This window comes from Ixodes scapularis, unplaced genomic scaffold, assembly GCF_016920785.2.
Source record: "Ixodes scapularis isolate PalLabHiFi unplaced genomic scaffold, ASM1692078v2 PGA_scaffold8__174_contigs__length_109621045, whole genome shotgun sequence".
NCBI classification, from domain to species: Eukaryota; Metazoa; Arthropoda; class Arachnida; order Ixodida; family Ixodidae; genus Ixodes; species Ixodes scapularis.
Window position 1 is genome coordinate 80,232,576 of NW_024609883.1, and position 72,089 is coordinate 80,304,664.

The following is a 72,089-nucleotide window of genomic DNA, read 5'->3' on the forward strand; positions in this document are numbered from 1 at the left end:
ATCATCGTATGAGGTATACACTTTACAGGTAGGAAGGGACCAGTAAACGGTACTTCCAATTCGAACCACTTTGCGATAGGTGGCTCTAAAGCCGAGAAAAAAAAATTATGTCTACAGAACTCGGGGTGTCAGCGTTTACACATTCAAAAGGAGGCTGATCAAGAAAAAAAGCACACCACATAAACTTCTATGCTCAAACTTCGATTCTCCAGTGATTCCGACTTTCATTGTTGCTTTCTTTAGATTCATATTTGTCCCCTTTTTTTACCGTTCGAATATTTCTTCATGCAGTACAGATTGCGTGCCATACTGGTCCGGAAATATCATCGACACGTACGATGGGGACGAAACTTCTTTGGAGGGCATACCTCCAACGAAATTGGCACTGCATACCCGCGAGTGTGGGATGGCATTTCAGTTCGTCTCATCGGCGCTGACACATGTAGGCGTTACTGATACGAAAACAAACGCAGAGCACAGAGCGGCAGTGCAGAATATGTCAGCGTGCCGACACAGTGGCAGACATGATCGGGAGACCAAATTTCTCGCGTCGTACGGCACGGCTCCATCGTTGTCGCTGTCCCACAAAACATCGGCGAGGTAAAAAACTGTGAAACTTTGTCCCCACGAGATACGACGCATAACTATTGAAGTACTTAACGACGCAGCACAGGCAGCACTTGATGCTGTGAACCCAGCGCAACCGCACCGCTCCGACTTCTGTCAACGTCTACCAACGTAGGCGGCGTGGTTTCGGTTTCGTTTTCTCTGGGGTTCTCACTGCCTACCTTCGGTACCGGCCGCACGGCGGCGCGCCGGTCGCGTTGCACGGAGTGTATACTGCACTGGCGTCAGTTGGTCTCTGGACAAAAGGATCGTGATTTTTAGAGTTCCTAAATAGAGGTCTGACCTGACGCGTACAAGCACCATCCACCTGGTAATCATATAAACGTATGCTGCTTCCTTGTTTCGAGGGTCACCACGCGTGCAATCGCCGAAACAGATCGTGCAAATACAGATATCATATCTTACACTATTGCGGCATGCGCCTGCGTTTTTCATCGCGTGTCGAAACTCAACTTTGTGCATTTCCACGTGCAGTCGCAGAAAGAAAGCTGTCAACACGTTCAAAGATCGTGCAAATACACGTATCATGTCTTACATTAATGCGTCTTGCGTCTTTTATCATGTGTCAAAACTCCACCTTGTGCATTTCAATATGCTCACAGGTAGCACCACTGTTTTCAGTGCTCTACCTTGTGCATTTCAATATTCTCACAGTCATTGCTCTCTTTAGTACATCGTCATCATTTTAACGCCCATGTTAGTTTCACGACAGGTAGCACCACTGTTTTTAAGTGCGCTCTTAGGCGCTCGTTCCCGTGTTTCGCGGCGTCGCCGTCGGCGTAACCGCGCGCGTTGCGTTATGGGATGTCACAGACCTCAACACCAATTCAGTTTCCCAGCTAAATTTAGCGGGGAATTGAATTGGTGTTGAAGTCACGTGACGTCAATATTCCCGCTAAATCTAGTTGAGAAACTTAATTTGTTCATAGGTGACGTGTCACGAAATCATGTGACGTCATTTTCCCCGCCGAATTTAGCGGAGAAACTGAAGTGGTGTTGAGGTCCCGTGGCGTCAATTTTCCAGCTAATTTTAGCGGGGAATCTGTGGGAGGTGGGGAGGGTATGGAGGAGGAGAAAGAGGAGGAGGAAAGGAGGAGGAGAAAGAGGAGGGGAGGGTCGTCCGTACCTTTCCCTCCTCCTCCTGCGTACTCTCCCGTCACAGTATATCGCAAAATCAAAAGTCTCAAGATAGTTCAAGATATCGCAAAATACCCGAAGAGCTGCATGCGCTCTAATTTCCCATTACAGAGATTTGTAAACTTCTTTCAATTTTTTTCTTTGTATGTTCTGCGTCCAAGGCGGACTTAATGTTCCGTTCACCCCTAAGCTGGGACTGCGGTGGAGGCTACGTGCTCGTTGGGCTAGTTGCATAACTCTCTTTCGCCACGGGATCACGCTTCCGCAGAGAGCCGGATTACGTCATCAAAGGGAGGCGATTGATTGGCCCGGCGGGCATGCGCAGTCCAGCGAACCGGAGTATACTCCTTTTTGGTGTAAATAAACGTTTCCATCATTACTATGCATTCACAGAAAGCACCTAAACAAACACCCTCCACCCCCCCCCCCCCTCCCCCAGACACTTTATAATGGTATACTCGTTTTAAAGGACCACGTCGGCGACACTTCTAAAGGTTTCGACCCCTCCCCCCCCCCCCCCCCCCCCCCCAACCACCCCCCTGTTTACGCCACTGTTCACGCCAGTGCTCTGTTTTGTATATGTGCCTTCAAGTTTTTCTTCTCCTTTTCCCGTAGCAAGTTGCGGTCATGGGAAAAGAAAAGGGAGGGGGGGGGGGGGGGTCAAAATCGGGCCAGGTGTCCTCTTTTTGACAATGCAGTTCTGCGAAACTCTGTTCGCACGCATGTCGACAGCGAGACTCCCCCGGGACATAAATAACTCACGCGGGAGAGGCGTGTCGGACCGTCCTCGTTGACACCCACCGTGTTCACACGAGTGACACTGTCAAATATCTGTGACAGGGTGGCACACTTTGCTGTTGCTGGCTCTCTCTACCTGGCCCAGTTGCTTGAAAGGGCCACATTCCGCACCCAATCCCACTTTTTTATATAACCGTGGGCTGATAGGGGTCAGGAGGGAAAATGGACATCAGAAGCTTTTCTAAACAGAAAGCTGACAGTGAGAATGACAATCCATCTTGAGCAACGAATAAGCACATGACCTCAGAGCCGTGTCATGACTTGCAATCTATCGACGCACCTGCTGTCTCCGTCACACCTGAGCATCCTCCGGTTTTAAAGAGCCAACTGAACATTGGCTTTGCCCTCAACATGACTCTCACAGGTATGCCAAACTCGTCTTTAACTGTGGGAGTGATCATGCAAAGCTGAGCTTTATCAGATATAACAAAGAACATAAAGATAAGATCCATCGGGCTAAAATTTTACTCCAGTTCTGAAATGAGACAGCGCGAGCATGGCAAGCTAAGGGAACCCGCGTCGAGGAAATACAGAAAGTTACAATGGCAACTAACCCTTCGGCAGTAGCGCCGCCGTGCTAGCTTTCCAACACAGCTAACGCAGCTTTCAGATGTCTCCCACGGACCACAGCCCGGGAAATGCTTCGAATTAATATTACGGGCAAAGAAAATTTTGTGCAGAAAATTTGGCTTGTAAATGTGAGCATAGGCCAACTTGGGGTAGCTTTTAAAAACTTGTATAAACGTCACATATTGTGAAATATGGAAATAAAAGGTTCATTGTTCATTGATGCGACAATTTTTTATGTGTGCGCGTGACTTACGTGCACTCTGTTGCTATTGTATTGTGTACGGTACATATATGATGTCAATGCTTGTCTATAAAATCTTTGTGCTTTTTTATCTCTGAAATATTTATAAACTAAGTGGACTGTTTTGTTGTTTTGCCGCGTCGTAGACTAAATTCCTTTTTTTTTTCCACTGTGCCTGTACATATATGTATAAAAATGTTTTTTTTTTCTTACGTTGAAATTACTGATGCATTGTACTTTTTAAAATGTTTCATAAAAACTATGTGTATCTTGCAAGCTGTATTTAGGTCTTTCGTATTTTACTGTGGGACCTTCCTGTCAGTTTTTCCCCCTCAAGGAAAAATCCTGCCGACTCAAAAGCTGATTTTCTGGAAATTCAAATGAGAAAAATGAAGCCCGTTCTCGGTCTCTGTCACCATTCACCGACATTTTTCATTGAAAATGTCCGGAAATCGCTTATAATATTGGAACCAGGTAACGCCAAGTCAAGCATTGTAAATCCTCTTCCTCCCCTTCCTCCTGAAGGGGGGTCACGTGACCTGGGGGGGGGGGGGGGGTCACGTGACCTCACGGTTACGCCGACGCCGACGGCGACGCCTCTCAAGCCGGAAACGGGCGCCTAAGAGCTGCGCTGCACGAGGTCGCTCTCTCTCAAATATGTCCTTCATTTTCTCCCACAGATTTTGTTTGCGTTTTGTGTCTGAGAAAGGGGACACGAATTTGTACTTCATAACTTGCATTTTTTTTTTCTCTCTCTCTATCTACTTGTGTTTGCCGCGCTCCGCGTTGCCGTGAATGTGAGATATTCAGAAACGTATAGGCTATATCCTGTCGCAGGATATTCCGGATATTGAGCTCCGTGATCAATTTGTTCAGTTAATGGGCTCTTTCATTGTAAAGAACTACGTACATTTGTGATTCCCTATTGCCAATTTTTGGCGAAATCGATGCGAGTTGGCACCTAGTGGTCAGAACAGGAAGCTGTCTCGGCAAGTTCGCTCGCCAACTTTTTCGAGGACCAAATAAGATATAATAAGATAAGCTCGCGATCAGCACGCGCTCAGCATTCGCGCACACAGCTATGGCCGCCAGTGAATACTCCCTATTAGCGGCGAGATGTTTTGGTGGCGCCCCCCTATGGTTCCCCCGTGTGACGTCATTACCTTGCAAACAGCAAGTTCGATGGTGTTTGTAAGGAGCATGCATGGTGGAAGCTTGAAATCATTGCGCTCTCAAAGGAACACTGCCAATACCGTCAAAATTAAAGTTCTTTCATTCCTCTTATTTCCGCCGATGATAAATCCTTTTCTGACGTCATAGTCAGCGTTCGGCCAATCATGGAAGGCCGACCACAGCGACGCTTTCGGTCGCGCACGTCGCCAATAGGGAGTATTCGCTGATGGCCACATCTGTGTGCGCACCTGCTGAGCGTATGCTGATGGCAAGCTTGCACAGCATTTTTGCAACGTGCATTCCACACCGTCAACATTGCCGGTCTTAGCAGCCTATTAATATGAGCTCGTTTTGAGCGTGCGCTCTCAACATCGCCCTCAAATAGGCGCCCTGTGAATACCCCTCATAGTTCCATGGTTACTACAAGAGTGGAAAGTCAATATTATATAAATCGTTGTTTAAATCACTCGTTCATAGTAACCGGCTCCATAAAATTTCGGAATATAAGCCGCAAATATGAAGTCTCTCGATAGTTTCAGACTGGAACAATAGGTGCAAAGGTACGATTTGCTGCCAAAAAGCTGATCTGACAAAAACGCGTTCAATGTGCTCCACCTCTACCTTTTCTTTAGCATCAGTGGACCGAAATAGTTTATAAAAAATTAACTATACACTATAAACCAATGAAACTTTCTGGGAGTACACTCTAGATGTTTATGGATATAAACATGGTATTTTTCGAAATCAAATATTTTTGCAGAAATTATTTTTCCTGGGTAATGTGCCCCCCCCCCTTCCCTAAAAGCAAATTGTTGTGTGTATGTTTATTGGCGATGTCAGCTATCAAAAGCGTCGCTGTGGTCGGCCCACCACAGTTGGCCGAATGCTGACTATGACGTCAGCAAAGGATGTCTCATCGACGGAAATAAGAGGAATGTAAGAACTTCAACTTTGACGGTGTTGGCAGCGTTGCTTTGAGACCGATATGATTTCAGGCTTCCACCATGCCCATTGCAAACACCATCGAACTTGTTGTTCACAAGGTAATGACGTCACGAAAGGTAACCGAACGAGGGCGCCACCGAAACATCTCGCTGCTAATACAGCCGGACGTTAGTCTGCTTCAGAGGGCATCTGGTGTCTCAGCTGTAGATGAGCAATTTAGCCAGTATGGTACAACCGCTAGCTTGGTGTCGTTAAGGTGCACCACGCAGTAGTGATACACGACCCCACGCCGGTACGATGCTCATCCAGATCGAAACGGGCAGGGGTGGGGAGTGAACCCAGGATCCCTAGGTCCTGCAGCGCGAGCTTTCGCTCCACGTGCTCCGAGCTGGTGTGCGCTAGCCCACTCGGCCACCGACCTAAATCAAAGAATCATCAGGCAAGGAAGGTTTATAGGGTGAACACAAGCAAAAAGTGGCGCTCTTCTGAGCAAGTCGGAGCGTTGAAGTTTCTACCTTCTACTCCGTTTGTCAGTAATGTAATGTCTTAAAGGGAGTATTCATTGGCGGTCATAGCTGTGTGCGCGACTGCTGAGCGCGTGCTGACGGCGAGCTTCGACTGTTCTTTTGCAAAGAGCATTCCGCACCACCAAGAGTGCTAGTCTTAGCTAAAGTCTTAGCAGCCTATGGGAACTCGTTCTGAGCATGCGCTCAAAACATCGCCCTCAAATATGGCGCTAGGGGGCTTCTGTTTTTCTCACTATGGATAATGCACGTGCCACCCACGCGGTTAGATTTTAATTTTCATACTGCATACTGCATACTGAACGCATCGAATGGAGCGACCAGAGCTGCAGCCAGCACCCGAGTTCGCAACTCGCATCAGGCGGAAGAAGTGGCCATAGCTCTAGCTGTGGCCGACCCAGGCCCCGACACGGTGATCAGCGATTCCAGGACAGCAGTGCTTAGTTTTGCAAGGTGTGTGGTGCGGCGGCTCGCATTTTGCGAGCGGCCACAACGACAGGACGTGATCGTGATGGTGCAGTGGTGATCAAGTGGATCCCGACCCACGTGGGCAGTGAAGTGTCGGTGAACGGTAATCCCAACCACAACGAGACGGCCAACGTCGCAGCGCGAGGACTCACCAACCGGGCGGCGACAAACGGGACAGTCTCACGTGGTGGAGAGCGGTTTAGTATGAAGGACCGCATGACTACGTATAACGAAATAGTGAAGTGGTATAGGTGAGGAAAGAGAGTAGTACCTTCCCCTCATTCCGAGCTAAAACGTGAGGAGGCTGTGGTTTTTAGACAATTCCAGACAGGGTCGCTATTAACACCGGTGCTAGCTAAACACATATATCCAGGACTTTACGCGGACGACACGTGTGGACTTTGCAAGAAGGCGAGGGCCACCGCGTCGCACCTCTTGTGGGACTGTGAACTCAACCCAAGAGAGGCAAGCGAGAAGACGACGATTCCCCCGCAGTTCGAAGACGCGGCGCGGAGCTGTGAATTAGAGGTTCAGCGTAGGGCCGTCCGGCTGATCACAACCGCTTTAGATAGGCAACGGGCAAGGGATGATGGGGGAGGTGAGGGTAACGTCCCTGGATATTTTTCAGTGAAAAAACATCGAGGGACTTTAGGTGAGGGAGCTCGCGGAGGTCCGATGGGCTCCCCCTCTCGGCCCCGGATAGAAAAGGGGCGCGCCGGGGGCCGAGGGCTGGTGGGAGGGGAATAGCCGAGGGGGTGGTACCGCGTGGCGCTTAGTCACCACCACCTGCGTGTGGAGGGGCTACCGCCAACTGCTGGTTCCAAATAAAAGTTGTTCACCACCATAAAAGCTTGGTATTGGACGTGCTTGTACCGGCAGAGGGTGGCTATAGGGCCACCTAGGGAGCCTTCATGTGCGCTTTGCTGCTTTTGTTCTAGTACGGCAGAGTTGACATTTATTTCAGAGGTTGTTAATTAAACTGCTGAACTTACAATAATTCTTTCTTCAGCGTTCATTTCACCGGTTGGGCGGATTGATCGATCAAGCAGTAATGTTTGAAATACAGGGTGATACAAGGAGACGCCAGGCTCTTCAAATCGACCGGAAAATTCGGTTTCTTAACCTATCGCGCTACGACTTTGTGCAGAGTTGCCCACAGATGGTGCATTTTTTTTTTTTGTAAAATTTGCAAAGAGCAAATTTACCTGAGGAAAAAGTAAAAAAAGAAAAAGGCTTACCTCCTATGGAAACGCAACGACGCCGCCGGTCTGCAAACAACACTGCGCCGTTTCGCACGGGAGACAAGAGATGGCGCAACAAACGCCGCCAACGAACGAGCATACGGCGCCGAGAGCCGGCGTCTTTAGCAGACAATCTTTTCGACTCAAAAGCGGCGCGCGTTCCGCAGGCGGCGAAAGTCGCAGAAACAAAAACAGGCGCGGTAACAACAAGGAACTGCAGTTCTTTGTCTGCTAAATACGCCGGCTCTCGGCGTCGTCTGCTCGTTCGTTGGCGGCAGTTGGCGTGCGACCGCTTGCGCCATCTCTTGTCCCCCGTGCGAAACGGCGCCGTGTTGTTTGCAGACCGGTGGCTTCACTGCGTTTCCATAGGAGCTAAGCCTTTTTCTTTCTTTACTTTTTCCTCAGGTAAGTTCGCTCTTTGCAAATTTTGCAAAAAAATGCACCATCTGTGAGCAACGCTCGATTTAAAGAGCCTGGCGTCTCCTTGTATCACCCTGTACATATCTTCTGACAAGGAATCACTATTTTAAGCTACAGCACATAAATCTGATTTATATCAAATAAACTTAATTTATTTAATCACGTGTTTTTTTTGTTTTTTTTACACTGCAGGGATTACAGACATACAAATATTATTTATATACCATCCTTCTGCGCGCTGCCTTTGTCTGCCGTGGGAATGCGTCTTAGCATAGGCAGTAGCTCTCTTAAATATTAGATGCCGCGCGTGCGTCCGAGGCCCGGTGACTCAGCAGTTTTCACCTGGCTGGTAATCACTGGAAATGTGTGTACATAAATCAGGAAAAAAACCTTTTCTAGATTTTACAACAGGCAGTCGGTCATTGTCTGCACGTGGGATGGCTAACGCGTCTGACCACAAGACTCGAGAACTCGTGAGGCTACGTTTCTCCGCCACAGGAAGTGAAGGTCGAAGTCCGGCAGTCCGTCTTCTGTTTGGGCGTATGCACCAGGCAAACCTTACGGCTTTCCTCCTCGTCTCCTCTGCTTTCTGTGACCTCGGCGCTCATCATACTTGACTTCACACGCCACCTGCCAATGGCGTGCCTGTCGCCTGTCCATCTGTTAGCCGAGCCCTCGTATCCTTCCCTTTCCAGTTTTCGAAACTTGAACAGCATAAGGCAGGCTTTGAGGATTGACTGACAGTCAACACAGCGCGTGAGTGGTTGTCCGGACCCACGTGTTCGGCATGCTCTTAGTCTCAGCCTTTAGGGCACAGGCAGACGTGGAGGGAGGGGGGGGGGGGGGGTGAGAGAAGCATTTTCCCGGCGAAGAGAGACGGACGGAAGAGCCCGCCTTCTCCTTTCTTAGATCCTCTCCACTTTTTACCCTGCCCCAATTTAGCTCCTCTCGCAGCTCTAAAGAGGGGAGCGCTAAAAGGATTATCTTTCCTGCACAACGCTCATAAGATGAACACACACACGTAAAGGGGAGGGCAGCGCCATTTTGAGAGGGAGAAAGAAGAGGGGAAAGGGCTACCGGCGTTCTCCCCCTTGCTGGTGCGTTAGAAAGAGTGGAAGTCCCGGGTGAGAGGCTGCTTCGCATGGCAGTGCACTACATGATGCATTTACTGCTCCGTCTTGTACATGAAACACCAAACAACGGCTATCACTGGACTTTTGCGGTGTCACGTACGCAGAACTTCGCCATATTTCCGGACACAACAGGCATGTAGTTCATCTGGAAAACAATTGTCGGCTCTAGTTCTAGGACCATGTACAGCAGGATTTTAACAAAAAAACCTGTCGCAGGTCTCCATTTCACGAGAAAAGCAACCATGTCCAACACACAGTATAAGTCTGCTAGTTAAGCACAATGAAAGACAAAAAAACATGAGGCTTCACAATAATAGGGTTTTTACTGACAGGCTCGGTACACAATACCAGTGTTGGCGAAATACACATCTCTTGAAAGAGAGGAGGGGGCGAGAAAAAAAAAAATAAGGGAGAGAAAAGAAATGACCAGCCTCGAACCAGCCCATGTTTTACATGGGGGCCGGGGATATATTATTTTCTTTTGCATGCACGCTCAATAAGTTACATATCTACAAAAAGAAGCGTACACATCCAAAAACAATGTGTATGTGTGTGTGTGTGTGTGCAGTCAAGTGTGTAGTACGTACACTTCGGCAGTTTCTTAACAGGAGGCAGGGCAGGGAAGGGGGGGGGAGACCAGCCAGCGTAAAACTTAACAAAGAGGCGGTGGCGACACTATGGGAAGCGAAAGGAAATCAGCCGACCAATCGGTATGGGCTCGTGTGGTCAGTGCGTCGGCCAATCGCGTTGCTGCTCACACCTAATCGGAGCGGGGAAAGGCAAGAAAAGTAACACAAGGCAGATACAGCGTACGGGGATGATTGAATGGCAGCACATGTATTGTGACTAGGAAGTTGGGCTTTGACAAAGGAGCCTGCTGCGAAAAGATAAAACCAACTAGAGGACTACAGCTGGGAGGACCGGTTTTTGGAGCAAAACTATGTCTCCCTTCTTTTTTTTTTCTTTTTAGTGCTATTGTTTTTGTTTCTGGGTTAGGAGGGGAGTCTTGCTGGTTTCTACGGAAGCCTGGCTTCCTAATAGTGCACCAAGGCATCCGGTTTCGAAAAGAGAGCAATTCCGCCTTCTATCGTATCGCCGCGCACCGCGTTCGCGCCTCCGTCGAAGCTCGTCGTTTTAAGAGTTTCTTTCGAGCCTCTGGCAGCGGGGGAGAGCGGAAGTGTGGTGTGTGCATAAAAATTACGTATGTACAGATGCGAGTCTAGTGCACGTGGGCATAATCTGCCTGTCTCTTTTTCCTTCTTCGCTTCCTTCGAGCTCGCAAAACAAGTTGTTTTCCTTTCTTCGGTCTTTGGGGAGCTGTACATAACAACCACTGTGACCCACGTCTTCCTTGCACGTCCAATGTCTAACAATCCCCTCCCTCCTCATCTCTTTCGCGAAACTTGAGTCACTCCCCAAAAGTATGTAGACGCGTGTCTCGTGTTGTACCTGTGTGTGGGTCGTGTTTCCGTCGGAGGCAATACGTATATAGCGGTTTCGCGCGCTCGCCGCGACAAACAAAGAAAACGGCGCAAGCCGAACACAACCTTTGACGGTTTTTGGCGAACGCTGCACCTTATTCTCGCAGGAAGCTCCTACGTCCGAGCAGCTTCATATATGTTACACTTGCCCAATGCCCTCTGCGAAACGTACCGAAAGCAGAATGCCCCCGAGGATTCCCCGCACCGACCACCGCATATTGCTTCTTGAAAAGTCTTCTCCTCGGAATGCATCAAATTTTACCACGCGGCACAATCGAGGCGATGGCACGGTCGCTTGCGTAGGAAGTGCCGGCACACCAATTTCGGTCATCGGACGTGACGAATCCTGCCGGTTTCGAACTCGCGGCCATCAAATTCCGGGAGCTAAAAAGAAAGGAACGATTTTGAACTTGCTTAGTCGTAATTCTGTCCAGTTTGCAACGCGCAAATAAATACACAATCTGCTCGAATGAGCGATGGCACCAAAAACGTCATCGCCGTTGCACGATTCCGTTTCTCCCGATTCGCACTCCAAACGCGGAATTTCGCCGGGACTGGTTTGGGCAGGGCACCCCAAGAACTAATAAAAAAATAAAAAAAAGCTTGCGTCTATTTTTGTCCTACAGTCTCTCTTCTAAACACACATGCACATACAAATAGCAGACAGAGCTGACGTATCTTACAAATGCTATGTACACGTCAAACGTAAACGATGCCCGGAAACACCCAATGGGGGAAAGAGCGGACCAACAGAACCGCCGTGGGCTGGACGAGGACAAAAACCGAACGAAGACAATGGCACCGACGAGCCTAGCACGTAAAACGGTGGTGACCAGTAGGCGACGGATGCCGCCTTCTCGCGTCGAAACCGCCGCAGGACTTTTGAGAATGCGGGAGTATCGAGGGAACGTGGTACAGGGGGGGGGGGGGGGGGGGAGGGCGGGGACAGAGGCAGTTGACGCGATGGCGGAGCGTGTCGTTGTCGCGCGTCGAGAAACGTGTCGCGCGCTTTGTGCTCCTCTAAAGCTGCAACGCAAAAAAACGCCGCCGACTCTGGAACAACGCGGGGTGCCGGAGAACCATCTCAGAGATTCATTCCCCTCTCCCGGTGTTTGCGTGTGACAAGTGTGTGTCTGTCTGTCTGCGGTGTGTGCCCGTCCTTGTTCCTCTAGTCTGTTGTCGTGGCGGCGTGCGTCGCGCTGGCACTAGGCGAGTGTCCTACGTAGAATGTGATTGACCCTGTTCGGCTCCGTTGTGTGTTGAAGAACGAGAAGAAGATGATTTGCTGCGGCCGCTGGGAAGACGCCGCCTCCCAAGGGCCCTTGCTCGGCGTGCTCCGAGGAGAGACAGCACTCTCAAGATCGGATCCAGCCGCTGGGTTGCTGTCTGCAAAGGGGAGTCCAAAAGAACAAAAAACAAATCATGCATCACGTAATAGCCTATGGAGAGCAGTTTCACCCATTCATGGGCACTTCAAACCAAAAACTGCACTCTTGATGCACACTATGCTTAGGGTGCTTTGTTCTCGGGTTATATATTTTGTCAACGGCTATTTTAGTGTCCGTCCTCAAAATAACTGGAAATAGTATTTGCAGTTATTCTGACAAAATCTACGGTGACATAGTTTCGGGAAGTGCAGGGTCAGCATGATGAGTGAAGTCAAAAAAGGGAGGGCAATCCTAAACAAGGACACACAAAGTACACTAGAACCCCTTTATAGTAAACCTGTCGGGACTGGGCAGCAATTTTACTATATCGGAAGTACCTTACAATTTGTCATTAAATCTAAGAAAAAGAATTGGAAATGACTATAATGTTCATTAGCCTAAAATAACCAGCAAAACTATAAAAAGAATACCACTCACACTGGAGTAAAAAACTAAGTTATTTCAGTTAGAATACCGCGGATCTGCCTATACCGCACTAAGCGCCCACACCAAAATTTGTAAGATCTGAAAAAATGTGCACAGTACGTTGGTATCTAAAACTGATGATCGGACAAGCGCCCATCCCGCATTTTTTGCGATTATCTCTAAATTTTGAGTGGCCGCCTGCCCGGTATTTTACGATAGGTTCTTTGTACCTCACAAGGAAGGTTTCGACGCTTGTCATGTGGGCATAGTGTTGCCCGTTAGCCTCTGCAGCACTTAGAGTCCTCCTGACTGTGTCTAAAGCCAACAAGAGTTCATGTCTTGAAGGGGCAGGTTCAGGCTCTTCCTCCCCTAGCTCGATCGTCTTCCACTTTTTGAGCAGCTGCCACCTCTTCAGATATTTCTTGTTCAATCAACTCTCCGGAGGTAATGACATCTTCATCCCATTCTAACAGTTCTTGGAAGTTTATGGGGTTTGGTGCATTTAGTTTTTCGATGGTCTGTTGTAGGAGACAGTTGTCTTCATCTGTAACATTGTCCTCAGCAAGAGATTCAGAGTTGGGTGAGGTTCTCAGAACCCCTGCCTTGAACGCTAACACACCATAAAAAGAATTTGTTTTTAAAATGTTTTTGTAAGGCAAGTTTTTATGGAGTCGGAAGACTACCCAATCAATAATTTGCTACAGCGTCACATATATTTTTAATAAAGTAAAAAATGCAGCTGCTCGAAACCGAAACGTACTGCGGAGAAAGAAGAATTATAGAGGAGGAGAAAGTTACCGAAAGTCTCGTGGCTGTGCAACTCTTTTTTTAATCAACGTATTTGCAGAATTTTAGAAGCCACAAAAAATTAGTATCATATTTTCTCTCTATTTTTAGTACTGAGTGTGTGCCTTCAATGACCCACAAATTTGATTATCTTTGGTGGTTGTGTCTAAAGCCAAACGGCACGTGACCACAGAGAAGAGAGTGAGCATGACTCAAACTGGCCGGTTCTTGATCGGCAGTTTTTGGGTGGAAAGAAAACAAATTTCAAGCTGCAAATCGTGTTCTGGGTAGTAGGGCTCGCATATGTCATGGATAAATGAAAACCTTGGCGAGCCTAGATAACCTGGCAGTGTCCCTTCAAGGCAGGCAGCTATTGTTTCCTTAAAACTAAGTCCCATGCTGAAGGAATATAATTGAGTGCCTTGAGAAGATCCACATCAGCCAGTTTAATTTCGTCCACATTATCCAGCCTGAAGAGGATAAACTGCAGTATCATTCTTCGGTAGTGGACCTTTATTGATTGTATAATGCCTTTTTGCAATGGCTGTAACTTACTTGTAGTGTTGGCAGGCAAAAATGTCAACTTAAGGTTTGTAAGCGCTTTGGAGAGACCAGAAGGATGTGCATAGCAGTGGTCAAATAGCAAGAGCACTTTCCTGTCCTGAGCATGCAGCAAGGCATCCTCCTGTCGAAAGGTATGTTGCAAAAATGGTGGTCGTCAACCATGCCTTTGCAGACTGCTTGTATATGCAAGGAAGATACTTGATTTTCACGAAACATCTTGGATTCTTGAAGTGGCCAATGATGAGAGGCATCCTTTTTTCGTTCCCATCGGCATTGCAGCACAGCAATGCAGGGACCCTCTGCTTGCTTGTGCCCACACACTCCTTTTCTTTAAAATTGTAAGTGCGGTTGGGTAGAACCTTGAGGAACACAGCGGTTTCGTCGCAGCTGTCAATGTCTTTTGGTTCCTAACCCGCTAAAACAACAAGCAGCACCTGCTCGTTCCATTCTTTGATGGTTCCCTCTGAAACTTCGGCTTCCTCGCCGAACTTACGAAAAAAGGCAATACCGTTCCTCGCCTCAAACGTTCAAAACATCCTTTTGATGCTTTGAAGTCTTCATTTTTAAGCATAACAGCAAGCTCAAGTGCTTTTTCTCTTATTACGGGTCGACTGATTGGCACGTTTATTCATCCGCGATTAGCTTTCGCGTCTGGTCGTTTTTGTTCACCATTCCTAGCAAACTTTTTTCTTTGTACGAGTGTGAAATCGGTTTGCTTACGATGCAAAGCAGTCATGATGCGCAATTCAGACCCAAGCACCGCAAAAAAGGTTCACCTTTTCGATTTGGTGTGTTTGCGACGCGGGGTTGCAAAGGCGGTCTAGTGTGCACGACGAGACAACACTAAAAAGCAGCGGAGCGGCCACTTCTCGGTTATGTTTGACGAACTCAGACGACCTCGGCGGACGACGCAAGACCATAGAGTAATTATAATGTATGCTAGAGGTTCAGCTGGCACTGTGTGTTGTTGCAAATTGAGGATGACAGCAACCAGTCGAGAATTGACTACCGGTAATGCATTTCTATGGCAAAAAGTGAGTGCATTGTCTCCCTGTGCTTGATTAAGACAGCAAATATCACAGATAATTCATACGTACTGGGTAGCTTGGAACATTTCTCAATCAGGAAGATGAAATAATTGGTCAGTTACGGTGTTTTTCTTCAAAATTATTGCACCGAAAAAAATGCTAAAACAGCTTCATACATGTGTTTATGTGCACTGTAGGACACTTAGCGCGAACACGATGTGAGTGTTTTTCAGCATGGGGGATATATGTGCCAAACAAACGAAGGACAACTGGAAAACCAAGAGAGACGGCAACAACTATGCAGTAACACTGGATCAGTAACTCCCTGTGGGGGTAAGATCAAAATAAATCAAAAGCCATGCACTAAAGTCTAATTTTCAATAAGTACTGCTTTATTCTTTCTGCTCAGTGTGAAGATGCTTGTTCTACGCTCAAAATATCACCCACACGTTTAAAATCCTTGAGAACAAGTGCCTGATAAAAGCTGCCCGCCATGAAAAATAATAAAAAGACACCTTTCATAGCCCAGATACGTCTTCACTTTTGAATGTACTTAGCCAGATGCAAGACAGGGTCATTTTCATATAGTGACAGGACCAACATATTAGCATTATATATGCGTCACCAGAATGCTAGTGAGCCTTGAACACACTCTATATTCCTTTCAATTGTTATCTTGCTTAGAACTGTCGCTTGTTTTCACACACCTGCTGTGGAACAGAGGTTTGGGCCTGAGATATAGCAAAGTTAAACATAGTTCATTGATGAAGAAAAACGCACTAACTAAAGCAATTACCCTTTTACAATGTTAATAAAGGTACAAACTATTCTGTATGACCTAAATAATAGAAGTTTTCTATGTTATTTTCCGGCGAAGAGACAAAATTCCCGTGCGTTTTTCTATAGGAATGCACAGGAGCACCGCAAAAGTAGACTGGTTGCTGTCCTGCTTCAATTTTCCTCCCTGAAGTCACATAGAGACTAGCACCAGTTGAACCTCTAGCATACATTATAACAACTCTATGCGCAGGACACAGGTGCAGGGGCCCAGGGATTCCAATAGTCGGCGGGAACAGAAACAATCACAAGCAACCGCAGTGCCACTGACACTTCTTCAGGAAGCCGCCAATGTACGACATAGTGCTGAGGTTAGTCTGCACTTTCAGCATTTTTAGGCCCCGATTTTATTGAGAAAGTATACTCATGTGAGAGAATAATATTTCACCGGTAGCACCGAGTTTTACTACAGTCTAACCCACGTAGAAATGCTTCCAGTCCAGGCTGTGTTATGGAACCGGAAATAGACTATGACTGGAGCTGGAAATCTATTTTACCAGCCGAATTCCAGGCTGTCTCCACCCAGAAACGGACAAATTTCTTGCTGGAAATTAGATTTTACCTCATCTAGCTGGGAAAATTCCAGGTGGATCATGTACTTCCAAGCTGGAATTTCTGATTTCCAGGATGAGCAGTATCCATTTCCAGCTGTAAACAGGATTTCCAGCTGCTGCTGTATAATTTAGCCGAAAATATGGCTGGAAATCTTCATTTCCAGCTGGAAGCTGCAGCTTATTTTTATGTGGGAAGCTCGTTATAACAGACCTTGATTCTGACCAAGATTTCAGTCTGTTGTAAAAGGAGTATGTTGTATGCAGATATGAAGTTGAGTCAATGGTATGTAGATTCGAAACCAACCTAGCTTCACAAATCGGTATGCTATATCCAAATGTCTGTTCTAACCAGGTCTGTTGTAATGAGCTTAGACTGTATAAGCGGTATCCAGAGTTTTGGCAGTTTACTATATCAGAATTCTGAGCCATCGAGAAAATAGGAATTTGATCGGGACCAACGGTACCTTTTATTACAACCGGGGTTTTACTACATGCGGAGTTACTATAGCATGGTTCTACTGTACAATGGGGAGACAACCATCGGAGCAAGGTAAAACTTTGTCTATGTTTCATCTTGTTCTGATGGTTGTTCCCATTATCCTCCGTGTGTCCTCGTTTAGGAGTGCCCTTTCTTTTTTGTGACCCCTAGTTTAGGGGTTGTAGGCCATCCGGCTAAACCTTGATTTTCTTTTGTGTGTTTTTCTGTTTAGGTTCGTAACCTGAAACAATATAAAAAGAAATATAAAAAAATAACTTAAAAAAAAAAAAAATGACAGAAGAAAAAAAACAACTCCCCCCTGTTCCGGAAACAATGTTATGGACGTGAAAATAAAAATAAAACCCGATAACAAAGGACCCTAACTAGAATTTGTTAACAGCCAAGCTGATAAGATGGTGCGAGCCGCCAGCTTGTGCCGCTGTGTAAGTAAAAAGGAGCTCTTTCCCTTGAGGATATCTTGCTCCCTGCTCATCTCTGCAAGCCTCTTCGCCTTTCGTTTCAATGCTGGTTGACGGAAGTGTTCTCGATAGGAGGAGAAGGAGGATTTTGTAGAGGGAAAGAACTGCTTTTTGTGACACGATGGTGTGTTGGTGGTTATACGATGGTAATGAATTTTTGATGAAGACGAACTGCGCGAGGTGGTAGACAAGGCGTTCTTGGCAAGGTCGAACTCCGTGATAGGAAGGATCACAACTGTTGAATACCGGTGTGCTTTGTGATCTGAATGCGAGTGAATTTGACGAGTTTCAGATTCGGTGATGCACGTGCTAGTGAAACCTCACAAGTTTCAGACTAGGTGATGCGAGTGCGAGTGAATCGGAAAGGTCTCAGATCTGGTGATGTGAATGCGAGTAAAACCCGAGGTGTCTCAGATATGGGAAAGTGAACTTGAGTGAATCTGACGAGTTTCAAATTTTGTAATGCGAGTGCAGGTGAACCTGATGAGTCTGAGATTTGGCGTCGTGAATCTGATCAGTTCGAGATATGGTGATGGGAATGTGAGTAAATCTAAAGATATTTAGGCTTGGTTATGTAAATATTGCGATCGAACCTGACAAGTTTCAGACTCGCTTGTGTGAGAATGACTAAATATAACTTCCGAAATGGCTCCCCCAAAATTCAAATAGATTATTTGAAGACCCGAGGGGGTCATGGGACTCACAGGGGCAGGGTGAAGTCATGCAGCGCCTGTCGTACGGAGGTGAAGAGCGCCCGGCTGCCGCCGCCGTCCTCGGGAGAGCCGTTGTTGGAGTCGACGCAGAGGGCCTGCAGCCGACTCAGGTAGCAGTCGAAGTTGTCCCCCGTGGGCTTCTCCTCCAGGGCAGGGATGCGGTCCAGCAGGGAGATGAAGTTGTGCTTCAGCGAGTCGTAGTACTCGTTCAGGCTGCCCGCCCGCTGGGATAGCGCCTGGTTGTCCTGTGGCGGAGGAACGCACAGTGCAAGGTACACTCGGGGAACCTTGGACAACTCAAAAGTGACCCCACCCCTCTTTAATGCTTTCTGGCCGTGAAGGTATTTTAAATAGATATATATACAACCTTAACGTCTGTAACACTCCCAGCATGAAGCTTGCTATGACGCTCATTCATGACGATTTTCTTTAAAAAAAACAAACCCCACAGAACACAATCTGCGTAAAACTTTTCTTCTAACATTCCACTAATATGGGCAACTGGCAAAGCAGTCACGATTTTATAAATATATGATTAAAAGACCTTGCCACGTCCCGCTGGCTGCAACGGAAGAGAAGGACGAGGTGCCACAACCCACCCGCTCAGTCATGCGTATCTGCTGCTCCATCTGGGTGATGTCCGTGCGCAGGCGTATCATTTCCGACTCCACCTTGGCGTTGTACTCCTGCAGCTCCAGAATCTCTTCCTCCAGGGCACGGATGTCCGCGTCGTTCTCAAGCCCCGGACCACCACCCAGCACCGGCGCCGGACCGAGATCTGCATTGGCCATCCGGTACGCACGGAGTGAGCGGAGCTGCCACCATGGAGCGTGTCGGCACAGCGGTGAAATTTAGGTGGCGCCGTAATAGTGGCAAGTTTAGGGAGTGTCACACTGGCAACTTTAAGGAAACATTTTCTCAGATGCAAATTTTGGGGGACATTGTCACATATAGTCACACGGACAAGTTTCGGGGATGCTTCCGACAGCGCCGTAAGAGGCAAGCTTTGGGGATCACGGCGGCAAGTTTTGAGGAGGCTGCTAGGGAGTATCGTCTGAGTGGCAAACTTTAGGAAAACTTTACGCAAAGTTGGGCTATTTGGTACAAATTCATTGAGAAAAATGGCACAAAGAGAGGAAGAGGGCGAGAGACGAAAACTCGCAAGATCAAGTGCCGACTATCGACCGAAAGTTTACTTGACAAGGCACACAACACGCAACTCCCGCTCTGGGTGATTCCAATTGACACTTCCAATCTTCCATTCGTCCAAAGCAAAGTTTGGAAGTGTCGAAAAAAACAAAAAAATGTTTCAGTTGACACTTGGCAGGTGGTCTCATCAGTTCTCGTTCGTCGTCCTCCGCATCTTTACGAGCTTTTTTTCCACGGTAAAGTTTACAAGGTGTCGAGATGAGGGCGAATTTTACGAAGCTTTGCCGTAGCGGCGATTTCGAGGCGGTCTCTGGAAACGACGCGTCTGGTGGGCCGTAGCCGGCTTTAGAGAGCGAGGGAGAAGCCAGGCGCACCAGTGTGAGGCCTGGGGTCATTGTCGGGGGCCATCTTGGCCTTCTTCATGGCCTGCGTTGCCCTGGGGCAGCCGGACAGGCTCCGGTGGGTCAGGAAGCTCCCGTTGGCATGCCCAGTCCCGTCGCACCCGGGGGTAGGACAGCTGCACGAAGAGACGGTTAGGGAAATCCACACTCCTCTCTATGCCTCCGTTGCATTGACGCCTCCAAAATGACACTTTCAACTTCCCGGGCATTCGCCAAACCGTTCAGGCAGAATTTCTGGGCCACTAAAGCATCCTGAATAAGCAAATAAAGCAAAAAAACTTAGCAGTCTTGTGTTAATCCGCGGTAGAGCCACGGCGATGGCTGCGACGAGTCATAGCGAAGTCGTTGGACATGACGTCGCCTTCGCGTACTATGGGGTGCGTGAACGAAGGTGTCTGGAACAAAATAGACATCTGACCATTCTGTTCAGAATGCTTTTTTCTTTTTTTTGTTCCGGAGCACGTGAAAGCGCGTCTCCTGGCACAAGCTTTTGGCATTGACGGTGCTTCAGTGGCATTTTGTCATCGGCTATAGTTTGTTTTTTGGAGATCATGAGTAGTGTGCGTCGGGTACTACGAAAACCCCCAAGTATAGATTGAGTTAGTCATGCCGTAGTGCAGCTCGGCGGTAATGCCTCCATCTCGCACGCGGCGGACCCAGGTTCAATTTTCGAGGGCAGCAGGTGATTTTTTTTTAAGGATTTGGCAACATCGACAACAGACGCCCTACATCGCCAACTACAACTACTACAACAACCACAACTACAACAACTACATCAACAACAGACGTCATTTGCAGTGGAGGGGAGAGGAGAGCTTGTAACAGCTATCGCTGTAAAGGCTAAACTCCATGGAACGAATTATGTGACGAATAACTGGCGAACGCTGCCCGACGGCACGCTTGCTTTGTGCGCGACGTAGCAGCCACTTAGTTGATTCCATGCGCAGAGCGAAAGCCGCCGGGCGAAAATTCGTCGGTTATTCGCAGCATATTTGCCCCATGGAGTTCAGCCTTAAAACTTTCAAGAAAGGACGGCCAACTCCAAACGCACAACGCAAGTGGAGGGAGAGTCGCGCCGGCTGGGTTTCCACGGCCCGGGCGGGTGGCGGGAATTTCTGGCCAATAAAGGCCGGTCGCGACGGTTGCAAAATGGCGGCGGCCGGAGAGCTCTTTTTGGAAAGGTCTACAAATACAAAACACTTCTCTCCCATCTCAATCTACACAAAGAGTGAAAAAGAAATAAAGCCAATGACTTTTGAACCGATCATTCAGATAAAGGCGGATTATCGAAATTATTTGGGGCTCGTAAAAGCACCTTAAAAAAAATGCGAAAGAAAGTGGCATTTGATTCTGAAGCTTGCGAACAACTGGCCGAATAACCTTCCGGAATGAAAAACGCCCACAGACTTTTCGAGCGGTCCCTCGTGACGACACTATAGTGTAAACAACTTTATTTTTGTGCATTCAATACTTTGCAAATTTTCCTCAAGTGTTAATTTTGAGAATATCTCGCGGCCAAACAATTTCACGTTTCGGAGTGTTCTGTTGTGTATTTGTTATCATAGCTAATGCAATGTATCATAGCGATACATTGTTTGCAATATTGTCTAATTCGCACAAATTAAGCCTTTGCAATAAATAAAGTCATTCACAGTATTTGAGGAAAATGTGCCAACTCACCTAGCACCTTCTGCCTTGATGGGCCTTCCATCCACACCAACAACCTCATGCCTCAACTTGCTTCGGTTGGCCAGAGGACAGCCAGATGCGCTGGAATCAAGATAAATACAGAGTACATGGATGCAAAGAGAAATCAAGTAGATTGAAAAACGTCCACAACAAGCAGTATTGTAAGCTGCGGGTTAGTGTCACTATGTCTAGTGATTCTTGTGGGGGGCATGACCCTAGTTTACGGATTTTCAGGGGCTTGTTTTCTTAGAACCTAGCAACCTCTTTTCACTTCGGTTCATTTCTAAAGTCGCTGAATAATTTATAAAAGAAAAAGGACTACAACCGTCAATGATGACGACAATGGTGTGCCATCGTCGATTATGAGTTGCGATCACAAAAAGGGTTACCAAGGTTCATGTTTGGGGCTGCGATTGGCACTTGTACGTACGATCAAACTACAGCTACAACCAGTATGATTGGCCCTGATCAATCAACACTCCATTTTGCATAACTTGGCAAAAAAAACTAATGCTAAGGCCCTATCGAGTCAATGAGAGATGGAGCGAAGTATGCAACAGCTCTCCGCCGGAGCAGTGCATTTGGCATACCACTTGGATGCTCCGATTGGCTAGGTGGGGACATAGTTCCCACCGTTCGCATACTGACGAAATGGATTATTAGTGAAGCTCAACCAGTCGTAGCAGTACGAACTTGGCACTAGTAATTTTACCAGTACCGCCTAGGCTACCAAAGCCTGAGCTAGCAATTGTACCAGCACAAACTTGGTACTTGTAGCTCGACCAATTGGTACTGCGCACAATAAAGTTGTGCTTGAGTCCTTGGAACATGCAATCAGCAAATATTTATTCACAATTTACTTGACTCGCAAATGTACTGCCCAAATTCAACCTCATTTCCTGAAATTTTAGGATTTCTCCATTGCTAAGGGTATCATTGAGTGAAACAAAAAAGACAAATGAAGTGTTTTTTTTACTATGATTGCATTAAATAATGAACAATAAATTTTAATTGCATCTACAGCAGCTTGATGTACAATAAAACAGGGGAAACTAAAACAACTCTTTAGGTGCACCCACACATTTAAATGATTATATCAGGGTGTCGAACCGGAACCGAACCGAAAACCGGAACCAAACCGGTATTTTTTCCGGAACTGAACCCGAACTCGAACCGTTATATTTTTATCGCGATGAACCCGAACCGGAACTGAACCGGAAAAAAAATAACGGTTACCGGCTCATGTCAAAACGGTTCGGCCACGCGCTGTTGACAATGAATGTGCCATCAATGCCATTTGTTTTTTAAGTGCCGTCAACTGACACAGACCTCGCTTACATATTTTTCTTCTCCACTCAGTCTTAGGAATATAAACGCTGCACCCATGAATCTTGACAAACGCTGCATCCATGAATCTTGACATAGGAACCAGTATTGCGCTGGCCGCGGCTTGCACGGAAGAAAAAAAATTGGAAGGCTGTGCAAAAAAAAAAAAAATTGCGTCACGGGATTTCATTTTTCTACAATCTCGTAAATCCTAAATGCTGCTGTGTGCTCATTTCATAACACGTTTCTAGAACGCGCAAGTTCTTGAAGCTTGCTTCCATCGGAATGAGAAAAGAAAAGGCTGTGGAGTTTGATAATAATGCATCCGGTTTCGTATAGGCACTTAGAAGCTAACATATTTGTGAGACAGCGAACTCTTCTATTTTAATATTTATCCTATTACGTCCTTCTGGCATTGCGTTCGGTGAAGTGTTTTTCATATTCCGTATCTTGTTTAATGAAAACTTCTTTAAGGGTCTAATTTGAGTTACCGAAGGCTAGTTCAGATAAAGAAAGCTGTATTTTCTCCCCACTGTTCCTTCAATTGCTTACACGCCGAGGTGGCGGGATAGTTAGCGAGTTCTACTTGTAAGTGGGTTTGTAAGGAGGTCGCGGATTTTACGGCTACTGCGTCGGACCCAATTAGATGAAGTCCGAATGCGTAAACGTCGGTGAGGTAACCTTTGAGTGCACATAAAGAAACCATTCCTGGTAGAAATCCCTGAGCCTTACACTACGATGTATCCCGTTTCGTATGTGCTGATTTCAGATGCTTTATTTGTAATTTATTTTGATGTTGCAATTTGTCATTTATAATTTCCGAACCGGTTCACGAACCAGTTCAGCGCCCCGAACCGGTTCGCGGATCGAATTAATCGAACCGGAACTGAACCGGAACAAAATTAATTTACCTGAACCTGAACCGTAACCGAACCCGTATTTTTTTCGGTTCGACACACTGGATTATATAGTATAATAATATAAAATGTCAGTTAAGCTCACTGATTTTCATAACAGCCAATACTTGTAAAATATTCAAAGAAATCTTCAATAGCACAAATCAGCTTCTCTCCCAAACCCCTCCCAAAAATAAAATAACCAAAAATGAGCCACCTAATTAGCATTGATTCGTTAAAAAAACAGTGTGCCTTTAAAGAAAAAAATTAAGTTTTTTTTTAATTGCAAAAATAAACTATGCATCGCTGAATGCTCAGTCTCCGCATCGATGTAGCAGTAATGGTCCAGACCAGATGCTAAGTTTCAGAGCTAACCATCGTCTCACTCAAAAGGTATGAGGGATTTTTTTTTTTAACACTTTCGATGGGTAAATGGGGCCATACCCGGTAGTCTGCACCCTTCAGCCCCATGTATTTATGGGGGCATTCAAACAAAATGGTCCCAAGCAAATTTTGAGACATAGTTTGCTTATGTTTTGGGGGTTAGTCGATCGTTTGCACTTGCTGCAAATTAGACAGATAAACCAAAATGTTTTGCTGAATACTAAAGATATGGAATGCCAAACAGTTTACATATTCAATTAAAAACATGTTGCGTGCCAGTAGCTGAGGCAAGAAGAAGGGAAAAGTATACTACATAAATAATATACAAGTACATATATCAAATAATCTATATTTGATAAAATCAACACGAAAAGAAAGATGTTTCATGACATGCCATCACAAAAATATATATTTGACGTTTGTGTTTATTCAGTGCAAGACTGCACGTGCACCATCACAAACATGTAGTATGTGCATGATAATGTCTGCACCATCATGTGCATACGTTTTCTTGCAGCGCCGTTATGCTAATTCGAAGTTATAAAATATAGTGTCGGATTGTCTTAAAATTTCTTCCTGCACCTATGCGGAGTGCAAGTTCGTCTGCTGCTTGCACAGGGGTAGCGGTGACGCCAAAACGCCGAGCTCCGACTGGCTCGGATTGGAGGGATAGTGGGTAGACCCAAAGGTAGCTAGCATTGAGGTCTACCCAGTTCTTTACAATCAGGCCAATAAGAATTTGACGTTCTGACGTCACCAGTACTCCTGAGCGAGAACCAGACAAACTTGCGCACCGCATACTACATTCTACTAAAGTCACAGCGCAGCCAATGCTACGAGCTGATAGAACCAATCAAGTAGTGCTGAAAACCAAACATACTACTGGCGTTCGTCGACTTCTTTGTGCACGTTATTGCCGGCTATTCCAATCAATCGCAGAGTGCATCGCAATCTTGCTCTTTTAGTGTACACATGTGTATTTGTGTAGTCACTTCCAAGCTCCAGCTTTGTACAGTGATCTTACCTTTGCGAATAGGAGCCATAGAGCCAAGTGAGCGATAATAAAACTTAAATTAACTTTTGAACTCTTTTAGTTATTTCCTCAAAGACATAACAAAAACCTAAAATGCATTAAAATATACATTACACATCTGTTTAATACAGCTTCAGAGTAGCATGTTCACTAAAATTTCAAAGAGCGCCCAAAGAGGCAACAAACCACTAGGGGCCATTTTGTCCTACGCCCAGTTGAGGGCTGCGTCAGGCACAGTTTTTCCTTTAAAAACTTCTGAAAAAAAGCTTATACATTTTTAATAATATAACGGTCCGTTCTGAAACTTTGGCATCCGTTCTGGACCGTTTGCGCCAACATTTGGGCGAAGATTGAACGTTAGGAACGAGTAGTTCATTTTTGCAATTAAAAAATACTATATATATATATATATTTTTCTCTTTTCTGAGACACTTCGTAGAATACAGTAAGCGTTCAACTCATTACACGAATCACTTAGTAATTGTATAAAGTTACATATATGAATAACAAATTAAAAAAAAAACGCGTAAGAGCGTGTTTTTTTTTTTTTTTTCCGCACTGGCAATTTGGGAAACTATTTTAGCTTATTATGATAATTGAATTGAGCATGAATTCAGCCCAAATAAAGAAAGAATAATGATAGATGTTGTATTTGGAAAGATCCATTTTGAATGCGCGACGCAACGCTACAAGAAGGAAAAAGTACCAGGAACGCGACACGAGCAATTCTTGCAGCCGCAAAATCGCTTGCGCAAGAAATAGCTCGAAAAGAGATCAAAGTGTTCATGCAAGCTACAGTTCACTTAAACGAAGCGAAACGACACCACAGTATTAGCAAAACCACAGTTTTCCTAAGCGCTACGAAAGATATACGAGAATTTAATACTGCTGTTCAAAACTAACGGAGACGCGTTTTTTTCTTTTTTTCTTTTGCGGCTCTCCTACGGGACGCTAGATACGGTTAGTCATACGCAAGCGATAGAAACAAAAGGAAGCAAGCCTTATTGAAGGGTCATTAACTTTAAAACAAACACGCTTTTTTTTCTGTTTTTTACGACATATCGCAGAGAAGCTTATCTCGCGCAAAGCAGTTTACGCAACGTTTGTTTTTTTTGTTTTCCGCCTTACAACAGACGGACGGTTGAGCGAAAACGGCCGACGCGACATTTAAAGCGGACAAAAACGGAACAGTGATCTCGCTACTGGTCACCCCGCGTAACTAATCTGAGGAAATAGACCAATCGTTCGCCTTCCCCATTTTTCCTGACTCGTTACGCGAACGGTAGCAGATAATTGGCAAACGCGCGTGGAAAATGAGAGAGCGAACCTACCGCACGCAAGATCGGAGCGCCATATTTGTTGACATCGATGACGATTGTGAACATCACCAAAAAATACGCAGCGCACTACGGTTTCGGTTTCGGATTCACTCCGTTCAACGAAGTAAAATGTCTACTCAAACTTAATAAAAACTGCAAATAAAAAAAGATAGAAAAAGTAGAGGAAATTAAGATTAACGTAGAAAAACTTCAACTATCACCTCATCTATATAGTCAATGAGAGCTTTAAACATCACAATACCCTTTCTGTGTCGCGAAAGAAATACGCAGGCGTGCGCAGTGATTGTTTGTCAGAGATTTGGTTTGCTGTCACTGCTGGAGTACTTGCACAGCAACCGGTGACACAGAACGATAAAAAGACGGGCAAAACATCAATAAGTCTCAGATTGTTGTTGTTTTAACCGTTTTTTTTTTAATCCTTCCATGTTTCACGTTACCATGGAAGTTCTTCACCAGCTCGCCTGTGTTTTCACCCTCTCTTCGACTGCTGTACTATCCGGTTTTTAAGACGCTAAGAGTGGGCAAGCTAAAATTTATGGATCTTGTCACAATCGGATGGAACCAATTTTCTTTAAAACAGATAGTAATGTTTGTCCCCCCCTCCCATCCACTCCCCCCCCCACCCAAAAAAAAAAAAAAAAAAGTTTTATGTTAGATTAGATGACTGTTTTGGTTAAGCTATTTCATTGGATATTTCAGACATTGCTCCGACATATTTTCTGCCAGAAATTGACTTAAAGCCCGTGGTTTACCTATATTGAACTCACAACGAGAACAAGCTCAGTTTTCTGATGGTATAGCCAAATACATGGGCAACGTTATATATAGACACATGTCAAGGGTTAGCAGTTGCTGCATGCAAAGCTGAAGATGAAGCAAGGATTAGTCGTGTGTACCTTCGGTGAGATTGAAATTTCCCCGTGACATGTCCTGAGCCGTCACAGCCAGGGATTGGACAGCTGAAGGTGGTTAGAGGAGGAAAGCAGACAAAGGAGACATAAGCGGGAGTAAATAGACGGCATCACACCGACGCCTCTAGCTAGGCACCATAGTGCTGGATTTTCTACAACAGCTACTCGTCACTAAGAATATGACTGGCGTCAATAAGGACATGACTGGAGCTCGTGTTCAGATTGATGAGTGCCAGCCAAAAGCACTCATGCCTGATCTGCGTCCTATGCAGGACTCCGGTAGGCGACGTAGAAAATCCAGCACTATGACCTTGGTAGGTAGCTAGGAGGTGTCTATCACATACATGCAGAGCACAAGTTGATAGGACAACAAATGCTTAACAAACGTTGAATGCAAGGTGTCACACATGTCAAGGGGCTGGTTAGAGCAAACCTCGACTAGTAGTGGTTAGGAAATGTCTCGGTTAGAGTGGTTATGATGATAGTTCACAGGTATTTGTCAGGACAAAATGTTTCAAAGTGAGAATAGCACACAAACAGGAAACATTGTTTGAGGTATACTGATGTGTACAGACAACGCTTGACAAGTGCAGGGAGGGTATACATTTGGCGATGAAGATTTATTAAGAATCGTTCACATCAAATGTTATCAAGAACGACAGGCAACTTGACCACTCCTCAAACAAGGTGCACAGACAGGTGAATTCATAGAGCAAAGTGCTGCCAAGATGTGAAGTTAGTCGAAGCTGGTTCGAAGAACTTGAAAATGAATCTTTTAGAGGCCTCGGGGTAGCAGCGACGTTTCGCTAAGAGCTGAGCATCTTAGAAAAAATGTCAGCTGCCACGCCGACGCTTTGAGGAGATCAGTTTATCGAGAACAGAGTGCAACATTGTTACCGTGAGTTTTGGTTACAGGGACACTTTTGTGGGAAGATTAGCTGTACTTCATAAATCTACAAGTCTCGAAGTTTAGCTTGCTTCAAGTCAAAAGCACACCTTTGGTCACTCACAGCTTAAGAAATGAAGGACGTGGTGAGTCTCAATGCATCTTATTTTTGCTCCACAGTCCATAAGATTGCGGCATTAGCCAATAAGAATGCTGAAAGAACCAATCACGAAGAGTGCACATAGTGCCTTGCATTTCTTAAGCCATCGGTAAGTATAGAAACGTCCGCTAAACCACGATGACAGCAGGCATAATTCAATTCTCGATAAAACATAGTGGCCAACCAACTTGGTAGGGATTTTTCAAGACACAATAAAAAAAAACAAAAAAACACACAGGCATACTCAAATAAAGCAGGTAACCAAAACAAACTAACATGAGGCACAAAAACATAAAAAACAAACCGAAAAAAAAAGAGAAGGCCAGAACGAAAGAGAAGAAAGTGCAAAGAAGAGTCCATGGAAGCAGGTTCCTCTACCTTTTGCCTTGGGAGCGATCTGCCTTCCAGCAAAAGCTGTCGCCAGTTGGCGGAGAGTGGTAATCGAGGGTGGGTGACTGCGCGCACATGCTCAACCTAGGACGGTTGGGGGACGAACACACGCCTCCGTCAGTACGCCACACGTCCCAGGTCTCCGACAACGGAAAAAACCCAGAATGTCACAGCGGCGACATTCAAGCTCGTTAGTGTTTGCAGTAGATTGACAAATTTTAAGGGGGTTGTGGAGCTGGGGCTAGAGGAAGGTACGGTGGTCAGTAATATACGGGCTCGAGTGTACGAGTGGTGACCAGGTGCTACGGGCAGTCATACAGTCTAGTGAGCATAGAGCAAAGCGTCGGAGTGACGATGAGGGTGACTAAATTTGTGAACACCCCCTCCGCGTGCGATGCCTTCCGACCCCTGCCACACGTATGACACTGTGCGCATCAGGTGCACACTGCCGTGCATGCTATCCTGAGCACAACAAAAGATAAAGAGGTATTGCGAGGGGGGGATGTGTCCATAAATTTAATCACCGCCATTGTCACTCCAACGTTTCGCTCGATGCTCACTAGACTGCATGGCCTGTAGAGCCTGGTGCTGCTTATGCATTCCAGCTCTTATCGGCCACTGCGCATGCCGGAGAATGAAGAGGTCTAGAATATCAGAGAATGCTTTCTTTGGACTGCTCTACCTCTGGCATTAGAGTAAGGCAGGACTTAAAAACAGGCTGATTCAAGGCTGTGCCTTTCCATCCATGATGGAACAAATTACCGATATGAATTTGTCACTGCTACATGTTATAATGGTAGGTAGGATTGCTTCTTGCATCGAAATGTGAGCAATCCACAGCTGCATCTTAGTCATGTGCGAATAGCAGATTTTTTATATTAGAATAGGAGAATAGTTCGAAGCAAATAGTGGCTTGGGTCAAATATTTTCGAATTGAATATCGAATAGTTTCTTCAAGTCTTTCACCACTGTTGCACCATGCTAAACGAAAACCCAGCTAAACTTGCGAAGGTTCCCTTCATCCATTTATAAGCTAATTTTAATCTAGGTAACTATATTTACGAACAGTGATCTCAGAAAGTCTGATGCCTTGGAATGGCAAGTAAATGACAGATTTGACATTAAATTAAACCTATGCGGAGCGCAAGTTCGTCTGCTTCTTGCACAGGGGTTGCAATGATGTCAGAATGCCAAGCTCTTATTGGCTGATAGAAAGAAAAATTATGGTCTACACCACTATCATCACAATCAGATAATCAGAGCTCGGCGTTGCTCTGATGTCACCGGAACTCCTGTGCAAGAAGCAGACGACTTGCTCTCTGCATAGAGATAGAGATCTAATTACATAGATTAATCTTGCTCTATGCAAATATTCTTTCTTCAATCTCGAATTTAAAAGAGAAAAAAAAAAGAATCACAAATGATGAACGCTGGTTGTCCGGGTATCTTTGCCTAATGTATACTCTTGCATAACAGCCAAGTTTAATATTGAAAATTTTACTGCAATGAAAATATAAACATTCACAAAATTTTCCTTTTTTTTTTTTAAATACAGCAGGTATCCCATTGTGAAAGTGTGCTTCTCTTCCAAGCACGTAATTGCGATATTCATACTTTTTCAAGGGTTAATTGTGGCAAGTTAGCTCGTTGAGTGCGCTTCTTACCGAGCACCGATGCGCTGCAGAGGAGCAACACCTGCAAAACTCACTTCCATGGGTGTTGCTTCTCTGCAGTGCACCTGTGCTTGGTAAGAAGCGCCCTCAACAGGGCTAACTTGCTGTGAATAACGCTTAAAAAAATATGAATATCGCAGTTCATCTTGGAGCAAATATCGAGTAGTGTATCATACGAAACTACTATTAGAAGTTCTTAATATCTACACAACGCTACTGCATTTATTTGCTACCAAACTTGGTTTTATTTCGCTAGCTGCACTGATCATTCATACAGTGTAGAGGATGTCCTATGTTGAGCAGCAATGATAATCATGGTATTCTGAAGACTCGGCAAATGTTACCAAACGAGAGATACACACAAGGCCAGTGCTACTTCGTTGGTTTGGGCTGAAAATAAGTCATAGAAACTTGTCCACGCCAAAACACATTTGTGTCATAAAAGTATTCCAGAAATTGAATGCCTGAATAACAAGAAATTCTGCAGAAAATGAACGCTAAATGCCTCAAAACAATGCAACAACTTAAACAAAACATCAGGACAGGCAGAGATTCCAGCCAGAGCCAATGTTGAATAGCCAATCGTTATGGGGCATTAAGATAGCCCATTACTGCTTCGCTCCCTGGGCAAATCAAAACTATCCAGAAACCACAGGCAAGATGCAACAACCTGGAAAGTTAACGATGCAGACAACCACAAAACCAACCAAACGACAGACAAGCAAAAGCCAACATAAAGGCTGAGTGGGAAGAGACAAGCAACCAAGGCACACAAAGAGACGGTACCAACAACGGGGACAAATAGAGGACCAGCGCAGAAGTGGCCGTCTCACCGCAGAGGTTCGGCATCGGGCTTGTCCTCCCGGCTGACTGCCTTTTTGGGTTTGTTGGTTCGCGGGCAGCCGGACAGACTGCGGTGGGAGGAATAGTTTCCCGTCACGTGACCCGAGCCGTCACAGCCCGGGGTTGGGCACCTGCGCCAGCATTGGCAGGCAGCCCCTGGGATCTATAGGCTTTGGCCACTACTGCTAGGACCACTGAGCACCAAGACATCTATAAAACATCCATACGATGTCTTGGCAAGATGTGCAAGGCATCCTGTGGACATCTTGGCCCTAAATGTTCTGAAATGGCTTCCAGCACTGTATCTTGACATCTTCAAGACGTCTAAAAGATGTCTTTTAGTCATCTAGAAAAACATCTTGTAGACATCTAACATAGCCCAAGATGTCTATAGCTCATTCTATACCTGTCTCAAGACATCTATAAGATGTCCATAAGATGTCTTACTAATGTTATCACGAGACTTTTTAACAAGATGTGAAAGGCATCCCGTGGACATCTTGGCGTTAGATGTTTTAAAATAGCTTCCAGCTATATCGGAGCATTTTCTAGATGTTTAAAAGATGTCTTTTAGTCATATAAAAAAAAAGAAGGAACATCTTGCAGATGTTTGGCATAGCCCATATTATCTGGTTCAACATGTTTATAAGACATCTCAGTCTTGGCAAAGTGGGAAACATGTCCTTGTAGACGTCCTGGACCTAGACATGTCTTAAAATGTCTTATAGAAATCTTCCAGCTTTACCTAGGCCTCTTCTGTATGTCTAGAGAGATGTCTTCTAGACATCATACATAGCCCAAGACGCCTATAGCTAATTCTAGTTGATTCGAGACATCTTGTGCTCAGTGCGTGGGGGGAGTGGGGGACACCAATTCCACAGGCCAACGTAGAGGTGGCATAAAATTACTTTCTTTAAACAATCCTGCATGATGGGTAGGGCTGCATTGAAATATAGCAGCATTTAATTAGCTGAAATCCTTACATTTGATGAATAATTTGAAATATCAAAGGAAATATTGACTCATCTATCAATCAGTGTGGATGGCTTTGGAGGCTCAAAAGGGGCATTCTGTGACAGTGTGGGTGGCAGTTACACCAGTCCCAACCATGCCAGATCTCCCAGAGAGTTAATCCCCTCTGTTACCCTAAGTACAGTAGATATCAGGGATTGAAAACACTCCCCACCACACATGCCACTTGTCAGAGAGCAGAAATGTAACATCTCTTGTTCCAACCAGACATGGCCTGGGTGCCATAGCGAGCCTGGTGTAGTATTTTGTTCAAAACAGTCATAAGCAGTCGAAACTCAGTCGGACGTACTCAAAATGCAAGTGTTTGAACCAGCCAGCCTTGAGCACGTGAACTCAAGCGTGCAGCTCCATTTGAGCTCATGCAGAGCTGAAGCTCAACTAAACCAACTTAAAAAAGTTATGCCGAAATACACAGTTATGCCGAAATACAAAACACCAAAGCAACGATGGAGCTCAATTGGCTTGAATGTGTATAGTTACAAAATAGATAAATAAAAAAATAAAAGTACAAGAACATCACAATTGAAATAATAATAATGCTGATGTGAATTCGACTTGAAAAGTGATCTCTGGGGTGACTGACTTGAATGCGTAAAGGGTCTTACTTTAACTCCTGATGCTGACCGTGCATTTGTGACCTGTCTGGATGACTGCAGCCTGACAGACTGCACGACAGAAAGCACAGAAAGAGAAAAGTGGAAGAAACAGAAGTCACTAAGAGTGCTATGCTTTTTTTTTTTGGAAACAGGATGAGAAAGAGAACAATGATTGGAAAAAGGAACAGAAACAGCACATGTGAGCTCCTGTGCAAGCTACATTTCATCAAAGAGTCCTTGTTTTCTTTGGTACAGTGTTGTAAAAATGCCGCCTACACGCCGCATAGTCCCGCTTTCAAACCTTCTCTGCACTTTTGCGGTAGGATGTTCCACTTCAGTAGTCGTTACGTTTACCTGTCACTCTTTGGCTAGTGTGGTAAAAAAAAAATTATTCGGCTATTACTATATATTTATTGGCCTTTATTTATATAGTGGCAAAAACAATGGTGGTCTCTTTCACATGAACTTGACCGTAATTAGTGACAGGTACTCACTCAGTGACGTGACATGACAAGACCGTCTTTTTATTTTGCTGAGAATACAGAAGAACTTTTTCTGGCTAGTGTTTTTAATTAGAAACATCAGCAGCTACCTGCTTGCTACCTGCTCCTCATCATTAAAGGTTTATTAACATAAAGTTGCTCTGCTTTCATTTTCTAATGACTACAAACTACTATATGAAGCCTCTATGTAAAAACCAAGAAGTTTAGAATTGCTGAAAGGTTAAGAAGCATACTTAGGTATGTAAAATAATAAAACGTTTCATGTCAGTACCCACTGAGGTCATCCACAAAGAATGCCATAAGACTTCTAAGACTATCAGAATCAAACTACTTTTACACTGAATTCTAAAAACTTCCAGTGGCCATAACTTGTGAGATTTATCAAAATCTTCCCAAAATAACCGAAATCACAACTATGAAGCAAAAGGAAAGACTTCTAGTGACTACCACCTAGCGGCAAGATGTTTCTGAAGAGCGTTAATTACAAAACAAACAAAGATTCCTCCAGTCGGAAAGAAGCCTTCTGGGAAGCCTTAACTGGCTGACATTTTGCTGAAACACAAACTAAAGATCCCCCATAAATTACGAAGACTACACAAACGCTTCTTAAGGCCAGCAGGAGTGAAAAGTATCAAAACCTTCCTTGACGTCACCTACTTCATAAAGTGCCGAAACTTTGCAAAGCCATCGTAATTAGGACAAGCACTGAGACACATTCTGGTGATCCTTTGTGACGAGAGGTGGCAAGAGTTCTCCAAGGAGACCGCAGTTAATGGCATCTACTAAAAGCTTGCAGAGATCATAAAGATAATAAAACAGTGTTTCAGTTGGTGCAGTTTACAAAACGTTGTGAGCTTCACAATACCACCAGCTACTGAAATTTTCAAGCTATCAAGCACAGCACACCTGCAAAGCCATTAAAATTAGGTAAAGCAATAAGACATATGTACTCGGCAGCCCTTTGCAATAAAAGGTTGCAAGGGTTCTCCAAGAAGAGTGACAGTTATTGGCATATCTACCAGAGGCTTGCAGAGACCATATGGGTTATGAAAAGCTCCCCAAACACTGCAGGCATTTTAGACTTCCCAAACTACGAAGGGTCTTGAACCATTCATTCCCGAAAACTTCAAGAAGTAGTCGAACACAACGCTCTTACAAAGCCATCCAAATTAGGACAAGCAACAGGACATATTCTGGTCACCCTTTACAACGAGAGGTGGCAAGAGTTCTTCGAGGCTACCACAGTTAATGGCGCATACCAGAGGCTTGCGGAAAGCATAAGAGTTATGAAACAGTCTGAAAAAAAAAGATATAGGCTTTCTAGTCGGCACAGATTACAAAGTTGTGAGTTTTGAGATGCCACCCTGCAGTTATTAAAAACCTTCACGGAGCCATCAAGCACGAACGACGAGGCTACGGAAACCATATGGGGAGCGGCAGACAGGCATGCAAGCAGGCAGACAAAATACTGAAAGCTCTGTCAAGTGCGTTACTTTCACAAACCCGTCAAAATTAAGACAAGCACCAAGACAAATTCCAGTGATCCTTCGCAACGAGAAGTGAAAGAGCCATCCGAAAATACCACAGTTGATGGCACATACCGGAAGCAATTGCAGTGACCATAAAGATGTCGAAACACTTGGAAAACACCGTAGCCTTTCCAATCGGTACAGATTACAAAGTCGGAAGTTTCAAGATGCCCCCATGCAGTTACCGAAAGCTTCACGGAGTCATCAAGCACGAACGACGAGGTTATGGGGACCAGACGAGGAGCGGCAGACAGGCATGCAAGTAGGCAGACGAACTACTGAAAGCTTTGTCAAGCGCATTGCTTTCGCAAAGCTGTCAAAATTAAGACAAGCATCAAGACATATTCCAGTGATCCTTCGCGACGAGAAGTGGAAGAGCCATCCAAAGATGTCGCAGTTAATGGCAGATACCGGAAGCAACTGCAGAGACCGCAAGGATGACATAACACTCGGAAAACACCGTAGCCTTTCTAGTTGACACAGGTTACAAAGTTGCGAGCTTCGAGACGCCCCCATGCAGTTACCGAAAACTTCACGGAGTCGTCAGGCACGAACAACGAGTCTACGGAACCAGACGGGGATGGCGGACAGGCAGACAGACGAAATGGCGCGGGGGAGGGGGGCGACTCTGACCTCTCTTTGTCCGATGTGGAGTAGTCGGAGGGGGGCATTCCGACGAGGGGCTGGAGGTGTTCCGGGGGGGGACTGTGGAGCGAAGGGTAGGCCCCCGGAGGGGTCGCCAGGGGCGAGAACGCCTCCGGCCCGCCCCTGGAGAAGTCCACGGGTTCCGTCTGCTCCTCGGACGGCCCAAACAGGCCCTTGGGCGCACCACCCACCACTGGAGACAAGCTGCTGTGGGCCCCACAAAACACACGCCGGGAGAAGACGCGCTTGTTTTGCGTCGTGCGTGTGGCGAGAATGTATCGTTGGCCGGCCACTACGGCTTAGTGAGTGTTGAAAGCCCTATTTCTAGGCAATAATGCATTGCTCAGTTACGTTTCAGTGTGAGGACCATCCCATTTCAAAGTGACATGGTACGTTGAGGAAGAGCCTATAACTGGAGTACAATGTGCATGTCGTTTATGTATGTCAAGATAAGTCACAAATGAACATGGGGAGATTTTTAAGGGATCGATTCCTTTGAGAGTCCTGAATTGACTGATCACATAACAATGAATTGACTGCATCGTGTGCACAAAGATAATGTTGCGTTGGCCGCCCAACAAAGTTACTCCATTTTTCAGTGAAAAAAACAAACAAAAACAACCATCCACCCCCATTATGCGGCGTTCATGCATCGTCCGGGCTGCTTCAAAGGTCAAGAGCATCGCATTTTGAAGCGACGTTTGACATATTGTTGAGCGAGCGTCCAATACAAGAACAATGCGCATGTTGGTAAGAAAGAGTTGGTTTGACTTTTAGGAGATCGGCTTTTCCGAGAGTCATCCATTGACTGATTGTGACAATGAGCGTTGATTGCACTGTGAGCACAAAGGGAATGCCAGATTGTTTGGCTGCCAGAGTTTCTTCGTTTTTGTAGTCTGCCAAAACTCGAGGCTAATTCATAAAGGCCTGTAGACGCTATCTTTATACATCAATACATTGTTGAGGCTATCTCACAGGTGATCGATGAATGCCATGTTTCAATGTTGAACGAGAGTATAACTAAAGAACATTGTGCATGTTGTTTACCCTGTGACTCTATAGAAAGCCAAATGGACAGCACAGCTGGATTTTTAAGCAATTGACTGCACCAAGAGCCATGAACTGGCCGATTGTAACAACAGTTGAATGAGTGGCCAATCTACCAACACTAAGATGCAGCAGACAGATTGATCAACCCTACTTACTTGTTCTATTTAAGAAGAGTTGTAAAGGAAAGGCATCATTGCAGTCACCCAGGAAGGACTTTCGATCTCATATTTTTACACAGTCTACATAGCAACTGTCAGTTAGAATATGCTAAGTTGTGTTTAGAGATTGATTTACCAAAACAAACAAAAGAGACATTGAAGCTATAACTGAAGACACACAACCTAAAAACAAGCCTGAAGCCCTCCACAACTAAAACTAATGAAGTAATGCGACAACAATCCTGGATGCTTTCTTTCGGCTAAGTACACTATCATAAGGTAGAAAAAAAAAGCACTGAAAAAGTAGACAAAATTTAAAGACAACAAAAAGAAAGAGAAAGGCGAGTTATCGCATAAATGAGATACTGATCGACTAAACACACTGACGCATTGGGCAGTCTGCCAACTGACTAGAGAGTCACTTCAATGAACAGTTAGGGCCCGATCTCAAAAGTTAATTAATCAGTGGGGATGTTGATAATTGACCAGCCCAGGTGGAAATCAGACCAGCTAGAACTGGATTATAGAACTGGTTCCTGCTGGGTACAGTAGCTGGATCAAACTAGGAACAGTTCCATATTTCAGCTGCAGTTGAACTGACGAGAAGCTTATGCTCTCAAATAAATGACTACATATATAAAGGATCAGACGTGTGGGCCCCTACCTGTGCCTAGGAACAAGAGGCAGGTCAAGGGCCGGGTGGATGTGGTGGACCCCCGGAGGGGGCGGGGACAGGTCCCCGAGTGCTTCTTGCCTCTTGGACAGGTTCACTGCTCCATGGGGAATCAGAGGCACCCCGCCACCAGACTCCTGCAAGCAGGAACGAAAGAGAAGGCACGAGACACTTAGCCATACGAGAATTACAGCAATGCGTTGGGACGGCGTTTACCAGTCAAGCGTGCTGTGCTCACTAACCAAGTCACAAAGTTTCTGGATCCTCTGGGGGATCGGTAGCCGGGCGTGTTAAAGCACAGCAGCTCGGAGCACGTGGAGCGAAAGCTTGCTCTGCAGAGCCCAGGGGTCCTGGGTTCAATCTCCACACCTGCCTTTTTTGATTTGGACGAGCATCGCTGCGGCGGGTAGTCGTGTATCGATCGCATCAATTTGACACACGTCGAAGACCCCATCCTAGCAAAGGTACTGCAGTGGCTAAAGTTCTCACCCGCAGCAAAGACACCAGACACCCACCGGGGCAGACTAACTTTCCGCTGTCTGAACGTAAACACAACACAATAGACCCTTCCCGAAATTCAGTCTGGCCACTTTTATCGCTATCATCATCTGTGGAAAGGCATCTGTGCCATACCAATGGCGCCCTTCTAGCGACTCATAAAGGAAGACGTTGAAGATGCTTCTAAGCGGATGATGCGAGGCCTGTACATTCGGGGGGTCAGTACGACGCGACGTAGGAATGAAACACAAGAGCTACGTAAGCGTTTATTTCTAATAACTCAGATTCAGTCAATCTGCGGGCGGCACACAATTGGCTTTAAGGCACTTTGGTGTATAGAATTTTCTCGAGGCATCTGAGTGGGTTGGAGCTTTGTTCTGAATGCAGGTTCTTGGTCACCATCGAACTGAAAGTGATGGAGAAAGAACTCACACTGAACAATTCCTCGCGTGCCGTTGACTTGCGAAAGTGACGTTGCCGATACAAGTTCATATCCGCCATTGATATGGCAAAAGCTAAATTGCTTTACAAACCACCAGATGGCACTGAATTTCGGAAAGGGTCTATTCTGGACGCTCCCATAACCTCTAACTTTCATTACACAACAACCCAAAAGATCAAAGTTAAATGTAGCGTGCATTTTATCAGCCGAATTTTATAAGAGAAACTGTCGTGAGAAACTGTCACGAAGGAGCATGACATCACATGACATGAAACCGTGACGTAATGACATCACAGTTGTGACCTCATGAGGTCGCACAATGTCACGCACATATACGTAGCACGTACCCCGCTCATTCGCAACACGTTCTGCGCTCCCCAGTCTCTGTCAGCACGATCGAGCTAGGGTAATTTAATGCACCTGCATTCTGCGCAAGCCAGGCGAAAAAAGAACTCACGAGGGGAGGGGAGGGGGATATGCGCTGCTTGATGACCGCTGGACCGCCACCCGACTCCTTGGGCTTGGGAGCGATAGGCCGACTGGCATTGTTGCCGCCGCTGCTGTTGTGGCTCGAGCCCTGCTGCTGCTGCTGCTGTTGTTGTTGCTGCTGCTGCTGCTGCTGCTGCTGGAAGAAGTGGTGGGCATACTCCGGTGGCGGGGGCTTGCTGTACTTCTCCAGCTCCTTAGCCAGGTTGGTCCGGGGTGTCGTGGTCGGCACGTAGCCCGGGTACTTGTACTCGTGCAGGTCGAGCTGCTTCACGTAGCACATGGGTCGCAGCACGCGGTCCGACGGGGCTGGGGCGCCGAGGAACACGCAAGTTTGAAGTGCCAGTTCATGAATGTCACGCCCGAGCCCCGCTAGAGTGACAAACAGAAGCAACCGACACCGACAAGTTTCCTACACGTAGGGCACGCAAGCGGGGACATACCTGACAGGTTCGCTATCGCTTGTGTTTACTTTGCAAGCGCCGAGAGACTGCGAGCTCGTCGGAAATACCTTCGCGTGCACGCTGCACATTTTCGAGGCTTGTCGGTGTCAGGTGTTGCCCTTCCGGGCCGAGGTGTAAGGGCCGGTTTGCACATTTGGGTTCGGGTGTGCTCAAGTGCGTTGCATTCGAGCACATTCAAACTTCATTCACACATTTGAAAGGAGTTGTTCAGTCAAAGGGCAACCGTTACGTAGCAATGCTATTAGCTTCAGCTAGTATGTTGATAAGTTTATGCTTTTATCAGGTCTGCCAAGAATAAAAAAAGCATTATGCTCCAAAGTAGATATCTTTGATGGAACTTCCCTGCAATGCACAACATTTATGCATCGAGTAAGGCACGTGAAACATCTTCGTGCGATGCTTCGAAGGCATTTTTGAAGTGGAATAGCTCCCCGCCAAACACCAGAGTTATGCGGTAATGCATGCCCATGCAGAAAAGTTTTCCACAATACACCAGAGTTATGCGGTGAAGTATGCACAGCCTAGGTGGCAAAAGGACGTCATCAAATAAATTTCCAACGAAATAACATTTTTTAGAGCTATATCTATGGCGTGAAACAAACTTGTAGTTGACACTTTTCCGCAGGCTACCGCAGGTACCAACTACAAATTTGTTTCACGCCGTAAACATAGCTCAATGCTTTCGTTGTTGTAAATTCATTTCAACGTCTTTTTTTCATACAATGCTGTTTAAAAAATTGTTTTTTTTCCTTTGCATACGCTTTTTAATAGCACAAAGCCAGGCGGCATTGCTTTTTGATGCAAGAATGTTAGCCACGTTGCTAAACTCGTTTGAAGAAACAGTACTAGGTAGTCATGCAGGGAAGTCCGACCTACCGGGGCTGGTGGTGGTCGGTGGGTGTTTGGTGACATTCTTTTGCTCCTTCTGGGCCAGCTTCTCCATGGCCGCAATGGGGCACCCGGACAGGCTGCAACGACAAGACGGATTAAAGAAAACGACGCTGCAAAAAACAAAAATATCAATATTGCAATTTCATTTTTGGTTTCCATCTTGAGACTGCAAATAAAGGAGTTCTCTAGCTTAAAAGGCACTAAGCTTTCTAAGTACTGCAACCTTTTTTTTTTTTACGTAGCCTGAATAGGACAGGTGTCATAAAATAAAACATCCATAAAAAAAAATGTTTAGTGTAGAATTTACGTTTTCATACACATTTTAAATTAGGAGTGACCCTGAGACGTGTTTTTATTATGCGGTCGATGTGTCGAAATAGAACCATGTTTTCAGGTCGCTTTTAACCCAAAAGGAGTCTCGCAACACAAATGATGCGCTAAAAACATTTTTTTTCCCAAGAAACTTTATTTCGTGACATACATGTCTTATCGAGGCACTCAGAAAAACGGATATTTTTTTGGGTGTTCGGAGTCTCTCCAAGAGGAGCCTTCCCCATTCAAAACGCCGGCTCGTGACCTCACGGGTCAAAACCGACTCTGATCTCAAAATAGTCGGGCTCGCTGCAGTCGCCGACAGAGTGAGAACAACAGGGCATGTCTTCTGAATGCTTGGCCTCCGGGAGGAGAACTGCAACTTCTTGCAGTTCTCAGCCTCGTCGTCGACTACGGCGAGACTTCGTTCACCAGAACGCGTCTCCGACTAGTCTGTTTAGGTCCCCGTATGCCCACGCTACATGCTCACCTTCTGTGTGAGTTTCTGTTGCTATTCACATGTCCTCTTCCATTACAGCCAGGAGTGGGGCACCTGAAGAGGGGACGAGCATTCAGCGCCAGTGCCGCCAAAACAAAGTCGCTGTTGCCCAACACCTCATCCTACTATTGCCTCTCAGACTATACGACCCCACTGAATCCTACATCCGGTAAATAGATCCTCATTTCTGTTAAAAAAAAGACAAACCCTCGACATTACTGTGCGGTAAAGAGAATGCGAGCCAAGGTTATATTTTAGCAGCAAATTATTGTAGCCGAACAAGGTCGGTTGAATGTAAGTTCAGCGAAAAATTTGATCTTGGCTGGCATACTTTTGATCATGAAATATACCCGTTATGACTACAACCACTTAGCCTTTTTCTGATCCTTTCTAAATAAGTTTCTCTGAATTGGCATACAAATTAGTAATTTCATTAAAATTAATTTATTAGTCGAGACAAAACAAGAAAATATATAACTTTTCTTATACATATACGTAGCTATTTATTTATTGGGAAAAGTTAGATATGTATCCAACAAAGCCTAAGAGACATTAGATTATAAGTCACATTTTATAAAAAATATTTTAAAAAGCACTTTTTTCAGAAACTTCTTCATACTTTAAAGGCAAAGAATCAAGCATGCAGGCATATTGTGAACTGATGAAGTTAAAACTTTAGTACTAACCTAGGAACAGACTATCCCAAAATGCTTCTCAAAGCACCTACTACAACAAATTCATAGACTTTACTAGTGCAGCAAAAGAAAACGCTGCTCGAGAATATATAAAAATAAAATCCAGTATATATTTTCATAACTTTCCTCAAAATCATTAGTTTACTGTACATAAAAGAAAAGCAACTAATGTTTCTGCTTCTAGTCTAGGAAAAGATTTTCCAAATGAAAGAAGTAAAGAATTTTGTTTTTCAAGAACTGCTGATGACAAATTTAATGCAGTACCAGACTGACATAAAAAAAGCATAAAACGCTTTATTGCTAAAATGCTACATGGAACATGAAAAAATTTTAATATGGGTATTCCATGTATAACAGGTTAGATTTTAATACCAAGATCAAAAACAAAATGAGCAAGGTACCTTGGGCAGATTTTTAATAATAAGAAAAGCACTCTCACAACACTACGACAATCATAAAACCGCCATGCACATTCTCACTCCAATCGAGCTTTTTGAGCTGATACTACAGTGGGATCCGATGTTACAATTTGTTGCGCATTCCAACTGTTAGCTAACAAATTACAACAAAAAATATTAGGTGCTTATAAGCTCTTGCATACTTAAAAAAATGCCACACAAATTCAAGTAAACAAATGTTTCCCACCAAATCCATGCATCAGAAAAATGATCACTTTTCAGAACCACAACAGCTCGATAGGAGATAAGCTTGTTACTATGATACTACAGCCATTCAAATAAGTGCAGGGTAACACTCATATCTAAACAATGAAATCAAAGACACAAAAAGAACTACACCCTTGTGATTCACACACAACACGCAATGGAAAAAACAACCAAGTGTGAACATGAAAAAAAACCAATGCAAACCAAAAACCCACACAAGAGTAGAAGGCAGCGGGAATTGGCATGCTTTAAGTGCGTTGCCAAAACAAACAAAAAAAAAAGAAGAAAATGTTGCAGAACCAAAACCCAGGAAATAAATAATAAAAAGCATTCTTCACGAACAGCACGCTTCATGAGATTCGCTTACTTGAGTATTGTTTCATGTTGTGCCAAAACTGTAATAGCAGCAAGTCGAACAGTTAGGTTATCAGTTGATGAAGTCATGTTGAGTAAACTGTAGCCAATGTCTTTTCTATATACTTGAGTTTAACATTGCTGCATAAGATAAACTTAGATGTCATCCATAAAGTTTGAATTAGTGGGTTGTACGTCAAAATAAAGTAATGCAAGGGTGAATCTGTCAGCCAGATGCGAATGAAATGACCATCCTAAAACTCTTTTAACCAAAATATTCCAAGAAATCACCCATTCCGTAAGATGGTTCACCCCAGCTTTCTGTTTAAAGGTTCTTTTTCTAAAAAGCTACTCAAACATGGCCCACCTTTAGAGATTGCATTCCCTTGGTTAATATGATATGCACAATCAGGTAGGCAACAGGAGTTTGGGTCACAATAGTGACTTTTCCTTTGGAAGTTAGTGTAGATGGCAATTGAGTAAACAAAGTTTCTTTCTTTGTCTTTCAACTTGATATGATACATGTGAAATGATTGTTCCTTGATGTACGCATCAGAGGAGAAGAAATCATGGTCAAGCATTGTTTCTCAGCTTTCGGAGTCACTCACTAAAAGTTGGCACACCCTCCTTTCCCATTTCTTTTAATATCCAGGCTAGCTAGACTATTCTTGTGGATAGTTCATTATTCAAATATTTTGTATTTATGCTAGTTTACCCAAAGTTTAAGTTCACATCTGTCATATGCTAGATTATAGTATCTCATATAACCAAAGTACCAATAGTAAGACAGATCGTGAGAAGCTCGTATTAATACTGATACATGAATCTGAATCACTGGTATAATAAAAATGTAAATTTAGTAAATATAAAACTTTTCGGGAACTCCATCGGTAATTGGCTTACAAAACTCGATCTCGTCTAGACAGAACTATTTTGTCAGTTGAATGAGAGAGCAATAATTACAACAATATTGATGATGGCATCTACACTATTAAAGATTCATAAATACAATTCATGTATCCATAGTACTACTGGGCTGGAGCTTTCACATCTGTTAGGAACTACCCCATTAAGGCAAATCTGCGCAGACAGACCCCAAGCGGTAGCTTTCCTGCAATGCAGCAAAGAATGAAATCAGGAGCTTTCCGGAAACTTTGCATTTCAAAATTGAAACCCTGGTTAGACATGAACAATAAAACATGGCTACTAGATATGTTTTTTGCAGGTATAAATATATTCATTGAAGTACGCCTGCAATAGATTTACATTTATCGCAAGATGTTAATGCCGGAGTGTACGCTTACTTTCGGGCGTTATCTTGTCTTTCCTTGGGCATCCAGACAGGCTGCAGAAAAGAAGATAGGAAAATTTGACGTTCATCATTAGTTCGAAATCTATTTAAATAGTTTCTAGTATTGGGGATGGCAATTAAATTCAAGGATAGTATAAAAAAATGAAAGACGTTTACAAATCTCTGTAATGCGAAACTAGAGCGCAGCCCTTGAGGAGGAGAAGGGAAGGTATGAAAAAGAGTGTATGACCCTCCTCCTCCTCCGTACCCTCCCCTTCTCTCCTCTTCCTTTCCTCCTCTCCTCTTACTCTTCCCCCTCCTCCCGCTATATCAGTTTATGGGTGACGTGACACGAAGTCATGCGACGTCATTTTCCTCGCTAAACTTATCGGGGACACTTAATTGGTGTTGAGGTCATGTGACAACAATTTCGCAACTAAATTGAGCAGGGAAATTGGCGTCGCATAACCTCAACACCAATTAAGTTTCTCCGCTAAATTTAGTGGCGAAAATGACGTCACATGACTTCGTGTCACGTCACCCATGATCAAATTCAGTTTCTCTGCTAGATTTAGCAGGATAATTGACGTCACATGACCTCAACACCAATTCAATTTCCCTCTAAATTTAGCGGTGCAGTTAGGCCGGCAGCGATGCCAACACCGATGGCGACGGCGATACCGCGAAGCGCGGAAACGGGCGCCTAAGAGCTGCGCTCTAAAAGAAAACACCTCTGGTGGCAGTTCCTTTAGAAGTGAAAGCAGTCTAATACAGGTTTACCCTAAAAAAAGGCAAGCAAGTATACAACCACAGCCACTCCTGGTCAAAAAGTAATATCACTCAATTACTTAACTCTAAAAGTAATAAACGTTTGACTACACAAAAAAATCTCAATTTCCCAATTACTTTAACTAGATCCCATATAGCCATCAATTTCCATATTTTTTCTATTTATTTCTATAAATGTAATGCAAATCCTACTTTGTGTGCAAGTCCTACTTTCTTTAAATTTAATGCAATAAATATAATGCACCGTCCCACTTTCGTTTTTTTTTCTATGTGAGACTTACTTTTTCTCAGTTTTGTATGATAAAAGGGAAAAATTTCAAACTACATCAATGTTTGATGTAATAAATTTGTAAGCTTGTTCATCAAGATGCAATACAAATGTTCATGAAGTACACTAAGAAATAAGTAATATAAGTGTTCCGGAAATTACTCACAAGTCAATGTATTACTTAAAATTGAAGGAATTATGATGCACAGATTATAGTTAGTATTGCTGTAGCTTTGCAATTATGAATCTAATCCTACCAAAGCTTGGAGCCTACTGAATAGTAAACAAATAAAATGACAGCATGCTGTTAGCAATAACTGTTTAATGGCTAATTAAATATTTTCTATGCACTGATGTTTAGTAAACAGACATAACAAGTTATGCAAAACACTTACCTTCTATGGTGCGAGTATAAACCTGTCACGTGACCCGTGCCATTGCATCCTGGAGTTGGGCATTTGCTGTCTGTTTAGATTAAAAACAAAAACAAATTCAACTAAACATCTGGACTCGGAGCAGTTACTGCAGGTCACAACTATGACTGGTTCATCTATTTTGGTGTTCGTTCCATCCAGATGTAGCATGCTGTACCAAAAACGTGACAAGAAAAGTTTGCGGCAGTACTTTGACCATACCTGACAAAATCATCATAGCCAGAATATGTTTTGCGGTCAGTAAACCTTGGTGCAATCTCTTATACGTACCGAGACTCATACTGTAACTTCCGACAAGAACGCTGTTGGCTGTCGTCGCTATACCATATTTACTCGCACAATGAACGCACTCGCGTAATGAACGCAACCCCCAAGTCAGCTCTCAAAATTTTGACTTTTTTTTTCACTCGCGTAATAAACGCACCCCCAACTCGGACATCAAAATTTTGACCCCCTCCCCCACGCGCGCGAAATGAACGCACTTTTCTATCCTGGTGCAGCGAGGTCGCGAATGCATGGGCAGCGTGGGCGAACAAAACGCCTTGCAAAGGGCGTTAAAAAAATTCGCAAAAATCCAACGGAAGCAAAAAAAAAAAAAAAAAAAAAACACGAAGAGGAGCTTTTTTTTTTTTTTTTGCACAGCGCAGTCTGGACTTTGGGTTCGCGCGCCGCCGCGCGCAAGGAGGTAAGAAAGAGAAGCGCTCTAAGCGAACGAAACAGCTTGCAAAAGGCGGCAAAAAGAAAAAAAAAAAATAACCACGGAATTAAGAGAAAACAAAAACAAAGAGGAGCTTTTTCTTAAATTTTTTTTTTTGCACAGCGCAGTTAGGTTACGGGGGGTCGCGCGCCGCGCGCAAGGAGGTAAGAAAGAGGAGCGGAGAAGCCCTCTAAGGGGGTGTCCAAACAGGACACTACAAAACGCACGACTCCGACAAATTGTGAAAATTGAAGCGGGCTTGAAGCGGGCGCGTCCGCTTCAATTTTCACGATTTGTCGGAGTCGTGCGTTTTGTAGTGTCCTGTTTGGACACCCCTTAAGCAAACGAAACAGCTTGCGAAAAGCGGCAAAAAAAAAAAAAAAAAAAAAAGCCCACGCAATTGAGAAAAAAAAAAGAAAAGCTTTTTTTCTTTTTTTTTTTGCACAGTGCAGTTTGGTTACGGGGCTCGCGCGCCGCGCGCAAGGAGATAAGAAAGATAAGCGGAGAGCCCTCGCCTAAGCAAACAAAACAGCTTGCGAAAGCGGCAAAAAAAAAAAAAAAAACACCCAAGGAATTAAAAGAAAAAGAAAACAAAGGTTTTTTTTTTTTTTCACAGCTTAGTTTGGTTACGGGGTAGGGCGCCGCGCGCAAAGAGATAAGAAGTTACTTCGATTTTTCAGGATAGAAGGTCCGTACATTATGCGAGTAAATACGGACGCAAAAATTTTACTTCGCGTAATGAACACGTACCCCCCCCAACTTTGCATAGATTTTTCGGAAAAAAAAGTGCGTTCATTCTGCGAGTAAATACGGTAGTCACATGACTGCTTATGCCAACCAATGAAACAGAGGCACCACTTATGAAGAATGCGAGAGGCATTCTTCATAGCGGAACTGGCTCGCACACGACTCGACGAGTTCAACTATGAAGAACTACTGATACAAAAAAAAAGCATGAAACTAGAATTAGTTTTAAGTTGTACAATACTTCTGGTGCTGCTTTTTACCCTTCTGAAAGTGCTAAGATCACCTTTCCTATCCTCATCAAATCCACTTTGTAAGATAAACATTAATATAAACGAGTTCACTGAGTAGCAACATGAAAAGACAGCTTCAGAGGTGAGCCTTTACTAAACATCAAGTATATTTTCATAATTGGTTAGTGTCACTAGAAACATTCTTCTGAACAATCTCAACACTCCAGCGTATTGCAATGTGGATGGACAATGAATATAATATCCCGAGTCATCGCCCGCGATCACAAATGGTTCCGAGGCAGTCGATCGCACTCAAGCGCCAATCTGTGAACTAGCCTCGAGTGAATATGACATTAGAGAGTTCTAGAATAGCACACGCTAAAGCTTTGCGTACGCAAAGAATAGCGTCGTCGCCACTGCGCATGCGCCGAACGCTAACCACGTTTCGCGCTTTGCATGCGCTATATTTCGGAAATTGCGTGCATATGCAAAGAGTCTTTGCGCTCCTCCAAAAAGAATTTGTGATGAGAAGTTGGCTAAAGCCAAGATGAGCACAGTTAAAAAATGGCGGCTCCCAGGACCATGTCTGCGGGTCTGCAGCCGCTTTGGCGGAGTCGTGCGCGCGACGTTGGCGGCATCCTTGCGACTGCAATTCTCAATACGAGACGACATTGCACTCGGTTTGGCAACGATGACCGGCAGCTTGATGCTCGCGAGGTGCGAACATTTCTCGGAGAAGGCAGCGAAGGTCAGTACGCAAGACCTCTCTTGCCGAGGCGACGCAAGCGGACACGACCACGACCGGTCGACTGCTCGCGTCGCATTCTCATGTTTAAACAAATCTAAAATGTTACTCTGGACCAAAAAAAAATTGTTTTTTTCTCAAGTTACAGTATTTAGTGTGTGAAATAAAAATTGTGACTGTATCTTGGTAGCGTTCAAAGCGCGAGATGCTTGGGCTTTTGCGTCGCGGCGGAGAAACACTATTGTAAAACTCTCATGCAGCGTACGCTAACGCAAGCGCTAAATTTAGCGCTAGCGTGCACTAAAATTGAATATGTTATTTTAAAGCTCTCTATTATTACAGTCGAATCTCATTTATTCAAACTCGAGGGGGCCAAAAATTTGTTTGAATAAAGCAAAGTTTGAATTATCAGGAGTTTCCTCCAACAAAGACGCATAGGCTGGGACCTGCATGTTAGTTTGAATTATCCACAAGTTTGAATTAGGAGAGTTTGAATTTATGAGAGTTGACTGTATTTGCACGGTACAGGCGTGGGTGCCAGGTGACCCATATTTGTCGTGATTTCGAATGGATCCAAGATTAGCCAGACAGGCCATGGACCCAGATGCCCTCAATGATTCATGGGTGAATAAAAATGATCAATGCGGAGCTGGTGACCTTTCAGGCTCCCGTCGGGCGTCCTCTGGGGGGAGTCGAGCAGGGGCGGCCGCGAGTTGGAGTCGTCGTCGTCCGACTCCTCCAGCCGCAGCCGGCTCTCATCGATCACCAGTGGCCGGTCGTCGTCGGGAAGCGGCACCAGGTGTGCACCCACCCGCTCCTCCTCGCCCGCCCCATAGCCCAGCGAGGGCTTTAGCGGCTCCTGCGAGTGGAACGTGCGCCCTCACTTCAGAGCACGTGCGGAGTTCTTCTCGGCAGAAGCCTCAAATTTGCCCGAGTTTGCAAAAGCCCGACTACCGGGTTTTAAAGGTCTGACTAGCAGGCTTTGGCAGAACCCCGTGACATTGTCCTACCATGTTGCCGGATGTTTCGAGAAAAGCAAAAGGGCAAAGAGTGTGGGGTTGTGCGTTTTCCGTGAGCAGAAGAAAGAGTAGAAAGAACAGGAAAGTGCACTTCCCCTGTTTGGTGACCCAGACAATTCAGTGCAAAGCTTTGTATCCGGGTGGTGCTGAAGGGAAGCACGCGCAGCGTCACGAGTGGTGCCCTAGCGTTCAGGTGCTGCCCGGGGCACCACCCAAACTAAAAGCACCGCCCACCCTATGAATCTACCGCATTTAAACGCGTGTGGCAGAATGACCAAACATGAAGCCAATCTTTTACTACGGTTTTCGAGGTGTGAATGTGAGTATAGTGCAACGGAACACATGCTGCGTGGGGACATAGGTTCTGCGCCACTTACCTTGAGCTTGTTCTCGAGAACAGCGTAACGCGCTGGCTCGGGAGCCACTTCAGCCATGGCCGTGCCAAAGGGGCTCGAGTAAGCGCCGCCAGCCGAGAACTCCCGGTGGTGGTGATGTTGCTGCTGCTGCTGCTGCGGCTGCTGCTGCTGCATGGCGCAGTCCGAGAAGCAAAGGGGCTCCAGCTTGGGCTCATGCTTCACCTGGATGCCCCCCCGGCCAAACACGAGTCCCGGCCCCGATGAAACCCCTCGGGGGGGACTCGGGGGGCCCCGGGGGGCGAGGCCCCCACCGACGACGCCCGGGTTGCTGCCGGCGTGGCGGCAGTCTTTGCGACTCGGGTCTTCCACCTGATATGAAAGGAACGCGGTGGGTCAGAGATTGAATGGAAGCCAAACTGATCGCTGAATGCTCCGTTTTATTGCTGGTAGCACGCTTTGACCATGGCCAACAAAGTGTCTGATTGAGACAGTTTGCATATATGCTTGTGTATTCACCAAAAATGCTACCCATACGAGGATTCCAACGGTGCCACAATGCTTTGTTCAGAGGAAACTTTCTAAAGTGAAAACTGACATAGTGAACATGTATATAGAGAAGAAAAAATAAAGTATTCTTTTAAAGGCATTATCACTCATATAGTCATAAAGATGCCAGTTCATAGTAAAGGCTTTTTCTACAAAAAAAAACTGATTCAACTATGGAGGGAATCCTCGGTTTTGGGTGTGCCGCTTCCCGTCGTTGGGACAGTTTGCTCCCCGATGGCTCGATCAATTAATTATGAACCAGCACAAACTTATCTCCAGACATCGTTATTGTGAGTGTCCTTGAGTATGTTTTGATGCTTAATGAAATCTCGTCAGAGTATTACAGGCCCAATCACATAATTGTCTTTGAGCATGTCTGAGTGCATCTGACTGCGCTGCTGCATAAAATAACCGGGATGTTCCTACTTTGTACACTGCATGCCAAGCTTCTCCTCGAATTGGCTACCACGATTCGTACGAAGCACGAATGTCCCAGCGACTCGCAGCCGTTTTTCGGCGGAACACAGTCAAATGCAGTCACAACGCAGCCAAATGTAACTGTGTGTATGTGGAGCGCAAGTTCGTCTGCTTCTTGCGCAGGGGTTGCAATGATGTCAGAACGACGAGCTCTGATTGGCTCTGGTTGGAAGGATAGTGAGCAGACCCCAAAGCTAGCTGCTTTGAGATCTACCCACTATTCTTCCAATCAGAGGCAATCAGAGCTCGGCGTTCTGACGTCACCGCAACCCCTGCTGAAGAAGCAGACGACTTGCGCTCTGCATAGGCTTCAACCGCAGACTAGAGATGGACATCGCGATGAAACACTGCCTCACCTTGAAGTGTGGATGGTCCGCGATGGGTCGCATCGAGCCGCACTCCTCCCCGATCTTCAGCAGGCTCTCGACGTCGTAAGCGTCCACTCGGCCTCGCGTCGCCACCGCACTGCCGAACTCCGCGGCCGCCGAGTACGCCATCGAAGCCGCCGTGGAAGCCGCCGGGAACGTGGAGGAGGTCACCGGGCTCGAGCAGGATGACTGGGACGAGCCAACCGTAGCCGCCGTGCTAGCCACATCCGGCGTGGCGGGGCACTGGGTTGACGACGAGGACGAAGAGGACGAGGGAGACGACGACGAGTGCACTGGTGTGGACGCCGCCGGAAACGCGGCCTGGGAAGGGGAGGCCCCTCCAGTTAGCGGAAGTCCCGTGGGGCTTCGTAAATAGAACACCTCGTGATAAAAACGATAGTGCAGTTAAAAAAGAGTTCTTTTTTTGCTAGTCAAAATGCTTATTCAGTGTCTCCAACCGAATGCTTATGCCGACTTACCTGCATGCTGATAGAGCCATGCACTGATAGATTCATGAGCCTACCATAATATACCAAGAGATGCCCCACCCTTGAAAGATAACCCGTCCCCTATTCTCGGCATGATTTGCTATTTTTCCAAAAACCCCAAAAGATAGCCCCCTTCTAGTAATTGCAAAGCCTTGAGTAATGATGACCTTGACAGAAATAGCGTTATTTAACCACGGCGGGAGACAAGCAAGCATTGCTGACTAGCAAGGAGAGCCGTCTTTGGTTCATCGCCCCTCCCTGCGATCACAAGTTTCGCAAATCACAAAATCTAAAACTAGCATTTTTTTTCCAACCTTTTTATTGCACATTAAAAGTTATCCTACTCCTTATTTTCACACGATTTGCTTTCGATTCTAGGTGGGCTGTCTCTTAAGATATTGTGGTATATGCCTATATAATATATCTATACACCAATAGACTAACGGTTCGATACACTGGTGGACTGGTCAATGTCAATGAAGCAATAGAACAGTGGTGGCCAGGCTGACCCTGCCTAAGAGCCGCAAACAAAACCACGAAACTTCCAAGAGCCGCGGGGGGGACGCAAACTTTTTTCTAGAGCAATAAACGAGACTCAAACTACTTTTAATCTATCCGAGTCAAAAGCAGTCCAACTGTAGGTAAGGTAGCAGCAGCACAAGACTACCAAACCGCAATCTGTCTTTCGATTTAAAACGCATTCCATTTCTCTTCTTGGAGAAGTGCTCATGTGACTGGAAGGGAGGCGGGGTAGGACAGAGAGCCACGAGCTGCACTTTAACACGCGAAGAGCCGCAGCTTGGCCACCCATGTAATAGAATATTGGCTCTATCATCTGAAATTTACTACAGGAGTGTCACAATAATTTTAGTGACAATTTAAAATAAAATGAGAAGGGCCTCCATTTCTTTCACACACTTACTTTCTTGCCCCACTTCTAAAGCAAACAAAATATATCAATGGCAAGTAAAAAAAAAACCGTTTGATTTCTTGCACCCTATCTTTTAGTATTAATAACTAGCACAAAAGGCATATTTCTGTGCATTGCCTAAATATACTACATGCCTAAGGAAACAAGCAACAAGTATCTGAGATATGAACTGAAGCCCTGCAAGCACACAAACTTAAACATCAAAACACCTATAAGAAAGCTGCCAAAAAAACGTTCAGCCTTTCCACTTTCGTGAAGAAGGAAGACCAGCGGAGCTGTACTCGATACACGTGTGCTTCTTCTTTGTCGTCGTCTGTTTTTTGCGCTGCTTCCTACAATGAATTCCCACCAACGCGCCCAATCATTCATTCTTCTATTATAGCTGGAAAGGTTGGCGCCATCTACGAGGAACAGCGGAAACCATACTGGTTCTGTGCTTGCCACCATCGCTTATAGATGGCGGTAGCTGTCATGGTAGGTTTGTGTCGACATATCGGACACGATCCTGGGGAATCTACCCCTAAAAGAATACTCAACCAAAGAATTTACTGCCCGTAATAAGTGGCGCACGTTCTTTCCACAAGCCAGCAGCCGCCGGTGTGCGCGAGCACATGCAACGAAAATGACATCACAGACCTCCATTCGCGGTTGAGATAACAGTGAAATGTATGGGCTTCGGACTAAAGGAGGATAAAGACAGGCTTTTCATTTCTACAAGTGAAAGCTACGTGCTTGTCAGACCAATTCATCGCTTACGTTTTACACCAGGCATCACTATGTAGATGAAAAACTTGTCTTTATTCTCCTTTGGTCCAAAGCCCATACATTTCACTGTCATCTCAACTGCGAATGGGGGTCTGTGACATCATTTTTGTTGCGTGTGCTCGCGCACACCGGTGGCTGCTGGCTTGTGGAAAGAATGTGCGCCAGTTATTATGGACACTAAATTCCTTGGTTCAGTATCCCTTTAACAGCTCTGCTGTAAAAAACAAAAAAACTGACCCGACTGCTCTCTGCTGCGGGCTCTCGAGTGTCCAGTTCAATGTTGCCGCTGTCCTCGTCAGCACGGTTGTCTTTCCCAGTGTCCTGGTGACTCGGGTTAGCACTCTGTGCCAAACCATCTCCAGTGCTGTCACCCCGACTTGTTTCCGTGTCCATCGATTCATCTTGCTCTCTGCTTGCCCTGTAACATAGTACAAGATGCAGCTGAAGAGTTAGTATCTTCAACTATATGCCACAGAAGTGGGAAAAAAAAAAGAAAGGTTATGATAATATCCTTCAGAACCTACTTCAGCTCAACTTTTCCAAAACACGTAATATGCTGTCCGGTCCACTTGACTGGGCTCTTTACTAGAATTTAACCATAACTACAAGACACTGTGAAGATGCCAATTGCTAAACCCTGCTATAGTTGGTTACAAGTCAAGAAGGTAGGAGAAGCTCCTCCCACAAGTGTGATGCGCCCGTTTCAAATCCCTCCGCAGTCGAACGAAGAGTTCACTGGAAACGGTCCTTGTTCCGCTTCAATGGATAGATAATAGCCCAAGAGTGGTGCCAACTTGTCTTCGACCCCCACTTTTTAGAAAAGCGACCTTTGTATTCATAGGAGGGGGAACTGAGCCCCTGAAAGCAGCCTTTGTATCTATCGGAGGGGGAAGCTAATCCCCGAAAGTCGTATCTGTTTCCATCAGAGGGGGAAAACTCTAATCTCCCTCTTGTGGCTTCCACAATGCTAAGTCAAAGTTGCAAGATAAAGCAAATATGTACAGAAAGGCAAGACCCTCCTCGCGCGTTGGCTGCGACGTCACGGAAACGATGGGATGCTATTGGATGCGGAGGTGGCGGAGGGATATATGATTCCCTTTGAGGGGCATTTGCTGCTACCTTCTTAACCTGTAACTTACAATAACAAATACCTTCAGGTTTCCAACTTCGGAAATGTTTTTGCAATCCAATCTGGGTGCGAAGCTTTCTGTGAAAGTGTTTGAGTTGTTTCGTGAGATTATAATCATGAAAAAAGCTTTTCTTATAGTGCATTGCAATCACACGGTGAAGCATGTAACTGTTAGGCACTTCATAGCATCACACCATATATATGCAGCAAAGCTAGGTGCGCATGACTAACTTTTCTGTAATGCATGAGAGCTATGCAGTGAAGCTATATGCACGTGGTATTTTGCTTAAATGTATAGAACCTATACAACAAAGCCACATGCAAATAAAATACTTCCCTGCAATGCATTAGGACCATGCAGTAGAGATGCACGTGAACCCAACAAAAACAGGGGCTGTGCAGTGAAGCTACATGCAAATCACAAGCTTTGCTGCAATGCGTGAGTTATGCATATGACATACTTTCCTGCAATGCATCAGGACTATACAGTGAAAATGCACGTGAGCCCAACAAAGACAGGGGCTATGCAGTGAAGCTACATGCACACGACAAGCTTTGCTGCAATGGGCGAGCTATTCAGTGAAGCTACATGCATGTGGCATACTTTACTAAAATGCATCAAGATTATACAGCAAAGCCAGATGCACCCGGCACACTTTCCTGCGATGCACAAGAGCTATGTAGTGAAGTCATATGCATGTAACATACTTTCCTGCAAGGCACCAGGGCTATGCAGCAAACGCGCACAAATACGTCGACGGAAACGAAGGACACTCGGAGGATATACTTGGCGACCAACAGTGCAGCGAGACCAGAACTCACTTGGGTGTTCCATGGGAAGCCGGCTGGTCAGGACTCGAGTCCGGCGCCGGCGGAGAGAGCGGGGACCGCATGGGCGATCCCCCTGGAACGCTCCCGCTGGAGGACGACGAGGCACTCAGCGTGACTACGTCCTTCCACGAACTGGCCACCGACCCGCTTGTGCTGCTCGCCTGGCACGCTTCTCCCGTCTGCCGGGTGGGGTCTTTCTTCTCGAACAGGTTCTCAAACATGGGCTGGACGTCCCCCAGCGCGGGTTCCTCGGCCAGCAGTCCCCCCGTGAGGCTGCGGAGCGCTGCCTCGGCCTCTAAGATGCGCCGGGCGTCTTCGTCCTCGGGGCAGCCCTGTTCGGTGCTGCCGCCGGAGTTGGCGGTGCTGTTGCCACTACTTGCTGCGGATGGGTTGCTGCTGCTGCTACTGGTTGTACTGATAGCAACACCGTTTCCTGCGTGTGTAAATGAAAGTATCTTTAGATGGCTGGAAATTGGTCAGCTCCAGTCAGCATCTGGTGCCTCCTGCATTGTTGTAACAATAATAATGATACCTCATTATTATTAACCCTTTGTTGACAAGTGTTGCCTACAGGAAACAAGTCACATCATAATTTGTTTTGTTTAATAGTTTCGGTTTTCTTACATTTTTTTAATCTAGTAGTGTGGCACCAGCCTTGAAGATCAAAACTACATCACCATCTGGTGAAAAGAGATAGCTGACGAAAAAAAAGAAGTCTGGCACGCAAATACGCGGCAACCAAGAACGGCAAAAAATATGAATAAGTGTTTTTCTCTTGCCACTAATATTTTACGATAGGCGACCGTTTTACTTGAGGCTATCATATGAGCAGATATTATTGACATTTTATAGTGATTCATAGAGGATATGCAAGGGAGCCATTTTCAAACCTTTACCTAATGTTGTCTGCAGGCAATGATGCTATAGCTTGCAAGTTTACCTTATGATTTTTTTAATTTCCGCTCTGTTCTTTTATTTGATATTGTTTTAATCTTGTTAAATATTAATATCATGCTTTCATATATTGTAATAATAAAGCCCCATAGATAAGAAATTTACCAGTGCAGTACTACCGTTAGTTTGTGGACTTCAATGAAAAAACAGTGAGCGCGCAGGCGAGCTGGTGGAAGTCGATCATGATGTAGAATACCCGAGACTGTGGTAAAACCTGGGAAACTTGGTCTAAGAAAAAAGGACATCTCTCGGGTATTCTATATCACGATAGACTTTAATGATATCACTCAGCAAAGATACACGACTGCACGCCAATACGATGCTCACCCACATCAAGGGTCGAATGCAGGAAGCTTGAACCCGGATAGAAACCGAACTGCTCGTCGAGGAACAATTTTATGGCCATAGTGCGTGGTACGGGTACATCCCAGACACCATGACCAAAGTTATGAATATTAGAAAACAGATCATTACTTGCCTCATGGATTGACGAAAGAGAAAGTAGGCACCCCAAGGTTGGTGGCAAAACATTGCGCGTTTAAGAGAGCAAAAATATTGCACGCGTTTCTTTCAGACTGTGACAGACACACGATCAGTCCAACAAGCAGGCAGCTTCCACCACGCTGTCAGTTTACGTCGCATTCGTGCCGCCAGTACATGTCACACAAAAGACAGTTTGCAGACACCATCTGAGGCATGTCTCTTCCTCGTATGACTGTCTGACTGTCGTGTCATGCTGGTCACACAAAAACTGTTCAAAGCATGCGTATGAACGAAGCAAACATGCTTAAATGTGTCTGAGACGTGTCCGTAACTAATTCTGTCACCATGCGTGCAGCGAACACTGCACCTTTCTTATGATTTACGACCAATGATGACAGCAGCTTTAGGGATGAACAGAGCCATAACACGAGGCTCATGGCAGGCAACAGAAAAAAGTCGCACCAGATTCCTGTTCTTGTGGGTGGCGGGCTCTCCCGACGGACCCGTGCGGACTGGCGGAGCGGCTGGAAGTGGTGGGGGCGCAGCCTCTCAGCCGAGGGCCATCTTCCTTGTTGGCTTCGGTGGAGCGAGCGCTCCGCTTGGCTCCGGTCGAATCGTCCCCGGCGTCTGCTGCTGCTCTGCGTTTTCTTTGGGAGAAGTACGGCGGCCGTTTATGTACCGTTGCGGACCGTAATTTGGTGCCGTATTATGCGCGGTGTTTCTCGTTTTTTTTTAGGCTTCACAGGTTTGTTTGAAAGAGACCGTAGAACTAACACTAAATCTGGTCTGCGTGGGTGGGCTGCATGACCAGGGGGACATGATATGGAAGTCTAATCTTTGTGATAAGTCAAGTAACTAGCTAATGCCCAATAACTTCGTAATAGGTGAAAATAAACATTTGGTTGCGATTAGAAGCTTGCTGATTGTCATCGAAAGGTACTAAATCAAACTTTAGCGAGACTTGGGGAGAGTAAGAAGTGTGGTGGTGCGCCAAAGTCATCACTAATGCAGCAGCCACGAGGCTAGCGGTGCGAAAACAAGGACGGTAACACGGCTGTGCGGTCAGAAATTTCTGTTTTCGCGTTGCTGATGTTGCATGAGTGGTAAGTAGTGCGCCATCTCGTGCTTCTCGAGCACTCAGAATCTTGGTCAAATTTACTCACTTAATAGTTCTGGATGATGTTCAGCAAGTTTCTAATTGGAGCCATACGTTTATTTTCACTAATTAAAAAGTTAATGAATGTATGTTAGTTAATTATATGACTTACTGTGAAATTTAGCGAGCTGTATTACATCCCCTTGGGCGCATAGACCACTGGCAGAGACCGGATTAGAGTAGCTTTCACGGCTTTTTTAAAACAAAACTGTTAAGCCTAAAAAACTATAACATTACATTACTTGTGCAGCAGACGTTTATAGTGTGAGAGGAAATTTGGGTATGTAAACCAAAGTGGACGAAGAACTGGATTCCATAAAAGGAAAGATAGAAAAGAAGAAGCAAATGGCTCGGAGCTTCGACAACAGATTCGCTTGTTTCTTTTAAATAGTAAACACATCTTTTTCCTTTGTAATTTGGCCCCTGACATTTATTACACAACATCTACTACAAAAGCCCCACTGTGATTAACTATAGCTATAGATACCTTCTGATTTACAATAAGTTTTATTAACTGTAAATTATTCGGTTAGAGTCTTAAAGTGACTTAGAACTTAGTTTCATTACTGCTACTCTTCAGAGTTATGCTGACACATACAGAAGCTTGCAGCAATTTATACATTAGAAATCAGGGCCACTTGTGGTCCCTGCTTGAGCTTCCCAAGGTTTGCTTACAAATTTCCAACCGATTTGTAGAGCAAGTTTTAACTATAAGCCTCCAACTTTGTCTCCACAAATGTGGAGAGAAATTGAAGTCACTAGTTGAACTGCAATGGAATGAGTAAATACCTAACACATATTCGCAACAAAAATAGATGTAAGATAAAAAAAAAATGTACACACATTTCAAAAGGGCAGCTATAAAATGTGCCTTTAAGTGTAAAGCGTAAAAGTTTTATCTACTCCCCAAACTTTTCATAGATGTGCTAAAAAAAATAAGAAAGCAAGGCAATATTTTACGATTTACTGCTTTTATACGCTAAGATGTTGTCTACACTACATCGGGATTTGATGTTATTTTATCAAATTAGCACGAGTCCAGAAAATTTTTATGGTGAGGAAATGCGATGAATACCGTAGGCATAAAATTGTATGGGGAATAAAATAAGTTAATTTATTTGTCTTCACAATAAAAACAAAAGCAGACTATAACGCATAAACACATCTTTTGCACGAAGTAAGGCAGAGCACAAGATGTTCATTGCATTTAGTAATAAAGAGGAACAAGAAAATGCATAAACACATCAGTTATAAATAAATGTGAAAATGTACCTTCCTGACTCCTGAGCCGCTGATTTGTGAAAGGCAGGAGAAAAAAATTGAAGCAGGCATTAAGCACACTCACAGTCAAACTCTGCAAAAATTGCTCTGCTAGCCCTGCAACCAACTTTCATAGCAACTGCCATGTCTACCTGAATAAAACCAGGCTTTCTCTTCCTCTACATTAATAAAAGAAAGTTTAAAAAACTGCTTTAAGCAAAAAGCTTCATAAGTAACAGCCGACCACAATAACAAGCTTAAATAAAGAGGTCATACTGCCATCCTTTAGAAAATAAGCAGTGGTCCTTTATCTGACTTAGTAGTTGTTATACTCTGACATGAAATTTCAGTATTCTTTAGCAAGACCATTATTACAATTAGAATTTTTACAAATCAATCAATGATACAGGTTCTCAAAAATATAATGTTCAAAATGGTTTGTTTGTTGCACTGTTAGAATTTTTTCAGCTCCATTTCATGTAAACAAATGCATAAATTTACTCAACAATGTGAACCTAACCAAGTAAGACAGAGTAATTAAGTTTTCACTGCACCTGGTTGACTTTTCGTGCGCGTGCTCTTTCTCGAGTCCTCAGCCTGCAAAGAAAATGCCAAAGATGTTTTAAGTGCAAACAGCAGAATGCTTTTGCAACAGTATAAAGATGTAAATATGGCTCGAGGAAAGGCTTCAGGTATGAATGATATTTATTAAGGTTGCCTCGTGAACTGGATGCATGCTTCACTCATTAAAATTTTTTCAGATGAGACATGTAAATTTTTAGTTGTTGATAAAGACGTCTAATTTTCATCTTTTCACCAATGACTTTTATTATGCTGCGACTGGTTTTATATGAATGTTTTTTTTTTTTCAAATTGTATAATTTCCAGAGACAAATCTCTGAACGAACAATAAAAATTGTGAGAAAAACAACAATATCACTCGGATGTGACCGTGAGTATGAAGCAGTTGCGTAACTCCATCCAAATTCAAGTGGGGGAAAGGGGACATAGCTTGTCATGGCAGCATCTTAAATTTTTCTTTTACAATTTTGAAAAAAAAAAAAAAAAAAGATCAGGCCCTGGAGGGAAATAACATAAATAAATAAACATAATGTAAAAAAGAAAACAAGCTTAGCTATCTATTGAACAGTAATGAACTTTACATAGGGGGTTTCACATACACCAGTCGCGGTTATAATTTCGTAATTATCATAGTGAGATAACTGAAACGGAAAGTTTGCAATGTGATTTGACAATCTATTCTTCTTCATATACTGTAAAATACTGGGGAAGCACCCACCCTACTTTCTCTGAGAACTGGGTTAATTAATCCAGACATGGACGCTTGTCTGGTCAAATCGGTAAAAACCAAGATGGCGATCAATAAAGATCTTTGAAATCAGGGTGGACGGTATCGGAAAGAGCACATTTTTTACATGACGCCCCCGTCGTCGCCACTGCCGGTCTTGTGGCCACCGCAACAGGGTGAACATTTTCACCTGATGCCGGCGCTTTGGAGGGGGTGAGTGCCTAACATACAATTTCCAGAATTCCGAAGTTTAGGAAATGTCAATAGTGGGTGTTTTGTACGAAGTGGGTGCTTATGCAATATTTTACAGTATGTGTAATCAAAAAAAAAAAAAATTATTAACACTTTGCCAGTATGCATATCTTGAAAACAGCACATTGGATGCAATTTTTTCCTGTATACTGAACAAAACTTTAAGAGGAAGGCCAATATCACATGGTGTCCCCCCCCCCCCCTCACCACTCACCAAATACCCAGATCCGTTCGTAATTTACGCTGATACGTAGTTTGTTGCATTCATATAACATAGTTTAAGAAACATTTATAAGTCTTCTGGTGGCTATAGCACCATGAGTGACCATGAAGTTCCACAAATGCTATGCCGACATTTCCTAAGTGTAGTCCATATATATGCTACCACGAGTAGTGAAATCAACAGCCAAGTTTCGGTCAACGTAGCAGGAGCATTAAATATTGATTGCTACCCATATAATAATAATAATAGTAATAATAATAATAATAATTTATATTTGATTGACAACACAGTACACTATCGATGGAGGAGGCCAAGGAAAACAGCTGTTCATAGACAGCTTGACGAGCCCTCGGACCTCTTTCAAAGACACAAAGGAATGTTTAAAAAAGTGAGAAAAGGCATATAAACAGCATAAACACACGTTATAGTCACATTATAAGAACTTAAACAAAAGCAAGAAATCAAATCGTTTATAAATTAATTTTTATATTATATTAAAGGCATTTGCCACAATATTGTGGAAACAATCTAGACTGCTCAGAAGTAACCTTTATTAGTAATGTATATGACAGGGGTGGCCAGGCTGACCTGGCCTAAGAGCCGCAAACAAAACCACGAAACTTCCAAGAGCCGCAACGGGGGGGGGGCAGGATTCAGGGGGAAAATTTCTGTTTAGAGCAACAAACGAAACTCGAACTACTTTCAATCTACCCGAGTCAAAAGCAGTCCATCTGCACATAAGCTAGCAGTAGCACAAGACTACCAAACCACAAACTGTCTTTTGATTTAAAACGCGTTCCATTTCTTTTTTGGGGGAAGTGTTCGTGTGACCGGGAGGGTGGCGGGGGGCGGGGGGGGGGAGGGGAGGGGTAAGGGAGGGAGCCGTGAGCCGCACTTTAGCACGTGGAGAGGTGCATGCGGCTCGCGAGCCACAGCTTGGCCACCCCTGGTATATGACATAGATTTACAGCATCCACAGACAAAATTCAAATGAAACATAGGGATTGAGTTAAAGGGGCGGTGCAGCGATATTCAATTGGAATGTTTTTCACTTTACACGAGCTTACTGGCACTAGTGGGACTCAAGGATACTCGCAAGCAATGCCACTGGCCGAGAAACTCCTTTGTTGCGGTAATTTTAAGGACAAAATTAAGTGATCATTTTCATTAAATCTCTCCTTTGCAAACTCTGATGAGGTAACGTGGTAATCGCAGTACACCCCAATAACAATATTTGAATATTTGAATCCGGTTCATAGATTGGACCCGAGCATTGCGTGGGCATTCAATTTGGGCTCGTGATAATTACTAGCTCGAGAAGCATTTGAGTAGTGGCCCGTGTCCAATCCCTGCAACGATGACAATAGCCGAGCCATAACAATGTCTGGAACTCAGCGCGTGTCCTGTGCTTTGCCAACCCCAGCGCGTGGCTATGATCAACATTGGCGGCATATAATCGGCTCCAGATCACATGGCCGCTTGTCCTGGCTGCGAGTTGAGGGGGTGAACACTGCTCTTTTTCTGGAATTTTTTTCTGGGACTTCTATTGCGTGGGGTGAAAAACGAACGCGCGTTTCATAGGTCATTAACGTTGGGGATCCGTTCTAAGCAGTTCTGTATTTGAGTAAACACAATTAAATTGTCTTCATTTGGACTTCAGGATCACGAATATCGAGATTATTTCTCAATTTGGTGCACGGATGTTGAAGAAAATCATTTCCAAGGTACCGCCAAAGCCCCTCCTTCTCAGAGTTTGACGTCATAAAAGGAGTTTTCGGAATCTCCGCTCTCGCGCATCTTCAACGCTTATCAAAGCTACACGCACAATCTTGCTATTTTCATAAAAGTCAGAAAAAGACGTCACGAGTGGTGTCAGTGCAAAGGAGAATACCTGGTAAGCTTGCAATTGTGCGCGCTGCCCACACGAGCGACACACGCTTGGCGACGGAAAGATCCTTTCATAAAGTAACGACTGTTCGGAGGTTTTTCGTGTTTTCTCGCGTTTCGTTACATCTGTTCGACTGCTCAGAGTCACAGGATAAAAATACTCTAGAATTCAACCCTAACTATAGTTTTCTTCAAGAACCTCTTCAGCTTCCCTTTAATCATTTAGCATACATATCACGGAGAGACTTTATACGTATAGTCGATGGTAGGCTAAGAGTTCAGGGGAAGCTCCTCACCTCCTCTTTCCACTTTAGCAGACTGAATGCTGGAGAGGAGGTCACTTCCTCTCCAGCGTTCACTCTGCTAAAGTGGAAGGATGTGAGAGGAGCTTCCCCTGAGCTCTTAACACGTCACTGACATGCCGAGAGTGACCATGACAATAGAAAAGAAACAGGTTGTGCTTGGAAGTGGAAACAAAGCACTACAATTTGACAACTGCGAATGTCATGCACAGTATGTGTCTTTTCTCAGATTAAAATATGTGATAAAAAAGAATAGAGTAACACAAATAATGGGAACATAAAACATTGAAGAAAAAAGTAAGAAAGCAGCTAGGCGAGCTGGTTGATGTTACACGTATTTGAAAAAAAAAGGAGATGACTAACAAAGAAGGGGACAAACACAAAACGTCACAATGTTTGAGACGTTCTGTGGCATTTGTGTTTGTCCACTTCTTCGTTCGTCGTCTCTGGTTACTTCAAATATGTGTAACATAACACATGTTCTTTTCATCCTGTTTTGGGCAGGTGAGTTATACGTCAAGGGGGGCATCATATAGGTGGCTAATCTTTGCGATAAGTCGGATAATTAACTAAACTTCCTTAATTAACTTTTTAATTAGTAAATATAATCATAGTGTTTCAATTAGGAACATGCTGAGCATAATAAAAATCACTATATCAGTCAATTTGAGAATGATTTGAAGCTCGTGGGAAACTCGGGGGTGCACCAAAGTTACCACTCGTTCAGCAGGTGCAAAGCTAGCATTGGCAAAACGCGGATTATTAGATTATCATTGCGCTTCGCCACTGCTAGCTTTGCACCTGCTACACGAGTGTTAACTTTGGTGCACCCCAGAGTTTTTCACAAGCTTCAAGTCGTTCTAAAATTGACTGATATAGTGCTTTTTGATTACGCTCAGCATGTTCCTAATTGAAACCATATGATTATTTTACTAATTAAAAAGGTAATTAAGAAAATTTAGTTAATTATTCCACTTATCGCAAAGATTACCCACATATGATGTTTTTTGTGGTCTAAAATCAAAGGGAAGACCCGCGAAATATATTAAAATATATATAGTTACAGAATAAAGCAATTCGGCCGAAAGGTCAAACTTTAAATTTAGTTAATTGGAGAAGGTATCTAACGCATCTGGAGAAGTGTCCAAGGCTTGGATGGACGCGGTCTCTGATGCTGTAACCATGGCAACAAACCCCATCTCTCCCCTCCCCGGGTTTTCCCCCTCTCCACCGAGAAAAGTTGATTAGGTCGCGGGGTCAACAATGTGTCTTTAAACTAAACTGTACAAAAACAAGGGAAACAACGTCCGGCTGATAAAAGTAAACACAATAGAAAAGAAACTAAAGAACCTTCTTCCAAGGGGAGAAAAAAAAAACGAGGAAACAAAAGCACGGGTTACAGTACGATCAAAACTCGGAATAAAATTCCACGCGCTGGTAAAAAAAGGGTGACGAGAACTCGGCAGCAAGTTAAAGAGTTACATTAAGCGTGAACACGTTTCTTTGGAAAGTTCATTTCCGTAGCCCGATCACTTATATGCCTCGCTGGATTGTTAAAAAGAAGAAATAAAAAACAGCTGCAACACCTTCGCAAAAGCACCTGTATCTGAACCGCAGCTGTCGCTTCTAGAGAGCTGTATAACACGCCGCCGCGCTTCAAGACATACCACAACACGTCGCAGTACGCGCTCTCTACGATACAAAATTCAAAGGTTAGTTGAACAATTCGAGCGAGCCGTTCATACATAAACACGATAAAGAACGAGAGACCGTAGGCCTAGCAGTTCGCCTTCACCGCAAAGCTCTCCCGCGGGAAAGCTGATCCCCGTTCGTCATCGCGTCGTCAAATGGAACGAGCGCTTTTAAAAATAAGCATTTCTTTTTTGCCGTCTTTTTTACCTCGATGCGTCAGCGGCGCTCGGCGAAAAGGTGTCTCGGGAAAGTTGAGGCCGTGGTATCAGCGGGTCCTAGCGGTTCGCTGGAGACCAGGCAATGTTGTTGGGGGGCCTGAGAAGGTCCTGTTGTTTTTTTACGCGACGTCCGCGCGGTTGGAGAGGCAAAAAGATTTTGATCTGAATGCGAGAAAAAGTGGACGAGCCATCTAACGGGACCGGAGTGAGTTGCGCAGACGCAAATCGATGAGCGTGCGCAACTTGGCGATGGGAAGGTGGCGCCGCCTGCCGAGCGCACGGCGAAGTGTTAACAATGTGGGTGTTCGCGCGAAAAAAGCTAGGTGGCGCCACATTTAAACCATCCGGTTTGAGGGAAAGAAACAGGGGCAGAGCTTCAGCTTCAGGTTGAAACCGCGAAACCCGAATCAAAATCTAGCAAAAAGCTTTATTATTTTATTTTGTATTTTTTGCTGGCCGTAGCTAGTACGGAACCGATATTGAAGTGGATGATGAACCAAAACCAAAACAAAAATTGTAAAAAAAAAAAAAAATAATAATAATAATAATGCGGCGGTTTTCTGCGCGGTTTTCGAGCACCAAATATGCCATGAGCAATTTGGAACTGCAAGATATGTATGAATGGTACAGAAAATGACAACACAGATCTCACAAGCAAGGAATTACCAGCTTTTCCTAATCCACCCCCCCCCCCCCCCCCCCTTAATTAAGTTTGAACGGCTGTCAAAAGAATAACTATCGTGGAAAAGTTTTCATATGGAGCATTACAAGCTAACCGGTTGAAGTTTGGTACCAAATAAATTCCGAATGTTCATAGAACCCAGAAGAGGAATACGTTCTCGTTTCAGTGCATCATTAAAAACACACACACGCACGCATGCACGCACGCACGCACACACAAACACAAAACACACACACATACACATTCAAAGTTTCTTCTGTTTTTCTTTCACTGCGAATACGATGTTAAGATGTACGTGTTGACCTGTTCGACTAAAAGAATAACTTATTTGCTTTCCCACTTTTGTGCAGTCTCTAATCTAGACTTTAGAGTGTGCTTAGAGTCCCAGACACGCCAGCAAGAATGTAATTGTGACAAGAGCCATTCATTGTCTGTTAAAAGACCCATAAGCAGTCACATTTGAAACACACGATGGCTGCTGAAGGGCATGCTCGTAGTGTCAACAGCTGTAAATGGTTTTAGGAATGAAATCAAAAGTAGACCAAATAATATTCGAGCGAAATAAGGTTAGAGTTAGGATAGATTATTTTGAGTTCAGGTCCTTAGTTGCAATGAAACTGCAGTTCTCAACTAGGTTTCAATTCTTACGATAATGCAAAATCAGATTGTGAAAAAAAAAAAAAAAAGTCCAGCTAAGTTGGTAAGGTAATTTCGAATATTGTCCCATTCTCACATTACGCTATTTTCGTTTTCTTATGAGCTCACTGACTGTTTTTTGAGAGGTCAGAGGAATATAAAATAGTAATAACAAAGAAAGGGAGTTGGCATAGAATATCGATCAAGACGTGATTCCGAAAACAAGATAGTGATTAATTATGAATGCAACTGGTCGGCATATCGCAATGTATAATTATAATACATACTAGCCGCGGTTTTATTAAAAAAAATTCCATTGTCAGGTAGAGTGATTGAATCAATATTGACCAAACTGTTTTTTTTTTTTTTTGTTTTTTTTTTTTTTGTACTTGCTACGTGCGTTTGCATTACCCCGCCCCGGAGAGTACGTCTCTCCTAAGCGCGCGGCTGCGCTGCGGCAAAGCAAAATACGCAGGATCGTGCTAGCTACTTCGCGGGTGTTGCTTGACCACAGTACGAGGTGCGTTAATAAACTTCGTATTATTGTCATGAAGGAATACAGATTTGGCAATGAAACTCAGCTAGGAGTTTAGTCCTTCTCCACATATTCGCCTCGCAAAGTCATGCACTTTTACCGACGATGGACAACTTGCCGGAGGCCATTGATTAAGAACTCCTCGTTTCGAATGTTAAGGAACATCATCTCTTCATCAATCATTTGGTCGTCGTCCTTGATATGCTTTCGGGCTTGTTTGGCCACACTGGAAGCGTCTGTGCCGTTCAACCACAATGTCATAAACTGGCGCCTTGTCCCCGAACACCGCCACCAGCACAGTTTATCATACACAGTTTGCCCACTGTAGAATAAGCCTGTGGTAATCGCAAACCACGTGATCGAGGCCTTGTGTGAATAAAAGTACATTGTAGAACTAAACTCATTACATATTACTCACACAATATTAAATATATTGATAACATAATAATTTAAAAAGAGCGAAAGTTCCTTAAACAATTATTTAAACTCGTAAAAGCGCCCTCTCACCACGGATGGGGTAACTAACCACATTTTATGCTTCGTTTTTATTGTTTTGCTTTTCAAGATGGCGGCCCCCATGGCATTTTGTGTACCCGGTTCTCGCGTCCGCTTGCGTTGCGCTTTCGCTTTTGTTGTGACGTGCGCACCACTGGACGACAATCACAGGTAATTTATTCACACAAGAGTTATTTCAAGCAGGCAAATGTTTATTTTCGCTCTACATAGTACAATTTATAAAACGTTACAAACAGCACATGCAATGATGCGGTTGCTGACGGGTATTATCGAACATACGCGGTAGTACAAACAGTTTGAATGTTAGCCTTCAAGCTATGTGCATAAACAATGATAAACCCAAGATCAACAAACATAGTCTAAACACGTAGAGGTAAAGTCGCGGTAAAGGTATTTCAAAACAGCTTTTCATAAACCATGCAAAAAAAAAAAAAAAGAACTGAACAGACGCGACAGTTTTACATAACGAGTGCGATTACAAACCAGTTGCTTTAACAGTAACTACAGGCTAATGTGGTAAAGAATAAAGCTGTGCTTGGAGGTGCATTTGACCTGCCTGTCCTTTCCCCCCCCAAGATGAATGTTCAACACACCTGGGGGGTATGTTCGACGACAAATGTTTCGTTTCTCCTAAAAAGAAACGGAAGTAATGGAAGTGAAGATATTGCGTCTGATTGGTTAGAGGCTCAAATGATGAAAGTTCCCGCTTTCGTCATTTGAGCCTCTAACTAATCAGACGCAATATCGTCACTTCCATCACTTCCCTTTCTTAGGAGAAATAAGACATTTGTCGAACATTGCCCCCCTGGTCAGTTTTCTATATGTTGGATCTAGCCAGTCAATTTTTTCAGCACAATGTTAAGCTGTTAGGTTCGATGACAGCGCGCCTTTACAACTCTCCGTCTCCTGATCTGCCTAACGGGGCTACTGGCCCTTCGACAAAAATATCACCTATCATCGACAAACCGTAAGCACCTAGAATGCCACTTTCTGACTGCAGCATCACCATTGAACATTGTAATCCATGGAAGCAACCTCCTGGCTCAGCATTCTTCACTCATCGCCCTCGCCAACCTCACCTAATCTCGTTATTGCTGATCACTGGTGAAGCACACCCGCCAGCAATATGAAAGTGAACACCTTACCTGGATTCTTGCCCGTTTTACGGCTCCCTAAAGCTATACTGACTCTCAACGTATCAAATAGTACGTGGCTTGGGGGTCTAAACTTTGCGTTCTAGCCTTCTTCTGGAACAGAGCTTGTTCCAAAACTTGCAGGAGCGTCAAAAATAAGAAGAGGGCTGTTCACCTTCATATCGCTCACGGGTGTACCTTCAAACTCCGGCTCACGTCCCACCTGCCCCTGCTGTTTCCTGTCTGTCGACAATGTCGCCACTCTCCAATGTGACATTTATGATTTGTGGTTCCACCAGAAATGTGAAGATATATCTCTCGCTTTGTATAGACGCCTCTCCTCATTATCAACCGAGTGGCTCTGTGCGGCGTGCCAGCTCCCACCCCTGGCCGATGACTTCTTTCCATCCCCTAAGCAGCACAGAGCCCCTGTGTACCCCACCATCATCGCCAACTCTACCAAGTAGTTCTCCGACCCGCCTACGGCGAGCGACATCGGCAGCATTCACCGTTCGCATGACAACTCCGCGTTTGGCATAGTTGTCGTGTGAAAAATGCGCGATCGGAGTCTACAGACTCCAATCCCGTTTGGTTTTCCAACATTTGCTTCCTTAAAAACAACCTTCCTGACTTTAAAGCGCTGAAGTAATCTTTCCCGAATACAATATTCGCTGTGTGCGAGACATGGCTGGACGCCTGTCTTTGGTGGGCAATTAATGGGGAATTGATCAATCTCGCACAATTCTCTTTATTCCAGCAAAACTGTCCCTCCTTGGGGCGAAGGAGTCCGTCCTCGCCATGCCATAACACCTGCCCTGCCAACGTCTCGACCACCTCACCCCTTCGGGTCTAGAAGCCATCTTTGTCGAGGCATTTTGTAAACATGGAAAGCTTCTCCTGGTGTCTACCTACTGCCCACCCTCCCTCCATGAACAATCGTACGCCCTCCTCCAAAAGAGCCTACAGCGCGTCGACCCCAGCAAGTTCTCTGCACTGTTCATCTGATCCACTTGATGACATGCTGTAAGACGTACTGGAAACTGCTGGCCTCACCCAACTTCATGACGCCTCATTCTACATTTCTCAAAACAGCAACGCTACATTCCTCGACCTCGTCTGCACCAATAATCCCACCTTATCCTACCGCTGCACAGTGAAATCCAGCCTACCAGGCAGTGATCGCAGTCCTCTCCTCACTAATATCCATTGCCCTAAGCGAGGTCATCAAGCCAAGAAGTTCCAGTAGTTCTAAAAAACCGATTTCCCTCATCTCAATCAGCTCATCCACCTCGCTCCCTGGTTCATCGTGTTTGATCACCCATCGGCTGACGAGGCCGACGACCTCTCACTCAACATATCAGCAATTCAGCACAAATGTGTTCACCCTAAGGATCAATAGGAGGCACGGCAGCCTTCAATAGATGACAAAGGAGATTGCAGTCTTAATCAGACGTAAACACTGACTATTAAAAAAAGTGCCTCTAAATCCCACTCATCTTTACCAAGCCCACCAGGCACGTACCGAAGTCAAGCATCTCATTCATATCTCCCATAACTATTACCTACCAACTAAGAGCAAAAGCAACCCGCCAGCCCAAACTCTTGGGCATGTTTTCACTATAATAAAAAAATGTTCCACGCGCCGGTCTTCACAGATCACGGCAGGCCCTATTCTAATCTTGACGACATAGCACAGCTCTTCTCTTACCACATTTCTCGGGCTGTAGCATTACTTGACCCTACCGCACCTAACCTTTGTCCCACCCAACCCACAACTCAGCCAATCAAGGCCACACCAGCAATCACACTCTCTTCCATAGTCATTCTTCAAAGTGAAACCTACAAAGCCCTCGCCTGTGACAACTCCTATCAACGCCCTAGATGAGACAGCCTCCACCCTGCATTGCTTAAATCCTGTGCTGGCTGTATCTCCCCCGTCCTCACTCGCCTCTTCAACGATTTTCTCTCCCACAGCTCTGTTCCTAAATCCTGGAAAGTTGAGTCAGTAACGCCTCTCAAAAAGGGACACGGTGCCCCCTCAAGTCTAACATCCACTTGTGACGGAGTGTATAACCGACTCATTCGGTGCTGTGCGTGCGCCAGATTACAAAGAATCCTCGCCTCGCGGCCAGCGGAAGAAAAGAGGACAAAGAAGAGGGACAGCAAAAAAAGGGTGGTTTAGCCATTGCAAGCCTTCGGACGGAGAGCGTTGTAGCAGTTGTCTGTGTCGCGAACTAGTCCTGGGTACTGTCTCTCCTCAACGTCGGGGCCCGACGTTGAGGAGAGACAGTACCCAGGACTAGTTCCGGCACATATAACTTTATCTAAACTCGGCTTGAGTTCGCGACACAGACAACTGCTACGACGTTCTCCGTCCGAAGGCTTGCGATGGCTAAACCAAACAATGGAGCCCCCGCCAATATGGTTTCCGCCCGGCAGGAGCTGCGAATCGGCCCTTGCAGCTTTCACTTATGCACTTAGCACCAGCCTCGACAACCGAACTCCGTGCGAGATCGTCCAGTTAGACTTCAGAAAGGCTTTTAACAGCGCAGACCACAGCTTGTTTCTATCGAAACTCCAACAGATGGGAATCTCCGGCATGAGGAATTAAAAATTTACTTTTTCACACTACCTTATTCTTCAAGGGCTCTTTTCGTGATTTAGCACAAACTGGAAACACTACTAACAGGTAGGGTGTCCATTGAGCTAGGTTATGTGTGCCATTGCGTGTCGAAGGGGCTTTGAAAAAACTAATTGAAGAACACTTTGTCCAAGCTCAAGAGAAAAAATCTTGTTCTTGACCACTGGCTAACACAACATGATGGGAGCAACCGGTTATTGCTTTCTTCCGGTGACTTCAGAACAAGGTCTATTGGCATGACAACCAGCTGTGGTTGTCGTGCTGATCCCTAAGACAGATTGCGATGAGGAAGAGCTAGAGATAAAATTTAAAAGCGCTAACAAAGACGAGGACAAAAAGGGAGGCGAACAGGACGAGCGCTTACTCTCAACTGAACATTTAGCGCTTTTAAATTTTATATCATGAACCAACTTGCCCGCTTCGCCACTTTAGTAAGAGCTAGAGCCCTCCTAGCCACTGTTTTTTCCCAGATATGCAGAACTACCTTTACTGCACTTACCCAACCATTTACACAGTTTGTTATATGACAAGCTGCAGATTATTGTCAAGTGACCACTTGTGGCTGCGACATTCATAACATTCCTCATGAGGAATGTTATGCCGCAATGTCAATTTCGGTGGCCCTATTACAGCTATAATCTGTTTCAGCCTAATTTTACAAAGAAAAGCACTGCCGCCCTTTGGAGCTAATCAGAGCAACGAAGCAAGTTTTGTGAGAGCTCTCCGTAGGAGGTGTATACTCCCACAATATGTTGTCCCGTCCCTCAGCCAAATGTTCCAATTGTCTCGTTGGTGCCGTAGCTTTGGTAATGCCCCGTAAGCTGCAGAAGGATGAGTCAACCTAGTTCCAGTAACAGTTCACCTCACATACGAATATGACCAGAAAATGCTCATGCCACCCAAGGATGAGGGTCGACAAATTTCCCAGCGTACGGTCTCCGATTTTCTTCTTGTGGCCCAGATGATGAGCTGCCTCTTGAGTTTCCTCACTTCATCCCCCTGGTTACTGATGGTCCTTGTCTCTGGTGTCCGGCCCTTGCAGCTTGCCTCCACACGTTTGTCGTCCTCGTGGTATTCTCTGTGATTCTCCGAGGAACCATCGTACTGGAACAAAAAAGAAACAGTATACAGTGAATGGACAAAGCGAGACACACCTTATACTCAGGGGCAGATCCAGAACTCCGGGGGGGGGGGGGGGGGGGGGGGCAGAAAGTTTGTAAGGATGCTATTCTCCCCTTCTTTTGTGTGCACCGGGGGGTCCAGCCATGTCAAATTGTCCTCCGAGATGGGGGGAGGGGGGGGGGGTCGACTTTGTTTGTGGGGGGGGGGGGGCCGCCCCCGTCGCCCCCTCTTGGATCTGTCCCTGCTTATACTTCTAAATTAGATAAGTACTGTGGGTCTTACTGCATGACGTGCCAAGCGGAGATAAATAATGTCTGGAGCTTGACGGGGGGAGGAGGGGTCTCGACGCATGCT

General features: G+C 44.9%; 1 protein-coding gene across 1 annotated transcript; it reads right to left on the reverse strand.

Moving 5' to 3' along the window:
* Positions 1-9,581: 9,581 nt before the first annotated feature.
* On the reverse strand, positions 9,582-55,271 carry LOC8052398 (myelin transcription factor 1-like protein). Its single transcript, XM_040205183.2, has 23 exons — positions 55,267-55,271; positions 54,726-55,097; positions 53,000-53,192; positions 50,579-50,911; positions 49,221-49,568; positions 48,482-48,683; positions 45,367-45,436; positions 43,928-43,968; positions 42,637-42,664; positions 40,901-40,963; positions 40,084-40,175; positions 38,715-39,052; positions 37,309-37,454; positions 35,425-35,643; positions 32,769-32,828; positions 31,122-31,199; positions 28,604-28,699; positions 27,165-27,227; positions 21,281-21,370; positions 19,574-19,716; positions 18,650-18,828; positions 18,042-18,295; positions 9,582-12,144 (listed from the first exon to the last, which is right to left on the reverse strand). The coding sequence occupies exons 1-23, from the start codon at positions 55,269-55,271 to the stop codon at positions 12,114-12,116; spliced, it is 3,444 nt and encodes a 1,147-aa protein (XP_040061117.2). The 3' UTR covers positions 9,582-12,113.
* Between the last annotated feature and the right edge of the window lie 16,818 nt (positions 55,272-72,089).

Coding starts and splice junctions, on each gene's coding strand:
- LOC8052398 (XM_040205183.2), bottom strand. Junction 27,228..28,603: donor GATCGCTCCCAAGGCAAAAG/GTAGAGGAACCT, acceptor AACCACCTTCAG/CTGTCCAATCCCTGGCTGTG. Junction 19,717..21,280: donor ATCAAGGCAGAAGGTGCTAG/GTGAGTTGGCAC, acceptor CTCTTCGTGCAG/CTGTCCTACCCCCGGGTGCG.